At 46.8% G+C, this 72,089-nt stretch overlaps 1 protein-coding gene and 1 long non-coding RNA gene across 2 annotated transcripts; one reads left to right on the forward strand and one right to left on the reverse strand.

Annotated features, from left to right (window-relative positions):
* The first annotated feature begins 14,081 nt into the window (after nucleotides 1–14,081).
* On the forward strand, nucleotides 14,082–24,672 carry LOC121008857. Its single transcript, XR_005780625.1, has 2 exons — nucleotides 14,082–14,126; nucleotides 24,332–24,672. It is a non-coding gene; the product is annotated as an uncharacterized LOC121008857 (long non-coding RNA).
* Nucleotides 21,162–40,302, reverse strand: LOC121008856 (tubulin alpha chain). Its single transcript, XM_040441577.1, has 4 exons — nucleotides 40,141–40,302; nucleotides 22,651–22,873; nucleotides 22,282–22,430; nucleotides 21,162–22,194 (listed from the first exon to the last, which is right to left on the reverse strand). Exons 1-4 carry the CDS (start codon nucleotides 40,141–40,143, stop codon nucleotides 21,223–21,225), a joined length of 1,347 nt encoding a protein of 448 aa, XP_040297511.1. The 5' UTR covers nucleotides 40,144–40,302; the 3' UTR covers nucleotides 21,162–21,222.
* Nucleotides 40,303–72,089: the final 31,787 nt, after the last annotated feature.

A 72,089-nucleotide genomic window follows, 5' to 3' on the forward strand; every position in this document is an offset into this window, starting at 1 on the left:
GTATTGCGGATCCGCAATACACCGGGCCCGCACCCCTATAGAAATGCCTATTCTTGTCCGCTATTGTGGACTAGAATAGGACATGTTCTATTTTTTTTCGGAAGCCTCGGAACGGAAGATGTGTGCTGTCCGCATACTTTCCATCCCTACTGAGAATGAATGGGTCCGCACAATTGCGGAACGGATGCGGACCCATTCTACGGACGTGTGAATGGACCCTTAGGCTGAGTTTCTATGTTCAGGTTTTTAATGGCAAAGGCAGGAGTGGATTCAAAAAGAGAAGTCTCTGTCTTTCCTTTGTACGTGTCCTCCGTTTATAAATCCTATCCAAAAACATCCAAAAACCTGAACTCGGACGAAGCCCAGCCTAAGATCAGTTCACACTGGCGTGATGGGGTAGAGTAGGGGACAGAAGCCCTGTGGCCAGGCAGGAACTCACAGCGTCATGGATCACTGATAAGCCGTGAGTTCAGGTCAGTCGAGCAACGTTCAATCCAGGAAATGCGGCCGTCACACCGTTCATATTTCACACACTGCACTGGATGATGATCACTTTTTGGGACACTATGGCTCGCACTGTATCAGGTGGGAATAGCCCAGTGGTTCTCAACCTTTCTAAAGCCGTGACCCCTTAATACAGTTCCTCATGTTGTGGTGACCCCCAACCATTACATTTTTTTCCTTGCTACGTCATAACTAATTTTGCTACTGTTATGAATTGTAATGTAAATATCTGATATGCAGGATGTATTTTTATTGCTAAAAATTGAACATAATTAAAGCAGAGTAATTAATCACAAAGACATCCACAGATCCCACCCTAAACAGTGCCATCCACAGATCTCCCCCCTAAACAGTGCCATCCACAGATCCCCCTCCCCTAAACAGTGCCATCCACAGATCTCCCCCTAAACAGTGCCATCCACAGATCCCCCCTCCCCTAAACAGTGCCATCCACAGATATCCCCCCTAAACAGTGCCATCCACAGATCCCCCCCTCCCCTAAACAGTGCCATCCACAGATCTCCCCCCTAAACAGTGCCATCCACAGATCCCCCTAAACAGTGCCATCCACAGATCCCCCCTAAACAGTTTCATCCACAGATCCCCCCCCTCCCCTAAACAGTGCCATGATGGCACTGTTTAGGGGAGGGGGGATCTGTGGATGGCACTGTTTAGGGGGGGGGATCTGTGGATGGCACTGTTTAGGGGGGGGATCTGTGGATGGCACTGTTTAGGGGGGGGATCTGTGGATGGCACTGTTTAGGGGGGAGATCTGTGGATGGCACTGTTTAGGGGAGGGGGGATCTGTGGATGGCACTGTTTAGGGGAGGGGGGATCTGTGGATGGCACTGTAGGCGGATCTGTGGATGGCACTGCCATCCACAGATCCCCCTACAGTGCCATCCACAGATCTCCCTCCCTGACGCTCACAGCAGTATATTTATAAACTAATCAGTAACTACTTTAACTTTAATCATTGCTCATTGCTGAGCTCTTTACTTGGATTATAATTTATTTGGATATGGGATATCTTACTTTGTCTTAGCTCCGGTAATAGCAGGCAGTGCGGGGGGGGGCGCTCACTCACTGACGTCACGCGCCTGCTCCTCCCACTAGGCGACGCAGGCGCGTGACGTCAATGAGTGAGCGCCGCCCCCCGCACTGCTTGCTGTTACCGGAGCTAAGACAAAGTAAGATATCCCATATCCAAATAAATTATAATCCAAGTAAAGAGCTCAGCAATGAGCAATGATTAAAGTTAAAGTAGTTACTGATTAGTTTATAAATATATTGCTGTTAGCGGCGTGGCCCTGTATATTCTAACCCCCAGGCAAGCGTCCCCGTCACCATGGGAACGCCTGGGGGATGGAATATACCATCGGACTTGAGTTTTTACGATCTCACTGAGCTCGTAAAACTTAGATCCGATGGTATATTCTAACCCCCAGGCAAGCGTCCCCATCACCATGGGAACGCCTGGGGGTTAAAATATACCATCGGATCTTCTGAGTTACTCAGCCGCAAAACAAGCACCGGCTCTGCTTGGCCCCGGGCCAGCTCGGGGCCCCAAGCAATTGCGACCCCCCGGAAAGGGCCGATCGACCCCCAGGTTGAGAACCGCTGGAATAGCCCTTTAAAGGGAATCTGTCAGCAGTTTTGTACCTATGACACTGGCTGACCTGTTACATGTGCACTTAGCAGCTGAAGGCATCCGTGTTGGTCCCGTGTTCATATGTGTCCGCATTGCTTGGAATTTTTTTTTAATATATGCAAATGAGCCTCTAGAAGCAACGGGGGCGTTACCATTACACCTAGAGGCTCTGCTCTCTCTGCAACTTCTGCGCCCTCTGCACTTTGAAAGACAGGGCCAGGTATAATGACATTTTCACTGCCTGGCCCGGACTTCTAAAATCAAAGTGCAGAGGGCGCATCAGTTGCAGAGAGAGCAGAGCCTCTAGGTGCAATGGTAACGCCCCTGTTGCTCCCAGAGGCTCCTTTGCATATATTTAAACATCATTTTTTCAAAGGCAATGCGGGCACATATGATATGAACATGGGACCAACACCGACGCCTTCAGCTGCCAAGTGCACATGTAACAGGTCAGCCAGTGTCATAGGGACAAAACTGCTGACAGATGCCTTTCAAGAATACTAGAGGTCGCCTTGAGGTTCTGAGACCTGTATAAAAGCGCTGGTTCGCTTCCTACCCTCCTTATGATTTACAGTATGGGGGAATTATACCGTATAGATCACTGTATATGACGAGCCCTGGGTGCAGGCCATCGCAGGCGTTGACTCAGGGCTGACATTGAGCCACACACATGACGGGGAAGGGTCTCCCTTTGGTTTTATGACTGTAATGGTAAGATTTACTGAGGCTTAGTTCATGAGTAGACGAGCTTGGGTAATTAGCATCATCCTATCCTAAAAGCGACGCCGCCAACACACAAAGCCAATGGTGTCACTGCAGCCGCTGCACAAATGCAGGTGAAAATTAAAGGGGACTGGTCACATCCGTGTTCAGGTGGGAGGAAATGGTTAATGGAGCATAAGAGTGAGACATGCAGGCGTAATACATGAGAAGCACTTACTCCACCTCTGTTGTAATGGTAGATCCTTTATGGTCTTTGGGCAAACTCTCTTAAAGGGCCTGGACTTCTAATATGAAGTAATTGCCTGGAATTTAATCCCAGTCATCCTCTGTGTGAACTTCCATAAAGGTTTTTTTTTTTTTTTCTTTCCAGGACCTTGATATTAATGGCTTGTCCTTGGGGGTCTCACGCCTGGCACCAACAAAGTCACCGGACTGATGGGGCAAAAGCGAGTGCTATGCCCCTCTCATTGTGAAGCACAGCGCCATACATTTTGTAGTGGCTTCCCCGGGTACTGCAGCTAGTCCTATTCAAATGAATGGAACTGAGTTTTGATACACAGCTACTATGAAATGTGCGGTGCCGTATTTATTTTGGGGAGCTCCACTGGATATGGTGTCCCCATTCTCGTGATCATTGGGGGTCTCGGCGGTAGGATCCCAATGATCTAATAGTTATCTCTTATCCTGTGGATAGGGGACAACAATAGGACTGGAATACCCCCTTTTAATGGTTTCTGTATAAAGGGTCCATTAGATCACCATAGACTTGTCACGCCGGGGGGTCCATGGGCCCTAAAATACGACTCTATTATAACCATGTGTTCACTAACCCCATAGAGCCCTTTATCTATCTCATTGGCACTAAGAACATTACAGTATGCAGTCAGCTCCCCCTAGTGGTGGCAGAAGGCTGGAGGAATGTTACAATTTAGCTTGGTGTTAAAAACCTGAGCATGACGCCTTTTAAAGGGTCCATCTAGCTTGGAAATCCCATTGTCATATACCCTATTAGTAAATCTTGAGTTAATTGGAGCGGTCCTGTCCTGCGTTAGGCTACTTTCACGCTAGCAGCAGCCGGAACAGTCTGCCTGCTAGTGCATGCGTTCCGCCGGAGGTCTGCTGCGGCCCCATTGACTATAATGGGGGCAGGCCGGAGTTCCGGCGGCACCACGGCCAACATGCCGACAGGCGGCCTGGAATAAAACTACAACAAACTATGAAAAACATTTCCCGAACTCGGGTTTCGTTCAGAGTTCCGGAAATGTTTTTTTTTTTTTACAGTATAAATAAATTTCGGAAGTTATTATGCGAAGTCTCGCGAGACTCATCGGAGCCAATACATTCTAATACTATTGAAACAAAGTTTTATGCGAATCGACTTCAGATGTTTCATCCGAAGTCTATTTGCTCATCCCTAGTTTTGATGCGTTTTTCACACGTGTGATAAAAAACTGAAGGTTTACAAACAACATCTCTTAGCAACCATCAGTGAAAAACGCATTGCATCCGCACCTACTATCGGATACAATGCGTTTTTCACTGAAGCCAGGGCTGCGTGCCAGAACGCAGAATATAGAACATGCTGCGTTTTTCACGTAACGCAGAACTGATGCGTGAAAAACAACGCTCATGCACAAAGACCCATTGAAATGAATGGGTCCGGATTCAGTGCGGGTGCAATGTGTTCACTTCACCCATTACACCCGCGCGGAAAACTCGCTCGTGTGAAAGGGGCCTAAGGGTGCGTGTATAAGGACTGTATGTGGATGTATCCTCAAAAAAATACAGATGATGTTCGTGTTGCATGTTTTTTTTATGCACCATTTGAGTATTTTTTTGCGAAACGGACGTAAGGTGTATTTTTTGCGGATCTATTGAAGCGAATTGGCCCGAATCCAATCCACAAAAAATGAGGATCAGATGCGGACCAAAAATACGGTGGTGTGAATGGGGCCTTATGCATTCTGCGTCGAGCTCTTACCTTCGTGTCGTTCGTTCATCAGGCAAAGTAATCTCTTCGGACTGGACGGAGCTCCTGTCCTGAAATGGCGGGTCTCATGACCAGATCCGACCATCAGCCTCCTCACCGCAGCGCATGCGCCAGTTTCCCAGTGGGAGTTACTGGTGGATTCGCCTGGTCATGTGACCCTCCATCCGCAGCCAAGATGGCAGGTCCAAGCAGGCCGCTTTGCCCAATGACTAGAGCGACGGTTACTAAAGTACGAGCTCGGAGCAGAACTTTTTATAAGACAAGCCCTTTAAGAAATTAATCTGCACAGAATGTAGGAGCTCAAAGCGATATCATTCTGAAGAACCAGTAGTCAGACCACCATAGTCTAAAGTTGTCAATTTTTTATTAATTTTTTTGTTCATGAGTTGCTATTCCAGGTGTGTCCAGCGGGGGCACTGTGGCGCTCCCCTGCAGGATATTGCTGAAAACAAAAATAGTTTGTCTGCAAATAGAATGACCCCCCCCCCCCCCCAACCCAAAAATACAATTTCACAGACAGCGCGGCACAGCTGTTGTATGTTTAAGTATAAACGTGAATAGGTCTCGCTTTTCAGAGGAGAGGGTCTGCTGCAACTGAACAGTCAAACAAACCAGCACAAGCGCTTACTGTTTAACCTGATCAACATCCTGTTTTTTTTTACAGTGACTCTTCCCCTACTGAACACACCCAGTGCTCTTAAAGCAGAAGTGAACACGGCTTCTAGGTTATTAGATGCAGCAGCAATCACCTAATTAAAGGGCAAGTACACCTAGAATCACACTGTTGTCTGGGATTCAAAAAACATGGACTGCTTACCTCTATAAAACAGCAACTACCCCTGTGCACAGGTTGCGAGTGGTATTGCAGCCCTATTCAATTCTGTGGAGCTGAGCTGCAATACCAGATGCAACCTGTGGACATGTGTGGCGCTGTTTTTAAAAGAAACAGTCATTTTTTCTAATCCTAGACAACCCCTTTAACTTCAGTGTTTTTTTCGCCAGTGATAACAGTCCTGGGAATAAGGGCTCATGCACACAACCGTATGTATTTTGTGGTCAGCAAAACACAGGTCCGCAAAAAATACGGATGACGTTCGTGTGCATTATGCATTTTGCGGAACGGAACAGCAGACCCCTAATAGAACAGCCCTGTCCTTGTCCGTAATGCGGACAATAATAGGACATGTTCTATTTCTTTGCGGAATGGACATACGAAAACGTAATGCACACGGAGTAACTTCCTTTTTTATTTGGTCGACCCATTGAAATGAATGGTTCCGCATACGGTCCGCAAAAACGGACACGGAAAGAAAATACGTCCGTGTGCATGAGCCCTAAAAAAAAAGTGGTTGTCCCTGTGTTGTCAGTAAGCTTTTCTACTTCTAACGAAAAACCAAATTCCTGGTTGTGAAACGCTGTGCCCAGGGGCGGATTGAAGGGCTTCTGTCACCCCACTAAACTTTTTTTTTTGGTACTTACACTGCTCAAAAAAATAAAGGGAACACTTAAACAACACAATGTAACTCCAAGTCAATCACACTTCTGTGAAATCAAACTGTCCACTTAGGAAGCAACAGTGAGTGACAATCAATTCCACATGCTGTTGTGCAAATGGGATAGACAACAGGTGGAAATTATAGGCAATTAGCAAGACACCCCCAATAAAGGAGTGGTTCTGCAGGTGGTGACCACAGACCACTTCTCAGTTCCTATGCTTCCTGGCTGATGTTTTGGTCACTTTTGAATGCTGGCAGTGCTTTCACTCTAGTGGTAGCATGAGACGGGGTCTACAACCCACACAAGTGGCTCAGGTAGTGCAGCTTATCCAGGATGGCACATCAATGCGAGCTGTGGCAAAAAGGTTTGCTGTGTCTGTCAGCGTAGTGTCCAGAGCATGGAGGCGCTACCAGGAGACAGGCCAGTACATCAGGAGACGTGGAGGAGGCCGTAGGAGGGCAACAACCCAGCAGCAGGACCGCTACCTCCGCCTTTGTGCAAGGAGGAACAGGAGGAGCACTGCCAGAGCCCTGCAAAAGGACCTCCAGCAGGCCACAAATGTGTATGTGTCTGCTCAAACGGTCAGAAACAGACTCCATGAGGGTGATATGAGGGCCCGACGTCCACAGGTGGGGGTTGTGCTTACAGCCCAACACCGTGCAGGACGTTTGGCATTTGCCAGAGAACACCAAGATTGGCAAATTCGCCACTGGCGCCCTGTGCTCTTCACAGATGAAAGCAGGTTCACACTGAGCACATGTGACAGAGTCTGGAGACGCCGTGGAGAACGTTCTGCTGCCTGCAACATCCTCCAGCATGACCGATTTGGCATTGGGTCAGTAATGGTGTGGGGTGGCATTTCTTTGGAGTGCCGCACAGCCCTCCATGTGCTCGCCAGAGGTAGCCTGACTGCCATTAGGTACCGAGATGAGATCCTCAGACCCCTTGTGAGACCATATGCTGGTGCGGTTGGCCCTGGGTTCCTCCTAATGCAAGACAATGCTAGACCTCATGTGGCTGGAGTGTGTCAGCAGTTCCTGCAAGACGAAGGCATTGATGCTATGGACTGGCCCGCCCTTTCCCCAGACCTGAATCCAATTGAGCACATCTGGGACATCATGTCTCGCTCTATCCACCAACGTCACGTTGCACCACAGACTGTCCAGGAGTTGGCAGATGCTTTAGTCCAGGTCTGGGAAGAGATCCCTCAGGAGACCATCCGCCACCTCATCAGGAGCATGCACAGGCGTTGTAGGGAGGTCATACAGGCACGTGGAGGCCACACACACTACTGAGCCTCATTTTGACTTGTTTTAAGGACATTACATCAAAGTTGGATCAGCCTGTAGTGTGTTTTTCCACTTTAATTTTGAGTGTGACTCCAAATCCAGACCTCCATGGGTTAAAAAAATTGATTTCCATTTTTTAATTTTTGTGTGATTTTGTTGTCAGCACATTCAACTATGTAAAGAACAAAGTATTTCAGAAGAATATTTAATTAATTCAAATCTAGAATGTGTTATTTTTGTGTTCCGTTTATTTTTTTGAGCAGTGTATAATCCCTATACTGCGATATATCTATACATTATGTTATTAATCATTTTCGTTCTGTAGACAAGGCAAAAAACGTACTTTTATAATATGCAAATTACCTGTCTACCAGCAAGTAGGGCGTCTACTTGCTGGTAGCAGCCGCAAAAAAACACCCCCTCCTCCTGTTGATTGACAGGGCCAGCCGCGATCTCCTCCTCCAGCTGGCTATGTCTGCATTTCAAAAATCGCGCGCCTGTCTTGATTCGGCGCAGGCAATCTGAGAGAAGGATGCTCGCCTCCTCAGCACTCCTTCAGTGCACCTGCGCCGATGACGTCACCGAAAGAGAAGACGTCATCGGCGCACTGAGGGAGTGCTGAGGAGGCGAGCCTCCTTCTCTCAGATCGCCTGAATCAAGACAGGCGCGACATTTTTAAAATGCAGACATAGCCAGCCGGAGGAGGAGATCGCGGCTGGCCCTGTCAATCAACAGGAGGAGGGGGTGGTTTTTTGCGGCTGCTACCAGCAAGTAGACGCCCTACTTGCTGGTAGACAGGTAATTAGCATGTTATAAAAGTAAGTTTTTTGCATTATCTACTGAACGAAAATGATTAATAACAATGTATAGATATATCGCAGGATAGGGATTATAAGTACCCAAAAAAAAAAAAAGAGTTTAGTGGGGTGACAGAAGCCCTTTAAGTGCATGATAGGCGCGGGGCTGTCTACCCAACTCGGGCCTCTCCCTCCATTTTAGTTTTTTTCTGTATGAAGAGGCTGCGGTGCCTCGTGAGCGCCACAGTCTCTTCCTAGGCCATATGACATCTTCAGACTAAAAAGAATACCCCAAATTGGGTCCTAAACTGAAAAATTTGGTTGCCAAATTTAAAATACATATAATTATAATAAAAAAAAGAGTGCCCCCAGTAATAACAACACCCTATATTGTGCTCCAGGTAATGATCCCTGTATAGTGTCCCCAGAAATAATAGAATTGCCCCTACAGTGCCTTCCCAATAGCAACACATAGTAATCCCCCCATAATAATTCCCCCCACACTGTCCCATATAGTAGTCCCTCCCATAATAATTTGGCCCCACACAGCCCCTATATACACTGCTCAAAAAAATTAAGGGAACACAAAAATAACACATCCTAGATCTGAGTTAATTAAATATTCTTCTGAAATACTTTGTTCTTTACATAGTTGAATGTGCTGACAACAAAATCACACAAAAATAAAAAAATGGAAATAAAAATTTTTAACCCATGGAGGTCTGGATTTGGAGTCACACTCAAAATTAAAGTGGAAAAACACACTACAGGCTGATCCAACTTTGATGTAATGTCCTTAAAACAAGTCAAAATGAGGCTCAGTAGTGTGTGTGGCCTCCACGTGCCTGTATGACCTCCCTACAACGCCTGTGCATGCTCCTGATGAGGTGGCGGACGGTCTCCTGAGGGATCTCCTCCCAGACCTGGACTAAAGCATCTGCCAACTCCTTGACAGTCTGTGGTGCAACGTGACGTTGGTGGATAGAGCGAGACATGATGTCCCAGATGTGCTCAATTGGATTCAGGTCTGGGGAACGGGCGGGCCAGTCCATAGCATCAATGCCTTCGTCTTGCAGGAACTGCTGACACACTCCAGCCACATGAGGTCTAGCATTGTCTTGCATTAGGAGGAACCCAGGGCCAACCGCACCAGCATATGGTCTCACAAGGGGTCTGAGGATCTCATCTCGGTACCAAATGGCAGTCAGGCTACCTCTGGCGAGCACATAGAGGGCTGTGCGGCCCTCCAAAGAAATGCCACCCCACACCATTACTGACCCAATGCCAAACCGGTCATGCTGGAGGATGTTGCAGGCAGCAGAACGTTCTCCACGGCGTCTCCAGACTCTGTCACGTCTGTCACATGTGCTCAGTGTGAACCTGCTTTCATCAGTGAAGAGCACAGGGCGCCAGTGGCGAATTTGCCAATATTGGTGTTCTCTGGCGAATTTGCCAAACGTCCTGCACGGTGTTGGGCTGTAAGCACAACCCCCACCTGTGGACGTCGGGCCCTCATATCACCCTCATGGAGTCTGTTTCTGACCGTTTGAGCAGACACATGCACATTTGTGGCCTGCTGGAGGTCATTTTGCAGGGCTCTGGCAGTGCTCCTCCTGTTCCTCCTTGCACAAAGGCGGAGGTAGCGGTCATGCTGCTGGGTTGTTGCCCTCCTACGGCCTTCTCCACGTCTCCTGATGTACTGGCCTGTCTCCTGGTAGCGCCTCCATGCTCTGGACACTACGCTGACAGACACAGCAAACCTTCTTGCCACAGCTCGCATTGATGTGCCATCCTGGATAAGCTGCACTACCTGAGCCACTTGTGTGGGTTGTAGACTCCGTCTCATGCTACCACTAGAGTGAAAGCACCGCCAGCATTCAAAAGTGACCAAAACATCAGCCAGGAAGCATAGGAACTATGAAGTGTTCTGTGGTCACCACCTGCAGAACCACTCCTTTATTGGGGGTGTCTTGCTAATTGCCTATAATTTCCACCTGTTGTCTATCCCATTTGCACAACAGCATGTGAAATTGATTGTCACTCAGTGTTGCTTCCTAAGTGGACAGTTTGATTTCACAGAAGTGTCATTGACTTGGAGTTACATTGTGTTGTTTTAGTGTTCCCTTTATTTTTTTGAGCAGTGTAGTAATCCTTCCATAATCATTTGCCCCCATACAGAAGCAACAGTATAGATGTACTCGATAGCTCTTCACTAATATGTCCTCCTGTGTGTCCCCACCCCCCATGTCCCCCAAAATAGGCACATGAAATAAATCAAAAGCTAAAAACTCACCTATGTCCAGGCGCTTGCTCGCATCCCGGCACAGGCGCGCAATGACGTCATCACGCCGTCTGTGCCGGGATGTGACTACCCCATAGGCCTCAGGCCTGAAGCCTATGGCGGTTATCGGCGGCGGCGTGGCAGGGAACTATGCGCTCCCGTGCCCCGCCACAGTATGTGGGCATTTGGGTCAGCGTTGGGCCCGAGGCTGCCGACCCGAACATCCCCATTGTAATCCGCCACTGACTGTGCTGACACACGAGTGCAGGTGAACTCACAGAAGATCCACGTGAATTTCGGTTCAGATTTTCGTGCGTTTCTGCACAATATCCACACCAAAAACTGCAATTTCTAATTCCTCATTTTGCTGCAGATTAGATGCAGTTTTGCCTTAGATCTCACCCTTAAGGCCTCATGCACACGACCGTGCCGTTTTATGCGGTCCGCAAAAAACAGAAGCCGCCCGTGTACCTTGTAGAAATGCCTATTCTTGTCCGCAAAACGGACAAGAATAAGACATGCTATATTTTATTTGCGAGGCCACGGAACGGTGCAATGGATGCGGACAGCACACGGAGTGCTGTCCGCATCTTTTGCGGTCCCATTGGAGTGAATGCGGACCACAAAAACAGTCGTGTGCATGAGGCCTAATTAAAATGGATGAAATCTGCAGCTACAACTGCAAACGTAATTGACATGCTGCGGATTTAGAAACCTGCATGCCAGGTCAATTTGTGTAATCTCGTACACGTACTGTACTACGCTGCGTTTTCTGTATCTGTATTCTGTATCATGTGCAGGTACCCTTAGTACGACTGGTATTTCGTCTTGGCCACAAGGAGTTTTCCCCGAATAAAAAGTGCCTTATTACGTGCCTATTTTACCAGTTCTACTACATTTGCAATTTTGCAGGCTCCAGAGCTGAAATCTTCTCTCATACCTTGCTGGCTCATTGTCTATACTTGTGTCTGATAAATTCCATTCTGGGATGTGTCATCCTTATACAAGGCACTGCAGAGTCATGTGATGTAGGCAAACCGTCCGACAAGCTTGTTGACTATTTTTAGTAGCAAAGAGCAAAATAATGAGTGCAGCTCTGGAGTATAATAAAGGATAGGTAATACAGTTGTGATCAAAATAATAGCAGTCAGACATCACTAACCTGATCAATCACTGTTTTTGGTAGAAATGATATTTCTACATGGCAAATAATTTACTACCAGGTGTAGTAGAGCAATAGAAACCCAACAGTAATGACATGCATGCTGCTGATTCTCGGTAATTGAATCACTTATTGAAAGGGGCATGTTCAAAATAATAGCAGTGCAGAGTTGAATGAGTGAGGTCATTCATTCTTTGAAAAACAGGTGACAATTATTGCCCTTATTTAGGGAAGGAAAGCAGCAAATGTCGTACATGCTGGTTACAGTGCATTTCTCTCTGCAACTCTGAGGAAAATGGGTCGTTCCAGACATTGTTCAGAAGAACAGCGTACCTTGATTAAAAAGTTGATTGGAGAGGGGAAAACATATAAAGAAGTGCAGAAAATGATAGGCTGCTCAGCTAAAATGATAGCAAATGCTTTAAAATGGCAACCAAATCCTGAAAGACGTGGAAGAAAGCGAAAAACTACCATTCGAATGGATAGAAGAAAAGCCAAAATGGCAAGGACTCAGCCAACAATCAGCTCCAGGAAGATGACAGAAGGTGTAAAGTTCCCTGTGAGTCCTGTTACAAGGAGAAGACGCCGATGTGAAGCCGAGCGATCTGCAAGAAGCCCCCGCAAAGTCCCACTGCTGAAGAAAAGACGTGTGCTGAAGAGCTTACAATCTGCCAAAGAGCACAGTGACGGCCTAAAGAGACGTTCTGTGGACTGATGGAAGTAAGATTGTTCTGTTTGGGTCTAGTGGCCGGAGACAGTTTGTCAGACGACCCCCAAACACTGAATTCAGCCACAGGACACTGGACACTGAAGCATGGTGGACAAGCATCATGATATGGGGATGTGTCTCATACTACGGTGTTGGGACCATTTATCGCAGACCAGGGATCATGGATCAGTGTGAATCCATCAGAATACTGGAAGAGGTCACGCTGCCTTATGCTGAAGAGGAAATGCCCTTGAAATGGGTGTTCCAACAAGACAACGACCCCAAACACTCCAGTAAACGGGCAACATCTCGGTTCCAGACCAACAAGACTGACGTTATGGAGCCGCCGGCCCAATCCCCGGATCTTAATCCAATAGAAAACTTGTGGGCGACATCAAAAATGCAGTTTCTGATGCAAAACCAAGAAATAGAGAAGAACTGTGGAATGTGGTCCAATCCTCCTGGGCCGGAATACCTGGTCACAGGGGCCGAAGGTGGTCGACTCCGAGCAGCACAGACGTCCAGCCGTTCTCAGAGACAGCGGTTATACAACTAGATTCAGAGGAAAGAAAAGCTTCAGACATTCTTCAGTTTATATAGTGAATGTTTGAGTTTGTAAAGAAGACAAACACTGCTATTATTTTGAACAGTCTAATATTCACTTTTCTTCAAATTTGACACAAATTTGATAGATTTTTCTTCATGTTTTGATTTGGAATAGAATGTGTAGTGTTCCCAATGCATTTGTGTGGATGGAAATAAAAGCTATTTGAATAAAGCTCAAAATCCTTCTTTTTTTTTTAAACATACTGCTATTATTAACCAGCAGAATAGTGAGTGCAGCTCTGGAGAATAATACAGGATAAGGCTACTTTCACACTAGCGTTCGGGTGTCCGCTCGTGCGCACCGTTTGAAGGGGCTCACGAGCGGCCCCGAACGCATCCGTCTGGCCCCAATGCATTCTCAGTGGAGGCGGATCCACTGAGAATGCATCCGCCTGCCAGCGCTCAGCCTCCGCTCCGTGAACGGACACCTGAACGCTGCTTGCAGCGTTCGGGTGTCCGCCTGGCCGTGCGGAGGCAAGCGGATCCGTCCAGACTTACAATGTAAGTCAATGGGGACGGATCCGCTTGAAGATGACACAATATGGCTCAATCTTCAAGCGGATCCGTTCCCTATTGACTTTCAATGTAAAGTCTGAACGGATCCGCTCAGGCTACTTTCACACTTAGAAAATTTTCTAAGTTTTAATGCAGACGCATCCGTTCTGAACGTCTGCGAACGTCTGCATTATCGGAGCGGATCCGTCTGATGAAACACCAGATGGATCCGCTCCGAACGCAAGTGTGAAAGTAGCCTAAGTAGTGTCGTTTTCCAAGTCTGAAAATACTTTTTAGAGGTTGTAACATGGCATGGTATTTTGGATGAAGGCACAATAAAATCCAGAATTGGCAGGAATGCTGATGTGCCTCCAGCAGAATAGGGAGTGCAGCTCTGGAGAATAATACAGGATGTAACTCAGGTTCTAGGATTCTTTAACCACTTAAGGACCACAGGTTTATACCCCCTAGTGACCAGGCCATTTTTTTTTACAAATCAGCACTTCACAACTTTAACGGTTTATTGCTCGGTCATGCAACTTGGCACCCAAATGAATTTTACCTCCTTTTCTTCTCACAAATACAGCTTTCTTTTGGTAGTATTTCATTGCTGCTGAGATTTTTCGTTTTTCTGATATTAATCAAAATAGACCGCAATTTTCTCCAAAAAAAGTGTATTTTTAACTTTTTCTGGTAAAATTGTTCAAATATAATTACATTTCTATAAACGTTTGTGTCAGAATTTATTGTGCTACATGTCTGATAAAAAAAAAAATGCAATAAGTGTATATTTATTGGTTTGTGCAAAAGTTATAGCTTTTACAATCTATGGTACAAAAATGTGAATTTCCGCATTTTGAAGCAGCTCTGACTTTCTGAGCACCTGTCATGTTTCCTGAGGTGCTAGAATGCCCAGATAGTATAAATACCCCCAAATGACCCCATTTTAGAAAGAAGACACCCCAAAGTATTCGCGGAGGGGCATGGCGAGTTTATGTAGGATTTAATTTTTTTTCACAAGTTAGCGGAAAATGACACTTTGAGGAAAAAAAAAAAATAAAGTTTCCATTTCTGCTAACTTCTGGCAAAAATGCCCCTCTGCGAATACCTTGGGGTGTCTACTTTCCAAAATGGGGTCATTTGTGGGGTGTGTTTACTGTTCTGGCATTTTGGGCGGGGCTAAATTGTGAGCAACGCTGTAAAGCCTAAAGGTACTTGTTGGACTTTCGGCCCCTTTACGCACCTAGGCTGCAAGAAAGTGTCACACATGTGGTATCGCCGTACTCAGAAGAAGTAGGGCAATGTGTTTTGGGGTGTATTTTTACATATACCCATGCTGGGTGAGAAATATCTCTGTAAATTGACAACTTTGTATAATTTTTTTTTTTAAGTTGTCATTTACAGAGATATTTCTCTCACCCAGCATGGGTATATGTAAAAATACACCCCAAAACACATTGCCCTACTTCTTCTGAGTACGGCGATACCACATGTGTGACACTTTTTTGCAGTCTAGGTGTGCAAAGGGGCCCAAATTCCAATGAGTACCTTTAGGATTTCACAGGGCATTTTTACGCATTTGGATTCCAAACTACTTCTCACGCTTTACGGCCCCTAAATTGCCAGGGCAGTATAAATACCCCACAAGTGACCCCATTTTGGAAAGAAGACACCAAGGTATTCCGTGAGGGGTATGGTGAGTTCATGTAAGATTTTATTTTTTGTCACAAGTTAGTGGAATATGAGACTTTGTAAAGAAAAATTTTAAAATTCCGCTAACTTGTGCCAAAAAATCTTTCTATGAACTCGCCATGCCCCTCTTGGAATACCTTGGGGTGTCTTCTTTCCAAAATGGGGTCACTTGTGGGGTAGTTATACTGCCCTGGCATTTTAGGGGCCCTAAAGCGTGAGTAGTTTGGAATTCAAATGCGTAAAAATACCCTTTTTTTGACATTTTGGACTAACTAAATTTAGGGGGTATTCCTCTGAGACTACCCAGGAAAAAGAGCACACCTGCTTAGTAAAAAGGAGTGCTTGCGAAGTAAAGCTGCGATCGCTAATAAAGATCCAAAAAGCTAAAAAGTGATCTTTATAGCGCCGCAGCGATTTTACAGTGTTTTTGCAGTGATCAGAAAAAAATTATTTCTGTCACTGCAGTGGGGCGGACTGAACGCAAGTGTGGGCACAAGATCAGGCCTGATCGGGCGAACACTGCGTTTTTTGTAGAGCCTAAGGTGACTCTAATGTACTTATATAAATCTGATTGCGATCAGTATTGATCACTTACAGATACTATATAGTACTAGTGCTAATTAGCGACGACGCTAATTAGTGACTGCGGTGGGCTGAGCGCTAACTACCTAAAAAGTAGCTAAGTAACTGGCTGTGATAAAGGGACCCTTACAGGGGGGTGATCAATGACAGGGGGGTGATCAGGGAGTCTATAAGGGATGATCAGGGGTTAATAAGTGACAGGGAAGGGGGGGTTGTATAGTGTAGTGTGGTGTTTGGTGCTACTTACAGAGCTGCCCGTGTCCTCTGGTGGTCGATCCAAGCAAAAGGGACCACCAGAGGACCAGGTATATCAGACGCTGTTATCAAAATATTGTCTGATATACCTATTTGATTGGTTATTATAAAAATCTACAGCCAGCCAATGATCAGCACTGGCAGGCTGTAGTTAAACTTGCATACTGCGCGATCCTGTGAACGCGCGTTCACAGGAAATCTCAGGTCTCACGAGATGACGCCAATAGGCGTCGCTGAGACCTGAGAGTGCTGCCGTCCGGACGCCTATCAGCGTTACCGTGACGGCAAGTGGTTAAAGGGAACCTGTCACCAGGATTTTGTGTACAGAGCTTAGGGCATGGGTTGCTAGATGGCCGCTAGCACATCCGCTATACCCAGTCCCCATAGCTCTGTGTGCTTTTATTGTGTAAAAACCCCAATTTGATACATATGCAAATTAACCTGAGATGTGTCCTGTACGTGAGATGAGTCAGGGACAGGACTCATCTAAGGTTAATTTGCATACGTATCAAATCTTTTTTTTTTTACACAATATAAGCACACAGAGCTATGGGGACTGGATATTGCGGATGTGCTAGAGGCCATCTAGCAGCCCATGTCCTGAGCTCTGTACACAAAATCCCGGTGACAGGTTCCCTTTAAGTTCAGATAATTAGTCACGTGGTCTGGCTGGGATTTGTGGTTGTGATACAGACACTATAGTGCTCCAAAGTTACGGCCATCTAAATAAGGACTTATAGCTGCCAGTTCCACAGTAAGTCACCTTGGAGCACAAGGGAACCAGGGATAGAGGATGCAGAGGTTTCAGTTGCACCTGGGGTCTAGTGGTCCTGGTACAGATCCTGCTTTGGGATACAGGAATGTCAGGTTACACCTCCGTGTAGAACAGAATGTACAGTCAGGGCCATAAATATTGGGTTGATAACGAGACTCTGGGCACAGAGGTCTTTGCAGTAGATCTGGAATAGATTATGGTGCATTCACACAAACCTGTTATTAAAATAAAAATTACATCATCTGTGGACATTTTTTTTTGCATGTTCTCATGACTACCAGCGCTTCGTTTCGAGGTGTGGCTAAATGTTGTCGTAAAGGCCAAGCACCTCCTTTATTTAAAGGGATTTGTCAGCACTTTATGATCTGAGGGGGTCCAACCTCGGGTACCCCAACTGATCCAGCGAATGTTTTTTCTATGTACATCAGCAGCTTCTTTCATGGGAAGTGTAGTATGGCTCCATTCATGTGCCAGAGCATGACACAGGGATGATCTCTTTGGTAGTCCTTGAATGTGTCATGCTCCACCCCATCAGGCCATGTCGGGTTTACACCCAAATAATACTAAATACCTCCATTATGCTCAGTGATCGTGGATTGCCGTCAGCCATACGCAACAATTGAGCGCCGCCCAGTACCATTATATACAGGTCCTTCTCAAAAAATTTGCATATTGTGATAAAGTTCATTATTTTCTGTAATGTACTGATAAACATTAGACTTTCATATATTTTAGATTCATTACACACAACTGAAGTAGTTCAAGCCTTTTCTTGTTTTAATATTGATGATTTTGGCATACAGCTCATGAAAACCCAAAATTCCTATCTCAAAAAATTAGCATATTTCATCCGACCAATAAAAGAAAAAAGTGTTTTTAATACAAAAAAAGTCAACCTTCAAATAATTAAGTTCAGTTCTGCACTCAATACTTGGTCGGGAATCCTTTTGCAGAAATGACTGCTTTAATGCGGCGTGGCATGGAGGCAATCAGCCTGTGGCACTGCTGAGGTGTTATGGAGGCCCAGGATGCTTCGATAGCGGCCTTAGGCCTCATGTACACGACCGTTTTTTCTTACGGTCCGCAAAAACGGGGTCCGTGATCGTTTTTTCGTCCGTGGGTCTTCCTTGATTTTTGGAGGATCCACGGACATGAAAAAAAATGTCGTTTTGGTGTCCGCCAGGCCGTGCGGAGCCAAACGGATCCGTCCTGATTTACAATGCAAGCCAATGGGGACGGACCGTTTGACGTTGACACAATATGGTGCAATTGCAAACGGATCCGTCCCCCATTGACTTTCAATGTAAAGTCAGGAGTCCCTTTTATACCATCGGATCGGAGTCTTCTCCAATCCGATGGTATATTTTAACTTGAAGCGTCCCCATCACCATGGGAACGCCTCTATGTTAGAATATACTGTCGGTTATGAGTTAGATCGTGAAACTCAAATCCGACAGTATATTCTAAAACAGAGGCGTTCCCATGGTGATGGGGACGCTTCAGGTTAGAATATACTAAAAGAACTGTGTACATGACTGCCCCCTGTTTTTAACTCATTGGTGGCCAGTGGGCCCTCCCCCCTCCTAATTAAAATCTCCCCCCCTATCATTGGTGGCAGCGGAGAGTACCGATCGGAGTCCCAGTTTAATCGCTGGGGCTCCGATCGGTAACCATGGCAACCAGGACGCTACTGCAGTCCCGGTTGCCATGGTTACTTAGCAATTTGTACCAGCCGGGAGCTCCGGCTGGTACTGGTAAGTGACAGATCATTAAGCAATGCGCCGCATAGACCTGTCACTTACCAGTAGGAGGAGCTCCCGGCCGGACACAGACATCGCAGCCAAGTATAATGCTTCTACAAATTGCTAAGTAACCATGGCAACCGGGACTGCAGTAGCGTCCTGGTTGCCATGGTTACCGATCGGAGCCCCAGCGATTAAACTGGGACTCCGATCGGTACTCTCCGCTGCCACCAATGATGGGGGGGGGGGGGGGGGGGGGAGATTTTAATTAGGAGGGGGAGGGAGGGCCCACTGGCCACCAACGAGTTAACTACAGGGGAGGGAGGGGGCCGGCCGCACTGGACAACAAAGAGTTAACTACAGGGGAGGGAGGGGGGACCACTGGCCACCAATGTGTTAACTACAGGGGGGGGGCCTGCAGCAGGAGGCAGTCATGTACACAGTTCTCAGTATATTCTAACTAGAAGCGTCCCCATCACTATGGGAACGCCTCTGTGTTAGAGTATACTGTCGGATTTGAGTTTTCACGAAGTGAAACCTCATCTCTGAAAAAGCTTTTATGCAGACGGATCTTCGGATCCGTCTGTATAAAAAGTAACCTACGGCCACGGACGCGGATGCCAATCTTGTGTGCATCCGTGTTCTTTAACGGACCCATTGACTTAAATGGGTCCGTGAACCATTGTCCGTCAAAAAAATAGGACAGGTCATATTTTTTTGACGGACAGGAAACACGGATCACGGATGCGGCTGCAAAACGGTGCATTTTCCGATTTTTTCACGGACCCATTGAAAGTCAATGGGTCCGCGAAAAAAAAAAACAGAAAACGGCCACGGATGCACACAACGGTCATGTGCATGAGGCCTTAAGCTCATCCAGAGTGTTGGGTCTTGCGTCTCAACTTTCTCTTCCCAATATCCCACAGATTCTCTATGGGGTTCAGGTCAGGAGAGTTGGCAGGCCAATTGAGCACAGTAATACCATGGTCAGTAAACCATTTACCAGTGGTTTTGGCACTGTGAGCAGGTGCCAGGTCGTGCTGAAAAATGAAATCTTCATCTCCATAAAGCTTTTCAGCAGATGGAAGCATGAAGTGCTCCAAAATCTCCTGATAGCTAGCTGCATTGACCCTGCCCTTGATAAAACACAGTGGACCAACACCAGCAGCTGACATGGCACCCCAGACCATCACTGACTGTGGGTACTTGACCCTGGACTTCAGGCATTTTGGCATTTCCCTCTCCCCAGTCTTCCTCCAGACTCAGTCCACTGCTTCCGCAGGTCCCCCCAAGGTCTGGAATCGGTCTTTCTCCACAATCTTCCTCAGGGTCCGGTCACCTCTTCTCGTTGTGCAGCGTTTTCTGCCACACTTTTTCCTTCCCACTGAGGTGCCTTGATACAGCACTCTGGGAACAGCCTATTCGTTCAGAAATTTCTTTCTGTGTCTTACCCTCTTGCTTGAGGGTGTCAATTATGGCCTTTTGGACAGCAGTCAGGTCGGCAGTCTTACCTACGATTGTGGTTTTGAGTAATGAACCAGGCTGGGAGTTTTTAAAAGCCTCAGGAATCTTTTGCAGGTGTTTAGAGTTAATTAGTTGATTCAGATGATTAGGTTATTTGGCTCGTTTAGAGAACCTTTTCAAGATATGCTAATTTTTGGAGATAGGAATTTTGGGTTTTCATGAGCTGTATGACAAAATCATCAATATTAAAACAAGAAAAGGCTTGAACTACTTCAGTTGTGTGTAATGAATCTAAAATATATGAAAGTCTAATGTTTATCAGTACATTACAGAAAATAATGAACTTTATCACAATATGCAAATTTTTTGAGAAGGACCTGTAGTTGAGGTTGCCATTACTCAAATTTAGTAAAATGACGAGTGTTCTTCAAAGCACTGAACAATGTGGCCATACAGGCGAGACCCCACAGGCTCCGAGATCTTGCAGTGACCTGCGACTTACCTATGGCTCTTCAGGATTACATTTCACATTGCAGAGCCGCCTCTTTCTTGCGGCCACATTTAAATTCCCTATTGCAAAAATGACCTGTTTTGCAGGTTTTACTGACCCCAAGGTCTCCTTAGGATTGAAGACCAAATTTCCTTTAGATCTCAGATATCACTTATGAAAGTACTATAAGCATTGATTATGTTCTTTGGCTCCCTCTTATTCCCTAAAGGGCAAGTAAACCTAGGAGCGGCAAGTTATGAGGGTGCACTATGGCAAGTGGATCTGCTAATATCCTCAACACATATGGATTTCAATGTTCCCGGGCCTGGAGGTATGTGATAGTTGAGATCATGGATTTTTTATTTTTTTTGGACTAAGTTGATTCAGACATTTCTGGGCCATGTGCAAAAAGAATAAATGTCTCCAAAAATAAAAAGGTAAAATACCAATCACAATCTAATGTTTCAATAGATCTTTATTGCTGCGGGACATGAGTACAGTTATGAACTATGACACTTTTATTCCTCTCCTTCATCTTCCTCTTCATAAGAGTCTATCCCAACCTCCTCATAATCCTTCTCCAGGGCGGCCATGTCCTCCCGAGCCTCAGAGAACTCTCCTTCCTCCATACCCTCACCCACATACCAGTGCACAAAGGCACGCTTGGCATACATCAGGTCAAACTTGTGGTCCAGGCGAGCCCAGGCCTCAGCAATGGCGGTGGTGTTACTCAACATGCACACTGCCCGCTGCACCTTGGCCAGGTCTCCACCAGGAACCGCAGTTGGTGGTTGGTAATTGATACCAACTTTGAACCCTGTTGGGCACCAGTCCACAAACTGGATGCTGCGTTTGGTCTTGATGGTGGCAATAGCAGCATTGACATCCTTAGGTACCACATCACCACGGTACAGCAGGCAGCAAGCCATATACTTGCCATGTCTGGGGTCACATTTTACCAGCTGGTTGGCCGGCTCGAAGCAAGAGTTGGTGATCTCAGACACCGAGAGCTGCTCATGGTAAGCTTTCTCTGCAGAGATGACAGGGGCATAGGTGGCCAGGGGAAAGTGGATACGGGGGTAGGGCACCAGGTTGGTCTGGAACTCTGTCAAGTCCACATTCAGAGCACCATCAAACCTGAGAGAGGCTGTGATGGAGGACACGATCTGACTAATAAGTCGGTTCAGGTTGGTGTAGGTTGGGCGCTCAATGTCCAGGTTCCTGCGGCAGATGTCATAGATGGCCTCATTGTCCACCATGAAGGCGCAGTCTGAGTGCTCCAGGGTGGTGTGGGTGGTGAGAATGGAGTTATAGGGTTCAACAACCGCTGTAGAAACTTGAGGTGCTGGATAGATGGAGAACTCTAGCTTGGATTTCTTGCCATAGTCAACAGAGAGACGTTCCATCAAGAGGGAGGTGAAGCCTGATCCAGTGCCACCACCGAAACTGCGGAAAACCAAAAATCCCTGCAAACCTGTGCACTGATCGGCCTGTAAGAGTGGAGAGCACACGATTAACTATTTGGCACCGTCCATGGCATGAACAAAAAAAAAAAAAAAAGGACATTAAATACACACCAGCTTGCGGATTCTGTCCACAACAGGATCAATGATCTCCTTGCCAATGGTATAATGGCCTCGAGCGTAGTTGTTGGCTGCATCTTCCTTGCCACTGATAAGCTGTTCTGGATGGAAAAGCTGGCGGTAGGTACCAGTCCTGACCTCATCTAGAACATAACATGGTACAGAAAGAAGACATTAGGACACTAGGAAATTCTCAAGAGCTTTTCTACACAATCTCAGCAGGTTTTTAGTGAGGACAATATATTATAGGGGTTCTATGGAGTGGTCTAACATTCATACACATTCCCCATGTATTGACCGAGGACTGAAGGGTAGAAGAAGTAATGTTTTAGAAGAAGTCATTTCCTATCCCACGATACTCACCGATTACAGTAGGTTCCAGGTCCACAAATATAGCACGGGGAACATATTTACCAGCGCCAGTCGCGCTGAAGAATGTAGTAAAGGAATCGTCTCCACTACCGATGGCCTTGTTATTGGGCATCTGTCCATCTGGTTGAATTCCATGTTCCAGGCAGTACAACTCCCAGCAGGAATTGCCCATCTGGACTCCAGCCTGGCCAACGTGAACTGAAATGCATTCCCTCTAAAGAACAAAGATAAACATATTAAGAAATTAGTTTTAACTTTCTGCTTTCATCATACACATAACCATTACCCTCTCCTAAAGCCGATTCATGCCATTACAAGCACATTCCAAGCTAGGAGGGTCCATCCTTCACATGAAAGTAGGAAAGTAAGACCTTGGGGTTGATCCTCCTTCACTTTTTTGACAAACTTTCTGCATTTGGAGAAGGTAGGTTTTCCAAGGCGACCATAGAATCTGCAATATTTATGGTGAGGTCAATCCACTTGAGACCACAAGTGTAATTGAACCATGAAAACTAAAGATCTTAGTAAGTACTAAAGTACACCTGACATCCGGGGAACCCTGAAAAAAAACAAAAACTATTTAGTGAACCCCAACCTGTTTTTTAAGAATGAATCTTTGTAAGACATGGAAAACAGGCCTTATCCAGTCTTTGGTGCATACATCTTACTGAAGATGACGAGAGTACTTTCGAGAAGACCAAAGAAGAAGAGAGAGATGAAACTCAATTTTTCACTCGAAGAACACATGACCCGATAAAATCTTTTCGTGTAACAGGCAATATAGGCGCACCGCAATATAGGGTAATAGCGTCAGGCAGGTAATAAATTGATGACTCCGTAGTGGAGGCTCACCTTGTTAGGTTGTGCAAATTATAGGCAAAACGCTAAGGTAGGCTTTACTCAGAGGTGGTGAAAGCCAAAAAAGTCATAAGCAGCCTGTACCTGATGAAGGGGTTTCCTCTACCCCTAAACGCGTTGTACCACCTGCTAAAAAGTTAAAAAGTTCCTGTTTGACAACAAAGGCTGGTCTTTTTGCACCGTGGGGATTCTCTTTATCTTCTGACAAAAATCTATGTCTCAGTTTGGAAATATGGGAAGGTCCATCTCATGAGAAAAGAGAATAATGATTTGGAGGGTTGAAGGGAGAAGACGAGTGGCAAATATAAATGAGGGACGTCTCATTGAGACACCTGAAGACCTAACAGAAGACTCAACATTATGATAAAACACTATTCATATGGTTAGAAATCATCTTGAGTTATTTCAACACCAGAGCTAAAATCTCGCAGTATCTCCAGCTTGTTCAGTGTCTGCACAGATATTGATCTCCTGATCTGTTTGCATTAATGTTTACATCATGTGCCGTAATCTAATGTAATAAAAACAAGTTGTCATACTGTATAATTGGTGTATGTTTGACGACAAGCTTGTTGACTATTTTCATAACAACTAGGTAAAAAGTGAGTGCAGCTCTGGAGTATAATACAGGATGTAACACGGGATCAGTACAGGATAAGTAATGTATGTGCACAGTGACTACACCAGCAGAATAGTGAGTGCAGCTCTGGAGTATAATACAGGATGTAACACGGGATCAGTACAGGATAAGTAATGTATGTGCACAGTGACTGCACCAGCAGAATAGTGAGCGCAGCTCTGGAGTATAATACAGGATAAGTAATACATGTACACAGTGACTGCACTTTTTATGTAATCATATCTGTGGAATTAGGCTTTAAACCTGGAGAGGGGGCAACATATTCCAGCTTTTATGAACACACAGTACTGCACAGAGAACATCTCCGGCATACTGTGAGAGGAGTGCACAGCTGCCTGGATTATATATATCATATATGTGGTTTTCAGGTCCCATTATTGACATAAGTACTCCTCCACGTCAAACCTGCTAAACTAGCACAAACAAGATTGCACGCCCTCTCCTTAGGGCAACAGTGATAATTGCACCCACCATTCTAGGTCTCGCCCTAAAGATCTGAAAAAGCACAACATATGTTCGGACTACAAAAAAAACAAAAGACACGGCGTGGGTGTTATTAAATTGCGCACAAAGATCGATTTTATCATTAAGTAACAATTAATTTCCCCTTTGAAAGCCTAAATCCTATAGTGGACACGCACTTGTGTACTGGGGAATTGCACCATTAGCCATTTCCTAATACACCTTTATTGCTGAATTTCTTCTTTTAGGAATGACTATTGATCTCCACCCTCCGTAGGTCTCAAAGAGGAGGTCTAGGATCTTGATATGGACACTGATACATTAGGCTACTTTCACACTCGCGGCAGGACGGATCCGACAGGCTGTTCACCCTGTCGGATTCGTCCTTCCGCTATTTCGCCGGACCGCCGCTTCGTCCCCATTGACTATAATGGGGACTGGGTCGGAGCTCCGGCGCAGCATGGCAAAAGGCCGCCGGACTAAAAGCCCTGCATGTCCGACTTTTTAGTCCGGCGGCCTCTCACCGCGAACTGCGCCGGAGCTCCGTCCCCATTATAGTCAATGGGGACGGAGGGGCGGTCAGGCGAAATAGCGGAAGGACGGATCCGACAGGGTGAACAGCCTGTCGAATCCGTCCTGCCGCAAGTGTGAAAGTAGCCTTACATTGTAGCTCTGGCGCCAGAAATTGGTGCTGGAATTACACAGTTGTGCCCATTGTGTAGGGGGTTGGAGCTGGTGACTGCTCCCATTAAAGTGAAGGGGATGAAAACACATGTGGGTATCGGTAGAGTCATAGCAGTGGCTCAAGAGTGGGCCCAAAGACCCCTTTACCACATACATGACATCACATGGTAGATGGGGGTCCGGTTACATATTTTACACTGGGGCCCAGGAGCTTCAAGTTAGGCCTCTGGCTGTGGGAGTTTTACTGGCAGCCATATTGGCCATCACACAGCATTCACTGATGGAAAATGGCTGCAACCAATCAGGGCGCAGCTTTCATTTCTTACAGTGCTCTTGACAAATGAAAGCTGCGTTGGTTGTTATGGTTCACAAACATTTAGAGATTCTCATAAGTCTGCCATGAAGCAGAGCAGTTACCCATGGCAACCAATCAGATTGAGCGTTTCATTTCAAAACCATCTCTAAAAAAAAATGAAAACTGGTCCCCGATTGGTTGCTCAGCTATTCCTTTGCTCTAGTTTTAATAAATCTGCACAATTTTTTTAAATATTTTTTGTGGCGAGGGTGTGGGATGACGGATCGTGTATTAAACACTCACTAATTACTTTACAGCACGTTTCGTTTTGCTGCCCTTCTCCTGTCACCAGGTACCTGGGTGATTTCAGTGCTAGTCACAGAGAACATTCGGACTTGGACCTTTTAATAACCCTGCTCTGAAGAGAGGGATTAGTGGGTATAATCTCCCACGTGGAATGCAGGGTGGCGCGGCCCTTACGTAAATAAGATAATGTAAAAACTAAAGTACAAACCAACCGTAAGACGAGTCCTGTGACAATTATGACTAGGCCACGCATCAGTGAGGCGCCGCATTAACCGCTAGAGTAGGGATCAACAACCTCCGGCACTCCAGACGTTCTGCAACTACAACTCCCAGAATCCTCTTTTCAGGTCAATGGGAGTTACAAGAACAATCAAGAAAGTGTGCCTGCTAGGAGTTGTAGTTTTCACAGCAGCTGGAGTGCCGAAGGTTGCTGATCCCTACCCTAGAAGCAAGGCGCCTAACATGGTGTCCGATGGAACGTGGCAGGACACTGCATACACATACATAATGGCGCAGTATTACATCATATGAGCGGCCAGGCCTTCCTTGTGTCTCAACATACTGCTCTCCTGAAATACTCTGTGCTGCTTGCAGAAAGCAGCTCCCACCCCCAGTTTGTAGCTCACCACTTGGAAAAGTGGTCTTTTAATGTGCTCCCCCCCTATCACCTCCGGCAGAACCCCCCACCCTTAATCTAGCTTGCTCATTCCCTCAGCACCAGCCCCACGTGGCGACCGATTTCTCATTTGCTGTATTTAGAAGCTCACAAATAACCTACAGTCTATTAATAAAGTGTGACGCCGCAGCAGCGCCAGACGTCAGGTTAGAGGAACCGGCATTTTACAAGATGACATTCGAGCAGGATATGGATAACGGCTGCGGTGAGGTCTGCAGGGTGCGATAGGTTTTCCTTGTGCCTGTAGCACCACAGCTGTTGTAAGACTACAACTCCCACCAACCTAGTCTTAAAGGGCATCTGTCAGCAGTTTTGTCCCTATGACACTGGCTGACCTGTGACATGTGCACTTGGCAGCTGAAGGCGTCTGTGTTGGTCCCGTGTCTGTATGTGCCCACATTGCTGAGAAAAATTATGTTTTAATATATGCAAATGAGCCTCTAGGAGCAACGGGGGCGTTACCGTTACACCTAGAGGTTCTTCTCTCTGCAACTTCTGCCCCCGTTCACTTTGACAGGGCCAGGCAGTGATGATGATGTTTTCACTGTCTGGCCCTGTCAACTAAAGTGCAGAGGACACGGCAATTGCAGAGGGAGCAGAGTCTCTAGGTGTAATGGTAACGCCCCTGTTGCTCCTAGAGGCTCATTTGCATATATTAAAACATCAGTTCTCAGCAATACGGGCACATATGAACATGGGACCGACACAGATGCCTTCAGCTGCCAAGCGAGTGGTAGCATTTTTAGACAAAAGTGTAAGATTTGAAGACTCGCCAAATTTTCCAAGTAAAAACAAAACTGGCTTCAAAAATTACCACCATGATACATTTCCCCATAGGCCGGGCTCAAGTCCAGCAGCTTGCGCCTGCAAATGGAGAAATCCGCAATGCTGCAAATTTTCCACTGAGGTTTTTTTTTTTTTTAATGCAAGATTTGGATGAGAATACATTTATTTTCATCCACTTTGCTGGTTCCGTACAACACTGCGGATTTGCCGCGTGCACATTCGTGCGACCCCGGCCTTAGGTGTGCAACCAACCTTTAAGGCCTCATGCACACAACCGTTGTTGGCTGGTGCCCGTATTGCGGCACTGCAATATGGAAGTTGCGGAACGGAGGCTCAGAACCCCACGGAAGCACTATGGAGCTCCTCCTTGGGTTTTCTGTCCGTGCCTCCGCAGTTCTATTTTTTTGCGGTGCGGACGGATCACGGGCCCATTCAAGTTGAATGTGTCTGCATCCGTCTGTGCCAGCCACACAGACTGTGCCCATGTATCATTTGTGTGTATGAGCCCTAAAGCTTAGGCTACTTTCACACTGGCGTTTTGGCTTTTCGTTTGTGAGATCCGTCATGGGCTCTCACACGCGGTCTAAAACGGATCAGTTTTGCCCTAATGCATTCTGAATGGAAAAGGATCCGCTCAGAATGCCTCCGTTTCATCTCTATCCCGCTCGGGAGGCTGCCTGCAGCGTTTTGCTGTCCGCTTGACAAAACTGAGCAAAACTGATCCGTCCTGGCACACAATGCAAGTCAATGGAGGACGGATCCGTTTTCTCTGACATAATCTGGCACAATAGAAAACGGATCCATCTCCCATTGAATTCAATGGTGTTCATGACGGATCCGTCTCGGCTATGTTACAGATCATACAAACGGATCCGTTCATGACAGATGCCTGCGGTTGTATTGTAACGGATCCGTTTTTGCAGATCAATGACGGATCCGCCCAAAACGCGTGTGACAGTAGCCTTAGTTTTAACATTTTTGGGTGGAGTCTCCCTTTAACCATGGCCAGGTAAAAAAAAAAAATGAATGAGATAACAATGTTTCCTGTAAGCCAGAAATTCTGACCTTTCTCAAGTCATCTAACCGAATGCTGATGTAACAAGACCGGTCTCTCCCCCCCCCCCCCCCCCCCTGTTACCAGTGCAGGGGAGAGCCTGGCATAACTGAGATGCCATTATGGTCTGGGTATATCAGAGGGTGCCAAGGTTCATTGCCTCCATTTTACATTCAGAAGAGGCTGCGGGCCAGGCGTGCCCACACATTCAGAAATGCAGGCAGGCATGACCTCATATTCCACACAATACATAATCCAGCCGTGCAGAGTTAGTGATGCGTGAATCTGCACATAAGCGTCCTGTTCTTAAAAGGGCCACTACACCTAAAGTTATAATGGTACAGCAGCGTAATAAGACCTGTATGTAAATCCATCTGCAGGATCAGCACTGGTGATATGAGATACAGTAGCCATCATCATTACTGCTGTGCCAGTCAGTCAGAATTGGTAGATAAAAGCGGGTAACAGGCTGCAGCACCAGCGTAGCAAATGTAGACAGGGCCGACTTTAGGTTTAGTGTCCCTTTAATTCACCTGTAACGGTGCGTTCAAGCGTAGCAAGAAATTTCCACAATTCTGCAGCAAGATCCACTGGTGTCACGTGCGGATTCTGCTCAGGAACTGTCCGGATTTACCCTCTTTATATTGCATAGGGCGAAAATCACAGCAAAGACCCTGCACATTTACAGCTCATGATTTGCTACAATGTATCAGCCTGAAATCCATATTGTTTAAATTGGATACAATCGTGACAAGCCCTCAGCTGTTAAAGGGGTTGTCGCATCTCGGACATTGGGGGCATATCCTAGCGCTAGGCCCCCATTGTCGGATAGGTGCAGGTCCTACTTCTGGGACCTGCACCTATCCATAGAACGGAGCCTGCAAAGTGCAGAAGGGCGCACTGCGCATGCACGGCCGCTCTCCGTTCATTTCTACCGGAGTGCACAAAATAGATGAGTAGCACCTCGACTATTTTCAGACGTCCCATTGAAATGAATGGGAAGCGCAACGCAGGCGTGGCCACTGCTCCATTCACTTCTTTGGGGCTATTTTCGGCACTGCCATAGAAATGAACGAAGGGGGGCTGCGCATGCGCGGTGCGACCTCCTTCACTTTGCGGGCCCCGTACTAAGGATAGGTGTGGGAACCGCACCTATCAGACTTTGAGGGCATATCCTAGCGCAGGGATACTCAACCTGTGGCCCTTCAGCTGTTGCAAAACTACAACTCCCAGCATGCCCAGTTAGCTGTAGACTATACAGGCATGCTGGGAGTTGTAGTTTTGCAACAGCTGGAGGGCCACAGGTTGGGCATGCCATTCCTAGCGATGTCTCTGTCACGTACCGGGAACCAGACCAGCCCACTGCGTCACGTGCCAAGGGTTGCCCAATCAGGCCGATTCACCTCACACCCTGCGCCGGGCCGTAACTCAAGCATAAATCGCCACCTGAAGCCTAAAAGAACACCTACGCAATAACAAAACTTTTGCCGCCACCACCTGCCCGTTATAAAGGTTGACCGGACACCCCCGAGTGCTCCACTGCCACACACGATAGCAAGCCTCAGACGGCACACACTCTTCATGGAGCTAACCGGTTCTTAAGGTTACAAGACGAACCATCAAACGGTTAGGTTTAATGTATGAAAAATGGACAGTTACAAAAAATTATTAACAAGAGACATAAATAAATGGCAAACAATTGTAAAATAAAAAGGAGAAAACATAGAAAGTTCTGATACTTAGCAGTTGCGTTCTAAAAGTCCTTTCCTCCCAGGAGATTTGGGCAGAGTAACGGTGCACAAACCAATTCGATTGGATCTCCCACTTTGACACCCAAATATCCCAGGGATTACATTTTTATGTCTTTTATTCCAGGGGCAGGCCGGAGGGGGATTCTCCCTCACACCTCGGACTCAGCCCCTCTGGGCCGAGCTTCATTACACATGCAGCCTGGGTGACGAGCTGGATTTTGGAGACATCCGCCCCTCCTGAACAAGGTATGAAGAACTACAAATTATTGTTCATTCTCTGGTTAGGAACCCCCCATGCTGACAAAAGGGGCTGGAGAGTCTGCCGTCCCCTGTCCTGAGGTGTGATCAGCAACGGGCCCATCCTCGTTAGCGTCTCTGTGCCATCTACCTCCCGGGGGGCAGTTTGGCTGTTTCCCCAGGTACGAGGCAGACAGCTCAACTCCCTTAAACCAATTCATAAATCAATTACCCCCAAAATGGCTGCTGGCCTTGTAAGATAGATAGATAATCTATCTCACACCAGACTATGTTACACTACGAGATATAACCATAAAACATATCGCTACAAACATTATAATAGCTAAGGGCTCTTTCACACTTGCGTTCTTGTCTTCCGGCATAGAGTTCCGTCGTCGGGGCTCTATGCCGGAAGAATCCTGATCAGGATTATCCTAATGCATTCTGAATGGAGAGAAATCCGTTCAGGATGCATCAGGATGTCTTCAGTTCCGGAACGGAACGTTTTTTGGTCGGAGAAAATACCGCAGCATGCTGCGCTTTTTGCTCCGGCCAAAAATCCGGAACACTTGCCGCAAGGCCGGATCCGGAATTAATGCCCATTGAAAGGCATTGATCCGGATCCGGCCTTAAGCTAAACGTCGTTTCGGCGCATTGCCGCATCCGACATTTAGCTTTTTCAGAGTGGTTACCATGGCAGCCAGGACGCTAAAGTCCTGGCAGCCATGGTAAAATGTAGCGGGGAGGGGGGGAGCAGTGTACTTACCGTCCGTGCGGCTCCCCGGGCGCTCCAGAGTGACGTCAGGGCGCCCCAAGCTCATGGATCATGTGATCACATGGATCACGTCATCCATGCGCATGGGGCGCTCTGACGTCATTCTGGAGCGCCCGGGGAGCCGCACGGACTGTAAGTATACCGCTCCCCCGCTCCCCACTACTACTATGGCAACCAGGACTTTAATAGCGTCCTGGGTGCCATAGTAACACTGAACGCATTTGGAAGACGGTTCCGTCTTCAAATGCTTTCAGTACACTTGCGTTTTTCCGGATCCGGAGTGTAATTCCGGCAAGTGGAGTACACGCCGGATCCGGACAACGCAAGTGTGAAAGAGGCCTTAGGATAAGGCAGTCCTTATTCCTGACAGTCCCCAATGTCTGTTCTTTATGCACGACCAAACGACTGGACTGATCTTCACCAAATTTGGCACACAGGTACATCAGGTGTCCGGGAAGGTTTTAGACTGGGTCTCAGCTCTCTAGGACCTACCGTTCCTTAGATATTCCTAAAAAATGACCTGCATTAGCCAATACAAGCCTTACAAGCCTTTCTCTTCATATCCCAACTGCCATACACACAGTCACATGTCCCTCATCAGCCAATAGAAGCTCGCAGGCCCTTAGTCTCCACATACACACAGTTTTACTCCAGGTTTCCATAACAACCCAGCCATTTTTCTTCACTGCTGTAGGTCAACTTAAGGCTAGGGCTACACGACGACAATAAGTCGCACGACACATAGGGCACAACTAGACTGCAACATTGATATTGCACGACAATTTTTATGATAGTCTGTGGTGTTGCACTGCGACAGTCACAGAAAAATTAATCTCGGATGTGCAGTGTCGCAGTCACAGCATGTCGCAGTGCGACACCATAGCCGATCATTAAAAATAATTAAATTGTTGTGCGACAAAATGGCGCGCGACACGTCGTCGTGTAGCCCTAGCCTTAAAGGGGCAGGGCGCTGTGGAGGTCACTGTTACGGAGGCAGGGGCCACTATTAAAGAGGTTATCCAAGTAATGAAAAAAATAAAAACACATTATAAAATGCCTCAGGGCTTAGGTACTTTCACACTAGCGTCAAAGTTTCCCGGTATTGAGTTCCGTCCTCGGGGCTCAATACCGGAAAAAGAACTGAACAGTTTTATCCTAATGCATTCTGAATGGAGAGCAATCCGTTCAGTATGCACCAGGATGTCTTCAGTTCAGTCCTTTCACAGTATTTGGACGGAGAGAAAAAAAAAACAAAAAAAACGCAATATGTTGTATATTTCTCTCCGTCCAAAATTCCGGAAACACTTGCCGGAATGCCAGATCCGGCATTAATTTCCATTGAGATGTATTAGGGCCGGATCAGGCATTGAAAATTGCTGCATTGACGGATCAGTTCTTCGAGTCTGCGCAGAACTTTAAAAATGTGAAAATAATAAATACCGGATCCGGTATTTCAATACATTTGTCAAAACTGATCCGGATCTGGATGCAAATGTAATCCGTTTTCAGACATTTTTCCGGATCCGGCGGGCAGTTCCGGCGACGGAACTGCCTGCCAGAATCCTTCAACCCAAGTGTTAAAGTACCCTTACATATACATTAGTCAAGTTTGATTTCTTAAAACCCACATACTTACACCTTTGCATGGTTCTGTTATTCTTGCTTTGTTTACATGCTGCAGCAAAGCTGTGGGGGGCGTGTACCAACAATGACCGAGCCCTCCCTCATGAATATTTGTGGGTGCGAATAATCTGACCTTTCCCTCCCCCTGCACAACTTAACCTTGCATATGAACGCAGTCACATGATCATCTCCTAGCTCACACATTGCAGATACACAGGATACGTTTGGCTATTTTACAGACATTTATTTCCCGTTTGGTCTCCTTTCCAGCGTGGTTAAATGGATGTCAAACTTGTGATGTGAACCCACCCTAAGGGCCCATTCACACAATCGTATGGCTGTGTTGTCCGTATTGCAAAACCCAAGTAGCGGTACGCAAAATACGGTCACCATACATGTGAACTGCATGTCACGGATGGAGATGCATTAACTTGAATTGCTCTGTACAAGATGCGGCAAAACATAGGGTATTGTCTTATCTTCTGGATTGCAGACCCATTCAAGTCAACGGGTCTGCACCCGTGAAATGGGATTGACACCTGTGTATATTGCAGACAGCCATTTGCAGTCCGCAACACGGTAACGGCTACCATATGATTGTGAGTAACATAATGCAGGTGAACCAAGATTCTTATCTTACACCATTTACAGTGGTTGCCATAGGTAACAATTAGGGATGAGCGAATTTCATATTTTGGGTTGTGGTATAATCTGAATTGCGTTATGGATTAAGTTACCACGGACAATAACGCAAATCTATGACGGAATACACAACGGAATGCCTTTAGAGGGGACTCCCCTGCATAAAGGAAACAGGACGGATCAATTTTGCAGCCCATAGACTTCTATTATGACAGAATGAATAACGGAATGTCTCTAAAGGCGTTCAGTTATGTATTCAGTCATAGAGTTGCGTTATGGTCCGTGGTAACGGAATCCATAAAGCAATTCAGATTATACCACAACCCGAACTTAAAAATATGAAATTTGCTCATCCATAGTAACAATATCACTATGACAACCAAAGTTTTTTATTTTTAGATAATTACATAACGTCAAAAAGTATGGAGGACATTTTTTTTTTAATTATTACCTAGAATTCAGAGATTAAGTAGCCCTTCCAAAAAAGAGAAACATTATCATTGTGATAACAAATGTCATCTAAATAAAAGGTATATATATTTATAGATCTACACTGCGTGCAGAATTATTAGGCAAATGAGTATTTTGACCACATCATCCTCTTTATGCATGTTGTCTTACTCCAAGCTGTATAGGCTCGAAAGCCTACTACCAATTAAGCATATTAGGTGATGTGCATCTCTGTAATGAGAAGGGGTGTGGTCTAATGACATCAACACCCTATATTAGGTGTGCATAATTATTAGGCAACTTCCTTTCCTTTGGCAAAATGGGTCAAAAGAAGGACTTGACAGGCTCAGAAAAGTCAAAAATAGTGAGATATCTTGCAGAGGGATGCAGCACTCTTAAAATTGCAAAGCTTCTGAAGCGTGATCATCGAACAATCAAGCGTTTCATTCAAAATAGTCAACAGGGTCGCAAGAAGCGTGTGGAAAAACCAAGGCGCAAAATAACTGCCCATGAACTGAGAAAAGTCAAGCGTGCAGCTGCCAAGATGCCACTTGCCACCAGTTTGGCCATATTTCAGAGCTGCAACATCACTGGAGTGCCCAAAAGCACAAGGTGTGCAATACTCAGAGACATGGCCAAGGTAAGAAAGGCTGAAAGACGACCACCACTGAACAAGACACACAAGCTGAAACGTCAAGACTGGGCCAAGAAATATCTCAAGACTGATTTTTCTAAGGTTTTATGGACTGATGAAATGAGAGTGAGTCTTGATGGGCCAGATGGATGGGCCCGTGGCTGGATTGGTAAAGGGCAGAGAGCTCCAGTCCGACTCAGACGCCAGCAAGGTGGAGGTGGAGTACTGGTTTGGGCTGGTATCATCAAAGATGAGCTTGTGGGGCCTTTTCGGGTTGAGGATGGAGTCAAGCTCAACTCCCAGTCCTACTGCCAGTTTCTGGAAGACACCTTCTTCAAGCAGTGGTACAGGAAGAAGTCTGCATCCTTCAAGAAAAACATGATTTTCATGCAGGACAATGCCCCATCACACGCGTCCAAGTACTCCACAGTGTGGCTGGCAAGAAAGGGTATAAAAGAAGAAAATCTAATGACATGGCCTCCTTGTTCACCTGATCTGAACCCCATTGAGAACCTGTGGTCCATCATCAAATGTGAGATTTACAAGGAGGGAAAACAGTACACCTCTCTGAACAGTGTCTGGGAGGCTGTGGTTGCTGCTGCACGCAATGTTGATGGTGAACAGATCAAAACACTGACAGAATCCATGGATGGCAGGCTTTTGAGTGCCCTTGCAAAGAAAGGTGGCTATATTGGTCACTGATTTGTTTTTGTTTTGTTTTTGAATGTCAGAAATGTATATTTGTGAATGTTGAGATGTTATATTGGTTTCACTGGTAAAAATAAATAATTGAAATGGGTATATATTTGTTTTTTGTTAAGTTGCCTAATAATTATGCACAGTAATAGTCACCTGCACACACAGATATCCCCCTAAAATAGCTAAAACTAATAAACTAAAAACTACTTCCAAAAATATTCAGCTTTGATATTAATGAGTTTTTTGGGTTCATTGAGAACATGGTTGTTGTTCAATAATAAAATTAATCCTCAAAAATACAACTTGCCTAATAATTCTGCACTCCCTGTAGAGATACATTTACTGATTTACATCTCTATATACATATATACTAGCTGAAGGACCCGGCTTCGCTCGGGTAGATTTAATTTAATGTTTGTGTGCGTCGTTAAAAGATAGCAACACTATCCACTATAACAGTGACATCTACAGCACCTCGCCCCCAAAACAGTGCCCTCCACACAGGACTGGTGCAAGGATTTTTGCCACCCTAGGCAAAAGCTAATTTTGCTGCCCCCCCTTGACTCCGCCTATTGACCACGCCCCTTTTGTCGGCCGCCTATTTATACAGGCTGTACCCTTCATTGTGGTAAGGCCACGTTTTTCTCCCTCCAGCTACATACCATGTCATCCACAGATCCCCCATAAGTGCCATCCACCACAGATCCCCTCCCCGCCTCCTAGCTAAATTTATTCACTTCCCTTGCCTCTGTGTAATTGCAGAGAAGCACCTTAATCTCGCACAGGCAGAGGCATCGTCGACCGAGGTGCGCTGGAAGACGGCGCATGCGCACTTCGCTCGACGGCGCATGCGCGCTTCGCTCGACGATGCCTCTGCCAGTGCGAGATTACACAGAGGCATGTGAAGTGAATAAATTAGCTAGGAGGCGGCGCTCTTGCTGGCGCCTCCAGCAAGACTGCGCTCTACACGGTGGCGTACCTGGCTTATGGTTGGCGCCGGCCCTGCCTTCACAGTGCCCCATCCCTTAAAATTGGACATCCACAGCCCTCCCCTTTAACAGTGACTTTCACAGCATACCACCCCCTTGACAGTGACCTCCACAGGGGCGTGGCTTAGCAGGACAAGGGGGTGGGGTTTTAAGTCTTTTGAGAGTGGACACATTGTGGCAGGGGGTGTGTCTGGGGTCCTTCCTGCAAGAGTGACGCCGCTCTGGGCACCTTACTGGCTAATTTGCATATCAAATAAACTGGATTTTCAGAGGATAAAAACCATCTATTGCTGGAACAAAGGCGCATCTTGAAATAAGGTACTAAGTGCTATTAGGCCACGGCTTTACTTCAATAGCGATTATCCTGGTGACAGATTTCCTTTAAAGCTCTCCTACGGCAGGGAGGATAAATGGCTGGGTTGTTATGGAAACCTGGAGTAAAACTGTGTATGTGGAGGCTGGAGGACCTGTGAGCTTCTATTGGCTGATAAGGGTCATGTGACCAAGCTTCTATTGGCGAATGCATTTTTTGGGAATATCTCAGGAACGGTACGTCCTAGAGAGCCGAGACCTGTTCTAAAACCTTCCCGGACACCTGATGTACCTGTGTGCCAAATTTCGCGATTGTAAATGAGGTGCGGATTCCTTTAGCAGACATACACACAGAGATTATAATTGAGATAGATATATATATATATATATATATATAATCATGGGCATGTATTTACTTGTGGTCGTGGGGGGGTGGCTTTGGGGTCCGATCGCCAGTGTCTCAATGTGCTGCTATTTTTTTCACAGGGCTGCCGGCAGCCAGATGAGAGAGGGGGGCGGGCACACAAGGCTCTGACGTTTCGTGTACAGAGCTGGGCCACCCAGTAAGGCAGGGAGAAGCCTGTACACGAAACGTCACCACCGAAGCCTGGTGGATGACGTCAGGGGTCACATGACCCGCATCGGCCCTACAGAATCCCGGTACTCTAAGGGCTCTTTCACACAAGCGGATGCCGTGCGGGTAATCCGCTACGTGAAAGAGAGTCAAGGCGCGCTCCGGACAGCAGAGACAGAGCAGTAACATGATTGATAACGCTCCGTTCCTCTCTGTGATCTTTTTACAACAAAATGACAGCGAGACAAAGTTTTCACTGTGATTTTGTAGTAAAAAGATCACAGAGCGGCACGGAGCGTTATCAATCATGTTACTGCTCTGTCTCTGCTGTCCGGAGCGGGGCTTGACACTTTCACGTAACGGATTACCCGCACGGCATCCGCTCATGTGAAAGAGCCCTAAAAGAAAAGTGTATATTACAAAAGTATTATTAGTGATGTTCTGAGGCACATTGCATTATATACATATAACTCAGACAACTCCTTTAAAAAGGGCAGCTGCTGTGGAGCTCACTGTTAAAGCGGCGGGCCGCTGTGGAGGTCACTGTTAAGGGGGCAGTGGCCACTATTAAAGGGACAGGTGCTGTGGAGGTCACTGTTAAGGGGGCAGGGAACAGTGGAGGACACAGATAAGGGGACGGCCCCCTGAGGAGGTCAATGTCAAAGGAGTGGGGTGCTGTAAAGGTCAAAATTAAGGCGGTGGGCTGCTGTGGAGGTTCCATTTTAAAGGAGGTGGGGGGGGGGTCAGTGTTAAGGGGCGAGAGGCTGTAGAGTTCACCGTTAAGGGGGCGGGGTACTGTAGAGGTCCCTGTTATGGGGGGGATACTGTTGATATATTTTAGGCCTCATGCACACAGCCGTTGTGTGGCCGTTCTGTGCATTGGGGACCACAACTTTTTTTCGTGGTTCCGCACCGCAAAAAAAATTACATGTCATTTTTTTGCGGTGCGGACATACCACGGACCCATTCAAGTTAAATGGGTCCGGCCCGCTGCATGGATGTTGCATCCATGCAGCGGGCCGGACCCATTTAACTTGAATGGGTCCGTGGTATGTCCGCACTGCGAAAAAATATGACATGTAATTTTTTGGGCGGTACGAAAAAAAAAAAAAAAAAACACCACGGAAGCACTCCATAGGGCTTCTGGTGTTCCGTGACTCCGTTCCGCATCTCTGGAATTGAAGACCCATTCAAGTGACGCGGGGTGCACACGGCCAGCGGCCGTGGATTGCTGACCCGCCATTTGCGGGCCGCCCGACGGCCGTGTGCATGAGGCCTTACATTAAATGAAATATACCCGTGCAAAATATGGCTCAAGAAAAAAAATCCCCATTCACTGACAGCAAGCAGACATCTTGACAATGGTGAAAAATTGAAACGCAAAGTATATTAGAGAGCTTCTGAACTTTCCGTAAGTTTGAGAACCGCCTTTAAATGATCTATAAACGCCCCCGGCAGACACTCGATATCATGGGCTCGGCAGTCCTCGCTCCCCTGATGTGTCTGTGTAAATATAGGATCCGTGTCAGGGCAGGTGCTGGGAATTCTCCATATGACAAGCCAAAGTTAAACAGGCCCCGTGAAGAGTCCTCCTGCACCCGACGTCCTCCTCCTCCTACAATTACCTAGTTAGAAAAGGAGCCCGGGGCGGCCTCTGGCAGCTGGGACCCTGAAGCCTGGGGGGGGGAGGCCCAGTGACAGGTGACTCCACGTGGCAGTCACACGGGATCGTCCTCTGCAGAGTGTGAACATGGACTTGAGGAAGCAGAAAGTTGAGGAAAAGTTGCATCACCCAACAGGTAACCTGCGTAGCGATGTACTAATACCTCTGCAAACCCAAGAAGATACGAGGAAGTTGTGGAAGACTGAAGGCAAAGGCACGAAAAGCAACGCCCTGGACATAGTGACTGCGCTCGCCCTGCGGCTGTGGGGGCGTGCTCGGTTTTATTCAGGTGAATTCACACGCGGCAGGTTTGCTGCAGGTATTTCGCAGACTGTTTGGGGTTTGCAGAAATCCGTCGTGTGCTGCCCCCAAAAGCAACTCCGAGGGGCAGATTTTTTTTTTTTTTCAGGCGCTGAGCTCAGAAGAGACGGCAGGGCCACTTCGGTATATCTGCACCCGCTCCGCCCATGGCGACCATCCATTCAGCACAGGTCGCCGTAAACGGCGCGCATATCCTGCTCAAGGTTAGAGGAGGGGAATTTGAAACCCGAGAAAAACCTTCCTGCTTGTAAATGAAGCAATGCTCGTGGCTGCGTAGCAGAGCTCAGTTTGTCACGTCTTCTGACGAGTCACTAAGCGCCGTGCCCCTTTTTTTGGCTCACAGATGCGGTCACGCTGCTCAGTGACCCAAATGGACCTATTACCTACCCCTTCCCCCGTGTGATCAGAGGAAGGGGGGGGGGGGGTCCTAGCCCACCAAGAAACATTTCTCTGCACATAGAGCTCTGCTACATCCACAGAAGTAAATGGTGCAGTTCAGTATCCTACGTGGGATGTACCCGGGCGGTGTCGTAATACATTATGACGAAATACTGCAGCGCCTGATGGGGGTGATCGCACTTTCATATAGCAGAGGTGCCATTGTGAAACTCCCTTGGGGCCCTCCCAAAATACCAACAGGCCTCACTTGGCCACATGGGAAGGGGGAGGGGGCAGGACATATAGAAATGACTGGAATGCAAAGAGTTAAAAAGCAAGATCTTTTAGAAAAAAAACTAAAAAACGACTGATCATCACAGCAAACGATTCCTACGATGAGCTGAACGATCGCTGTCGGTTTCACCAGATCTGGGAATTTTACAGCATAAGAAGTAATGATAAGGAAGGCAGAGCGCCCCCTAGACACACACAGCGGGGGTTGTAGCTGCAGCCTCCAGGGTCACAACTGCAGATGATAGACGGGACACACATACAGGGACATGGGGTGGCTGGTGGAAACGCCCTTTAAATTTTAAGGATAAGAAAACATCTGCCGTAAATGAAGCTGCTGCAGGGTAATAGGGGTTCAGTAAGAGAACCTGTGCCGCTCACCATCTTGTCGTAGTCGCAGGGGGTCGGGTAAGAAGTAGTCGGCAGTGGGTAAAAATCTCACCGGAGCCTGGGTGACGGATCTCTGTGAGAAATGACTTGTCAACTGCGCAGCCAGTATTCTTACGTACGGAGGCGGGGCCAGGAGCACAAACTCCCCGCTCGAGGGGCGGGGCGCGCCGCGCAATCCCTGCGCTTGGAATATGGAGGAGGAGGGATTATGTATATCAGACAGGGGGGCGTTATCCGTATCATCTCGTGCGTTTGAATTTAAGAGGAAGGGCTATGTAAATAAGGACACGCCCGCCAGTCGAAATAATGACAAATCAAGGCGGCGGAGAAGCAATAGGAGGCAGCCCCAGGGGCGTGGTTTGCGTCATAATCTCGCGCTCTTGAAATTCAAAGGAAGAGGGGGGGCTAATGTAAATAAGGACACGCCCGCTAGCCCAAATAAAGATAAATCAGGGGGGAGGGGGGAGGCAGAGAGGCAATAAGAGACCCCCCCTTAAGGGGCGTGGTCTGTATCATACTTTCGCGCTTCTGATATGTAGATAAGAACACGCCCACAATGCGGAATAAAGCTAAATCAAGGCGGCGGAGAATAAATAACAGTCCGCCCCAGGGGCGTGGTCTGAGTCATAATAACACCGCCGTTTCGCCACAGTTTGCAATACAATTGAACTGTATAGGAAGGCGGCGGTATGGCGTGAGGACACGCCCCGTATCTAGAATACTAATAATGAGTCAGGATAGGAGAAGCGCTGCGTCAGCGGCGGCGGGGAGGAGGACGCGCCAACTAAAGTGGAATAATAATGAAGCAGCCGATGACGGTGGCGTTTAAAGCACGCCTATGGGGCGGGGCCTGAGTCATAATCTACGCCCTTGTTATGCGTGTTGGTGAGTGGTCAAAGGAGGAGGAGCTATGGCAGTAAGGACACGCCCACTGCAGAGAAGCCTGAGCGGAAGTGAAGCGTTTCTTTAGGTTCTTCTGACTGAGCGCCCTCTACAGGCATATGATGTGTATGCAGTGTCCTCTGTGGAGTGATTCAGGTTGATGAGAAGTTTTAATTATAAGGGGGTCACAAAATTATATTAACCCCTTGAGGACAGTGTGATTTTTCCATTTTTGCGTTTCCGTTTTTTACTCCCGGAGCCGTATCTTTTTTTTTCGTTCGCATAGCCGTATGATGGCTTGTCTTTTGCGGGACAAGTACTTTCTAATGGCACTATCTAGTATTGCGTACAATGAAAAAATGCGATTCTGCCATCGTTTTTCATTTTTACGGCATTCTCTATGCACTAAAGCTGACCTGTGCCCGTCATTCTCCGAGTCAGTACAAATACAGCAATAATGCATTTTTATTTAAAAAAAATTGTGTTTTAATGTTCAAAAAAAATGACAACTTTGGGAAAAATATTTTTTCTCTTTTCGTGGCCATATGCTGACCCCCATAACTTTTTTATATTGTCATCTACGGAGCCAGGTGAGGGCTCATTTTTTGCGAAGTGTGTTGTAAGGGTATTTTTTGTAATACTGATTGGTTCTGTCCCTTTTATATTATCTTCTGTCTTATTATATTCCTTGAACATACACAAACGGGGGGTTCCCTCAATCCAACCCCCATTGTGCTGAGTGCTGCACACGGAGGAGGGGCTGAAAGGTATAAACCGGGCAAACACAGACATTTATGTGGCACTCCATTGAAGAAAATCATCCAGGTAGGAACACTGAACACCCTGGGGTGTCTGCCATCTGCTACGATACAGTGGACTCGGAGTCCCCCCCATATTGTATGCGTAGGCCAGTGATGATTATTACGGTAACTTTTTACTATTCTTTTTACTATTCTGTATATGATTTTTCTGTTTTACCTTCTGTTTTACCTTATATTTAATCACACTTAATAAATATATTTATTCACTTAGCCTGCATAAGCCTGTTCATTCTCAAATTGTCGAAAACACTGTAGTTTTTTTTATTGATACCCTTTTCGAGTGTGTATGACTTTTTGATCAGCCAATTCAATGCTTTTTTTTCATTACCCCGTTTGACGTAAGGGATAGATTTTCTTTTTTTAATAGTACGGGTGACGCCTATGATTTTATTTTATTTTAGTATTTTTTTTATTTATTGATTAAAATTTTTATATCTTTAAAAACTTTATTTTTAATTTACATTTTTTTAAAGTTCCCTTAGGGAACTTGGACAAGCGATCATGAGATCACTTCTCCCATAGACTCCATGCATTAGGAGTAAAATCTATGAGGAATTTGCTAGGTTCCTGTGATGCTCTGCCACAGGCAAGGTCTCCGTAAGAACATAGCTGTGGTAGCCTTGGATCCCTGGGGAGGACCAGGGATGCTGCAAGGAATGGACAGAGAGAGGCAATTGAAGACACTGGGCATGAAGGAGTTAAAAACATATATATATCCAGTATGCTGTATAGGGTGGATTTAATGGAATGTTACGTGGAATAATGATGTCATAATGTGATTTTATATTAGTTGCATTATTTGCAAATAGAATCCGGCGTTTTACCTATGCTGGGTTGATAATTGTAGCTAATAGGAAATAGCAGAGTCAGAAAGGTACTAGATATAGTCATTGCCCAAAAGATTGCCCTAGGGTAAAATGGCGGAAGGAGCAGGTGAAGTGACGCTGGTGATTGCGATGACAGGCACGTGATGTGCGCCGACGCAGCATACCGGACGTCATGACGCCTGGTCTCCGCCTGCCAGTGATGTAGAGCGGTTATGTACCGCCTAATAGGAGGGGTAAGAGGCTGACACATGCGCATTGACGAGGAATAGACGCGGAGGTACGGCGTGCATCTACAGAAGCTAAGACGCCATCTCCTTCTACTCCACAAACCCCCAGCAAGGTATTAGATGTTAAGGAGTTTTTATAGCACTATGCACTTTATTATATCACTTATGAAAACTATGACCGATATTGGGGTTATAAAAACACTATATATATGTAAGACACTTGTAAGGCTACTTTCACACTAGCGTTCGGGTGTCCGCTCGTGCGCACCGTTTGAAGGGGCTCACGAGCGGCCCCGAACGCATCCGTCTGGCCCCAATGCATTCTCAGTGGAGGCGGATCCACTGAGAATGCATCCGCCTGCCAGCGTTCAGCCTCCGCTCCGCTCAGTGAGCGGACACCTGAACGCTGCTTGCGGAGGCGAGCGGATCCGTCCACACTTACAATGTAAGTCAATGGGGACGGATCCGCTTGAAGATGACACAATATGGCTCAATCTTCAAGCGGATCCGTCCCCCATTGACTTTCAATGTAAAGTCTGAACGGATCCGCTCAGACAACTTTCACACTTAGAAAATTTTCTAAGTTTTAATGCAGACGCATCCGTTCTGAACGCTAGTGTGAAAGTAGCCTTACATTGGTGTTTATGTGAACATGTGTTGCTAAGGAATGAATCGTAACATGTCCATAAAAGGGGAGTGCACCTTCTTTCTATTGGTTGATGAATTAATTGGTAACAACCTGATGATGTATTTATACTGGCACTATTGCACTTTATGTTTCACCTGACTTGAGAAAGGTTCTGTGACAGAACCGAAACGTTGTCAACATTTGATATGTGTGAATAAAGAGCACATTTTATTTTTCAAGGAGTGCTGCGGATTTTCTTCATTGTCTTCCGTCGAGGGACCTCCGCGGGCACCCTGTGTCACTTTTGAAGGGAGTGCTGCCAGATTTTCTTCATGGATATATATATATCTTATAGAGCATAGCGCTCTCCTTGACGTCTCCAACATCGTTGGCGGTCGCTCATTTCCGCTCATCGTGAATCGACTTTCATCAGTGAACAACACTGATGCCCACTGGTCCCTCGTCCACTGTAGATGATCCCTGTCCCATGCAGGATGATGACGCCTGTGTCTGGTGATGTGGTCAGGTATCCTTGCAGGTCGTCTAGCACGCAGACCAAGCTGATAGAAACGGTTTCGAATGGTCTGACGTGACCCTTTGGTGCCTCTCGCCTCCCTTAAACGTGACATTCATCAACCGGTTCCGCAGGGCATTGTTGAAGCGGTCATCAGTGTGGGATATGGCCAAAGGATGTCCACTTCTCTGCCTTTCTGTGACTCTTCCAGTCTCTCTGATACAACCTGCTGATGACACTCTAAACTCAATGTCCACTTCCGTCTGAGAACATCCTGCTTAAAGCCTCGCAATGGCGAGGTACTGTTCATCAATTGTGGATGGCACTGTTACGGGGGCATCTGTGGATGGCACTGTTACGGGGGCATCTGTGGATGGCACTGTTACGGGGGCATCTGTGGATGGCACTGTTACGGGGGCATCTGTGGATGACACTGTTACGGGGGCATCTGTGGATGACACTGTTACGGGGGCATCTGTGGATGAAACTGTTACGGGGGCATCTGTGGATGACACTGTTGAGGGGGCATCTGTGGATGACCCTGTTATGGGGCATCTGTGGATGGCACTGTTATGGGGGCATCTGTGGATGGCACTGTTACGGGGGCATCTGTGGATGGCACTGTTACGGGGGCATCTGTGGATGGCACTGTTATGGGGGCATCTGTGGATGGCACTGTTACGGGGGCATCTGTGGATGACACTGTTACGGGGGCATCTGTGGATGACACTGTTACGGGGGCATCTGTGGATGAAACTGTTACGGGGGCATCTGTGGATGACACTGTTGAGGGGGCATCTGTGGATGACCCTGTTATGGGGCATCTGTGGATGGCACTGTTATGGGGGCATCTGTGGATGGCACTGTTACGGGGGCATCTGTGGATGACCCTGTTACGGGGGCATCTGTGGATGGCACTGTTATGGGGGCATCTGTGGATGGCACTGTTACGGGGGCATCTGTGGATGGCACTGTTATGGGGGCATCTGTGGATGGCACTGTTACGGGGGCATCTGTGGATGACCCTGTTATGGGGCATCTGTGGATGGCACTGTTATGGGGGCATCTGTGGATGACACTGTTATGGGGGCATCTGTGGATGACACTGTTATGGGGGCATCTGTGGATGACACTGTTATGAGGGCATCTGTGGATGACACTGTTACGGGGGCATCTGTGGGTGACACTGTTATTCCCCCCCCCCCTATAACAGTGTCCCTGTGTAGTGAATGACTCCCAAAAAAGGGGTTCGAGGCCGGCATCTGGTGCTGTAATGGCAGCGGGGCCCGGTGCAGTCACTGTATTCTATTAGACCGGGCCCCGCTCACTGTAGTAATCATATCTAACCTGTAGGCTATGTTAAAGTATAGAAATCCTCTGAAATCCAGCAGGTAGCACTTACTAAACTCCCGTAGCAGGCAGGAGGCCGGGCGGTGCAGCGTAACTCACTACGTCACGCGCCTGCTCCTCCCACTTTATGAATGAAGCAGGCGCGCTGTGCAGCATCGCGGCGGCGGTGTATCAGTGTAAATGGCAGTATTCGCCCCATAAGACGCACTGCCATTTCCCCACCACTTTTGGAGGAAAAAAAGTGCGTCTTATAGGGCGAAAAATACGGTAACTACTTGCATCCCCCGTGTAACAACAATCCTGGAAGATCTATTCTTATGGCTCTATGTTGTGCCGTGCCTCTATTATTCCTACCAAAAGTTTGTAAAAGAATTGCAAGCAGGGCGTTACTAGTTGGAGTTGTGTCCCCGCAGAGTCTTACCCTGGCAGCACTGATGGGACAGTGATTTCTGTCAGTGATTGTGAGTAGAGTTGAGCGGACACCTGGATGTTCGGGTTCGACGGGTTCGGCCGAACTTCGGAAAAAAGTTCGAGTTCGGGACCCAAACTTGACCCCGAACCCCATTGAAGTCAATGGATAGGGAAATGACTTTAAATAACATAAAATACGTAAAAATAAAAAATAATAATCTTGATCTAGGAGGACCAGGTCCATATGGAGTAGGAGGTTGAGGAGGCAGTGGATGTGGCGGTGTAGGTGGAAGCGGCGGTGGAGGAGGAGGTAGCCTACACTGGTTTTTGGTTTTAAATTTTATTTTTAAAATTAGTGTACACCCCAAAACATTGGGAAATATAACCTGTGATAATTTTGGAAATATAACCTGTGATAACCCCCTCCAGTCATGCTAAACACACGTTCAGACAATACACTGGCTGCAGGGCAGGCCAGCACCTCCAAGGGGTAAAGGGCAAGCTCAGGCCATGTGCCAAATTTGGAGACCCAGAAGTTGCAGGGGCTGTGACCCCTGTCAGTCAGTTCGTGTAGGCGTGTGCACACTTACTGCCCCACCATGTCGCACGTCCCCGTGATGTTCACGATCCAATTTGATATCTGCTCTATCAACTTTCAATGTTCTTTTATGCGCCTACCATGGTGATCACGGGTGGCGGGGAATCTGGGTTCCAGGCCAGAGAGGGAGCGTGAGAAAGAGAGACCACATCCAAGGGAGGATTCATTTTTTCAAATTTAAAATTAGAGTTGAAATATGGGAGAAATTATTAAAGCGTAAAAGTGTGAAAAGCATTGAATGAAAGGATGTGGCGCGCATTAATTACTGAATAATTTATTAAATTTTATTCCCTGTCACCTATGCAGAGCAGGTGTTTATTCACGTCTAAAATTGTATAATGTCAACCCAAGAATGTAACAGAAAAATTATTGAAATTTATTAAGCTGTCAACTAGGTAGAGGAGGGGTATATTACACCCAAAAATTGGTAATTTCACCCAAAAAATATAACTGACAATTTTTTATTTTTTTTATTTTTTTTTACCGTTCCACTAGGTATAGCAGTGGTACTATACACACCAAAATTGGTTATTTTCACCCGAAAAACACTTTCGAAAGCCCCATCAGTTGGCACCTGTGTTTCGTCATCATCCGAGACGTGCTGCGATGGTCCTTCCATGTACTCATCTTGAAAGATAAGTGGATGGGCATCGGTGCAATCAATCTCTTCCACTTCTGGGGCAGGGCTAGGTGGATGGCCCTGGGAAACCCTGCTAACAGAGTCATCAAAAAGCAGAAGAGACTGCTGCATGACTTGGCGCTCAGACTGCTTGGCTGATTTGTAAGGGGGTGAGGTGAAAGACTGATGGACATCGGCTGCAGGTGCCAACTGTGGTCTTTCAGCAGGAGACTGGGTGGGAGACAATGTGAAGGAACTGGATCCACTGTCAGCACCCCAATCTACTATTGCCTGTACTTGTTCAGGCCTCACCATTCGTAGAGCAGCATTAGGCCCGACCAAATACCACTGCAGGTTTTGTCGCCTACTCGCACCTGAGGAAGGGGTTTCACTTGTGCGTGTAGCTGGCACAGATCGACCACGTCCTCTCCCTGCAACAGGAGCTCCACCAGCAGCACCACGACCTGGGCCACGTCCCTTATTTGACGCTCTCCTCATATTATTTGAATTTAAGATCTTGCCCTAAATGGGTGTTTAATTAATAGTAGAATAGAACGACAGTATGTAAAGGGTGTATCTCACACGGTTTGAACCAGGGTAGGCCTAAATTAAATATTTATTTGCACAAAATGGCTGTATTTCAAATCCCTGAATCAAACCCATGTATGTAGAGGGAGTATCTCACAGGGCCTGAACCAGTGTAGGCCTGACGTAAATATATCTTTGCACAAAATGGCTGTATTTCAAATCCCTGATGCAAACCCCTGTATGTAGAGAGGGTATCTCACAGTGCCTGAACCAGTGTAGGCCTGAAGTAAATATATCTTTGCACAAAATGGCTGTATTTCAAATGGCTGTATTTCAAATCCCTGAATCAAACCCCTGTATGTAGAGGGAGTATCTCACAGGGCCTGAACCAGTGTAGGCCTGAAGTTAATATTTATTTGCCCTAAATGGCTGTTTTTCAAATCCCTGATTCAAACCCCTGTATGTAGAGGGGGTATCTCACACGGTCTGAACCAGTGTAGGCCTGAAGTAAATTTTTATTTGCCCAAAATGGCTATATTTCAAATGGCTGTATTTCAAATGCCTGATTCAAACCCCTGTATGTAGAGGGGGTATCTCACAGGACCTAAACCAGTGTAGGCCTGAAGCAGGGCCGGACTGGCCTGCCGGGATACCGGAGACAAGTGGGGGGGATTTGAAATACAGCCATTTTGGGCAAAGAAATATTTACTTCAGGCCTACACTGGTTCAGACCGTGTGAAATACCCCCTCTACATACAGGGTTTGAATTAGGGATTTGAAATACAGCCATTTGAAATACAGCCATTTTGGGCAAAGAAATATTTACTTCAGGCCTACACTGGTTCAGACCGTGTGAGATACCCCCTCTACATACAGGGGTTTGAATCAGGGATTTGAAATACAGCCATTTGAGGACGGCGATACAGATGACTATGGAGATGAGCGTTTCCACAATGGAAGCGCTCATCTCCTGCTGCTGTGCCCTGCCGCAGACCACCCCCACTTGTCACCAGGGCCGCGGCCTTGCGGCACTCAGGCCTGCCGGCCTACTGGGAAATTTCCTGGTATCCCGGCAGGCCAGTCCGGCCCTGCTTCAAGCATACACTGGTTCAGGCCCTGTGAGATACCCCCTCTACATACAGGGGTTTGAATCAGGGATTTGAAATACAGCCATTTAGGGCAAATAAATATTTACTTCAGGCCTACACTGGTTCAGTCCCTGTGAGATACTCCCTCTACATACTCCCTGCCGCGGCCCTGGAGACAAGTCGGGGCGGCCGGCGGCAGGGCACAGCAGTAGGAAATGAGCGCTTCCATTGTGGAAGCGCTCATCTTCATACTCATCTGTAACGCCGTTTTTATATATGCTGCGGCACGGGACAGAGAGGTGTCCCCTCCTGTTCCTCTGATGGGCTGCCAGCACTAGGCCGGCACCCTATCAAAGGCTGGTGCAGGCGGCGCGATGACGTCATCGCGCCACCTGAGCTGTATAGCGAGGGACACAGGCCGGAAGAGGCCTGCATCGCATCGCTGGAGGTAAGGATAAGTGTGTGTTTTTTTTTTTATATAGGTACAATATATACTGGCACATGATAAGGGGGGACTACTGGGCTGGCACATGATAAGGGGGGACAACTGGGCTGGCACATGATAAGGGGGGACTACTGGGCTGGCACATAAGGGGGGACTACCGGGCTGGCACATGATAAGGGGGGACTACTGGGCTGGCACATGATAAGGGGGGACTACTGGGCTGGCACATGATAAGGGGGGACTACTGGGCTGGCACATGATAAGGGGGGACTACTGGGCTGGCACATAAGGGGGGACTACTGGGCTGGCACATAAGGGGGGACTACTGGGCTGGCACATGATAAGGGGGGACTACTGGGCTGGCACATGATAAGGGGGGACTACTGGGCTGGCACATGATAAGGGGGGACTACTGGGCTGGCACATGATAAGGGGGGACTACTGAGCTGGCACATGATAAGGGGGGCTACTGGCACATGATAAGGGGGGCTACTGGAACATAAGGTGGCGGCTACTGGCACATAAGGGGGCGGCTACTGGCACATAAGGGGGGCGGCTACTGGCACATATGGGGGCGGCTACTGGCACATGATAAGGGGCGGCTACTGGCACATGATAAGGGGGGCTACTGGCACATAAGGGGGGGCTACTGGCACATAAGGGGGGTTACTGGCACATAATAAGGGGGGCTACTGGCACATGATAGGGGGGGGCACTCTGGCTACTGGCACATGATATGGGGGTGCTCTGGCTACTGGCTCATGATGGTGGGGGGCTCTTATTACTGGCACATGATTGGGGGCATCTATAGGGGCACATCTTACTGGCACATGATTGGGGGCATCTATTGGGGCACTTATTACTGGCAGATTATTGGGTGGCACTATAGGGGCATCTACTGAGGCTAAAAAGAAGGGGTATTTTATATGGGGGCTCTGTATAGGGGCATTTTATACTGGGACACATTATGGTGGGTACTATGGGGAAGGGGGGGAGCACTATGGGGTCATCTACGGGGGCACTGAGAAGGGGTATTTTATATTGGCACATTATGGGAACATTAGCTCAACTTGGGGCATTACAAAGGGGTATGTTTTGCACATTATAAGGAGAATTATTACTACTGGGGGGGGGGCATTATGGTGGGCTTCATTACTACCTCATGGTATGACCCCCTAGTAGCAGCACCAGCCTCTCCCTGCTCTGCTATCCATCTGCCCCTTTTCAAAATCCTTATTATGAAATCTTTCTCATTAGGATTAGAGATGTCCCGAACTATTCGCCGGCGAACATTGCATGTTCGCGTTCGCCGCGGCGGGCGAACAGATGCGATGTTTGGTCCGCCCCCTATACATCATCATTGAGCAAACTTTGACCCTGTACCTCACAGTCAGCAGACACATTCCAGCCAATCAGCAGCAGACCCTCCCTCCCAGACCCTCCCACCTCCTATCAAAAAGCAAGGACAGCATCCATCTTAGATTTATTCGGAAGCTGCAGTGTCACAAATTTGACTAACTTGTAATCGCAATGCGATTAATACAGGTTATATTAATCGCATTTCGAATTCAACTTAGAGCTGGGTTCCTAATGGTTGTATTGGTAGAATATAACGAAGATTGAGAATATAGTGCTGTATTCGTTATATTCGTCAATTCTAGCAATACAACCATTAGGAACTCAAATCTAAGTTGTAATCGCATTGCGATTAATGCAGGTTATATTAATCACATTGCGAATTCAACTTACCACACTCTGTGTCAACTACGTAATTTTCCATGGGAGTTTTGCCATGGACCCCCCTCCGGCATGCCACAGTCCAGGTGTTAGTCCCCTTGAAACAACTTTTCCATCACTATTGTGGCCATAAAGAGTCCCTGTGGGTTTTAAAATTCGCCTGCCTATTGAAGTCTATGGCGGTTCGCCCGGGTCGTACGTTCGCAAACAGTTGCGTAAATTCGCATTCGCCGTTCGCGAACAGAAAATTTTATGTTCGCGACATCTCTAATTAGGATAAAACACAACATCAGTTCCGCCGAGCCCCCGGCCAAGTGTTGAAGTGGTGTCTGAGATCCCCAAGGGCCAAGCCAAGTAACTGTACGTTTTTATGTGAAATATGTTTATGTTTATATAGTTGATCTTTATTATCGATTTTACATTGCAGATTTTTTATTTTTTTGCAGCATATGGGTGAGATTTTATAAATACTTTTATTATTTGGAAGAAAGGCTCATTGGGGGGATTGTAACAGGACTGCCGTAGAATATCTAAAATAGCTGGTCAAGTAAAATGTTGCATGCAACAATCATTAAATAGGTGGCCAACAAAAAAGGGGCGGGTCAAAGGGCGTGGTAAAACACTGTCTGAGCATGCTGAGAGTTGTAGTTTTGCAACAGTTGGAGGCATCCTGGTTGGGAAAACACTGTGATAATATGAACAATGGGGGTTCTACAAAAGAGCTATCGTGGGGCAAAGTTCATATTCGTGTTTACACACGTGTTTTAAAATGAATGCTTTCTCCTATTATAAACAAGTAAATAATGACGCAATGCTGTGGGGCTGGTGTGAAACTTTTTCCAGGGCTGGTTTTCATCCCCAGTCCGGCCCTGGCCTGAAGTAAATATTTCTTTGCACAAAATGGCTGTATTTCAAATGGCTGTATTTCAAATGCCTGATTTAAACCCCTGTATTTAGAGGGGATATCTCACACGGTCTGAACCAGTGTAGGCCTGAAGTAAATATATCTTTGCACAAAATGGCTGTATTTCAAATCCCTGAATTAAACCCCTGTATGTAGAGGGGGTATCTCACACGGCCTGAACCAGTGTAGGCCTGAAGTAAAAATTTCTTTGCCTTAAATGGCTGTATTTCAAATCCCTGATTCAAACTCCTGTATGTAAAGGGGGTATCTTACAGGGCCTGAACCAGTGTAGGCCTGAAGTAAATATATCTTTGCACAAAATGGCTGTAATTTAAATGGCTGTATTTCAAATCCCTGATTCAAACCCCTGTATGTAGAGGGGTTATCTCACAGGGCCTGAACTAGTGTAGGCCTGAAGTAAATATATCTTTGCACAAAATGGCTGTATTTTAAATCCCTGATTAAAACCCCTGTATGTAGAGGGGGTATCTCACACGGTCTGAACCAGTGTAGGCCTGAATTAAATATTTCTTTGCCCAAAATGGCTGTATTTCAAATGCCTGATACAAACCCTTGTATGTAGAGGGGGTATCTCACAGGGCCTGAACCAGTGTAGGCCTGAAGAAAATATATCTTTGCACAAAATGGCTGTATTTCAAATCCCTGAATCAAACCCCTGTATGTAGAGGGGGTATCTCACACGGCCTGAACCAGTGTAGGCCTGAAGTAAAAATTTCTTTGCCTTAAATGGCTGTATTTCAAATGGCTGTATTTCAAATCCCTGATTCAAACTCCTGTATGTAAAGGGGGTATCTCACAGGGCCTGAACCAGTGTAGGCCTGAAGTAAATATATCTTTGCACAAAATGGCTGTAATTTAAATGGCTGTATTTCAAATCCCTGATTCAAACCCCTGTATGTAGAGGGGGTATCTCACATGGCTGTATTTCAAATGGCTGCATTTCAAATCCCTGAATCAAACCCCTGTATGTAGAGGGGGTATCTCACAGGGCCTGAACCAGTGTAGGCCTGAAGTAAATATATCTTTGCACAAAATGGCTGTATTTCAAATCCCTGAATTAAACCCCTGTATGTAGAGGGGGTATCTCACACGGTCTGAACCAGTGTAGGCCTGAAGTAAAAATTTCTTTGCCTTAAATGGCTGTATTTCAAATGGCTGTATTTCAAATCCCTGATTCAAACTCCTGTATGTAAAGGGGGTATCTCACAGGGCCTGAACCAGTGTAGGCCTGAAGTAAATATATCTTTGCACAAAATGGCTGTAATTTAAATGGCTGTATTTCAAATCCCTGATTCAAACAACTGTATGTAGAGGGAGTATCTCACAGGGACTGAACCAGTGTAGGCCTGAAGTAAATATATATTTGCACAAAATGTCTGTATTTCAAATGGCTGCATTTCAAATTCCTGAATCAAACCCCTGTATGTAGAGGGAGTATCTCACAGGGCCTGAACCAGTGTAGGCCTGAAGTAAATATATCTTTGCACAAAATGGCGGTATTTCAAATGGCTGTATTTCAAATCCCTGATTCAAACCCCTGTAGGTAGAGGGGGTATCTCACACGGTCTGAACCAGTGTAGGCCTGAATTAAATATTTCTTTGCCCAAAATGGCTGTATTTCAAATGCCTGATACAAACCCCTGTATGTAGAGGGGGTATCTCACAGGGCCTGAACCAGTGTAGGCCTGAAGTAAATATATCTTTGCACAAAATGGCTGTATTTCAAATGGCTGTATTTCAAATCCCTGAATCAAACCCCTGTATGTAGAGGGAGTATCTCACAGGGCCTGAACCAGTGTAGGCCTGAAGTAAATATATCTTTGCACAAAATGGCGGTATTTCAAATGGCTGTATTTCAAATCCCTGATTCAAACCCCTGTATGTAGAGGGGGTATCTCACACGGTCTGAACCAGTGTAGGCCTGAAGTAAATATTTCTTTGCCCAAAATGGCTGTATTTCAAATGGCTGTATTTCAAATGCCTGATTCAAACCCCTGTATGTAGAGGGGGTATCTCACAGGGCCTGAACCAGTGTAGGCCTGAAGTAAATATATCTTTTCACAAAATGTCTGTATTTCAAATGGCTGTATTTCAAATCCCTGAATCAAACCCCTGTATGTAGAGGGAGGATCTCACAGGGCCTGAACCAGTGTAGGCCTGAAGTAAATATTTCTTTGCCCTAAATGGCTGTATTTCAAATCCCTGAATCAAACAACTGTATGTAGAGGGAGTATCTCACAGGGCCTGAACCAGTGTAGGCCTGAAGTAAATATATATTTGCACAAAATGTCTGTATTTCAAATGGCTGTATTTCAAATCCCTGAATCAAACCCCTGTATGTAGAGGGAGGATCTCACAGGGCCTGAACCAGTGTAGGCCTGAAGTAAATATTTCTTTGCCCAAAATGGCTGCATTTCAAATGGCAGTCGGTCTCTCTCCCCAGCGGCAGTGTATCCTACAGGGAGTGGAGACTGACGGTCACATGCCCCAGCAGCCGTGTACATTACAGAAAGAGGGTACAACCGGTGCCCCTCTCCAGTAGCAGCTGCTCAACCGAGTCCTGGGGATAGTGGAGGAGACGTTTTTTACCCACTGACCCCCTTCCAGCAGAAGAGCTGGCATCTGGGCAAAAAAGCTGGACACCCAAGAACTACAGGTGCAGTACTTGGTTGTGGGTGGGCTTCTCGACTAACTCAGGTACTGTCCGACAGGAGGTCAGGTACCTGGTTAGTCTTCCCCTGGGAGGGAAGATGTGTGACGAAAGCACCTTCGTCACTGGGAGTTGGAGAGGCCTGCTTGCCAGCCTCTTGCCCTGTGACTATGGCCTCTGGGACACTACTTGGGCATATTGGATTTCAAAGGCTCTGTTTCTGCCCCGTGGACTTTTTACTGGAACTATTTGGGGCATGTGACCATGTGCACGGTGGGGCAAAAAAAGACATCCACGAAATTCCTGAACCCCTGAACCAATCTGGGTGATTTTTGGATAGGTTGTTCACCCAGATCGAGTCTATTAGGGGATGTAACTTTTATGGGGATATGTGGTGTTTTGAGGTGTTTTCTGTGATTGGAAAATATGTGTATTTTATGCCTGTGAGTAATTAAGTCCATTGTGTTTGTTAAATATATCACAGGTAGAGTCCATTGTGTTGTTAATTGCTTCACAGACAATGCCTATTCTGTTAATGATTGTGTCACAGGCAATGCCTATTCTGTTATTGATTGCGTCACAGGCAATGCCATTGTGTTTGTTGAATGTATAGTTTTTGTGTTTAAACTGTAAAACTGTAAATGATTTGCTGCTATGTTATGTCCTCCGTTCCCAACCAGGTCCACGGGGGTGGTACTCTTGTTGGAAAATGTGTATAAAATGCAATGCTTGTGTGGTCAATAAAGAGTTCCTGTTTTGGACTTCAACATTGAGCCTCGTCTCATGTGTGTGGGGATTGCTATACGCTTTATACTCCCCTGGCTATAACCCCTAGCTCTTGTAAGAGCTGTTCCTGTTCCTGGTTCCTGTGGTGGTTATGGTGTCGAGCGGAGTGCTTGGAGCCCTCGGGAATCACTAGGAGCATCCATCAACCGAGGTACCCAGTCGGGGTGCCAGGAGATTCGTTACACACAGCTCCTCCACTTACAGTATACAGTATATGCACCGCTCCTCCACCCACAGTATACAGTATATGCACAGCTCCTCCACCCACAGTATACATTAAATGCACAGCTCCTCCACCCACAGTATATACAGTATATGCACTGCTCCTCCACCCACAGTATACAGTATATGCACAGCTCCTCCACCCACAGTATACATTAAATGCACAGCTCCTCCACCCACAGTATATACAGTATATGCACAGCTCCTCCACCCACAGTATATACAGTAAATGCACCGCTCCTCCACCCACAGTATACAGTATATGCACAGCTCCTCCAACCACAGTATACAGTATATGCACCGCTCCTCCACCCACAGTATATACAGTATATGCACAGCTCCTCCACCCACAGTATACAGTATATGCACAGCTCCTTCAACCACAGTATACAGTACATGCACAGCTCCTCCAACCACAGTATACAGTACATGCACAGCTCCTCCAACCACAGTATACAGTATATGCACAGCTCCTCCAACCACAGTATACGCACAGCTCCTAGAAGCAGTTTACAGTGTAACACACTGATGGGCCCATAAACAGACATGGATGAAAGTGGACTTACATGTAGCTTCCCTGCATTGCTTGCACTTCTCTGTGCTCCTTCACACTGGCACTGGTTGCTGTTGGGCTGGAAGAGGCAATTTCCACATCCCTTTTACTGGTACCAGCACTGGTGAGGACAGGACACAGCAGCTCGGTAATCTGCTTGTCATGTCTAGGATGCGGTGCTCAGCTGCTAGGGCTGCCGGGAAAACTACAGGATGTTCTTCATAGACTGATACTGGGCCACCAGTGCGGGATGCTGGTCATTTACCTTCACGTTAGGGAATTATACTACTGGCATTAACCCCTTAGGGACACAGCCTAATTTCACCTTAAGGACCAGGCCATTTTTTGCAAATCTGACCAGTGTCACTTTAAGTGCTGATAACTTTAAAACGCTTTGACTTATCCAGGCCATTCTGAGATTGTTTTTTCGTCACATATTGTACTTCATGACACTGGTAAAATGAAGTAAAAAAAATTATTTTTTTGCACAAAAAATTACCTAATTTACTAAAAATTTGGAAAAATGTGCAAATTTCAAAGTTTCAGTTTCTCTACTTCTGTAATACATAGTAATACCCCCAAAAATTGTGATGACTTTACATTCCCCATATCTCTACTTCATGTTTGAATTATTTTGGGAATGATATTTTATTTTTTGGGGATGTTACAAGGCTTAGAACTTTAGAAGCAAATCTTGAAATTTTTCAGAAATTTACAAAAACAAAATTTTCTGAACTCACATTTGCGAGGCTTACATAATAGAAACCACCCAAAAATTACCCTATCTAAGAAACTACACCCCTCAAGGTATTCAAAACTGATTTTACATACGTTGTTAACCCTTTAGGTGTTGCACAAGAGTTATTGGCAAATGGGCATGAAATTTGAGAATTTAATTTTTTGGTCTAATTTTTCATTTTAACCCATTTTTTCCACTAATAAAGCAAGGGTTAACAGTCAAACAAGACTGTATCTTTATTGCCCTGACTCTACCGTTTACAGAAACACCCAATATGTGGCCGTAAACTACTGTACGGCCACACAGCGGGGCGTAGAGTGAAAGGTGCGCCGTTTGGTTTTTGGAGGGCTGATTTTTATGGACTGGTTTATTTACACCATGTCCCATTTGAAGCCCCCTGATGCACCCCTAGAGCAGAAACTCCCTAAAAGTGACCCCATCTAAGAAACTACACCCCTCAAGGTATTTAAAACTGATTTTACATACGTCGTTAAACCCTTTAGGTGTTGCACAAGAGTTATTGGCAAATGGGATGAAATTTGCAAATTTCATTTTTTTGTCTAATTTTCCATTTTAACCCATTTTTTCCCACTAACAAAGCAAGGGTTAACAGCCAAACAAGACTGTATCTTTATTGCCCTGACTCTGCCGTTTACAGAAACACCCAATATGTGGCCGTAAACTACTGTACGGCCACACAACGGGGCGTAGAGTGAATGGTGTGCCGTTTGGGTTTTGGAGGGCTGATTTTTATGGACCGGTTTATTTACACCGTGTCCTGTTTTAACCCCCCTGATGCACCCCTGGAGTAGAAACTCCCTAAAAGTGACCCCATTTTGGAAACTACGGGATAAGGTGGAATTTTTTTGGGGACTATTTTTAGGGTAAATATGATTTTTGGTTGATCTATATTACATTTTTGTGAGGCAAGGTTACCAAAAATTGAAATTCTGAAATTACATCTCCATTTGCCATTAACTGTTGAGGAACACCTAAAGGGTTAATAAAGTTTGTATAATCAGTTTTGAATACCTTGAGGGGTGTAGTTTCTTAGATGGGATCACTTTTAGGGAGTTTTTACTCTAGGGGGGCATCAGGGGGGCTTTAAAAGGGACATGGTGTCAATAAAAAAGGCCATCAAAATCGGCCTTCCAGAAACCATGTCGGTCCTTTCCTTTTGCGGCCTCCCTTTTACTGATACAGCAGTTTACGACCACAAATGTGGCGTTTCTGTAAACTGCAGTATCAGGGTAATAAATTGTAACTTTTGTTTGGTTGTTAACCCTTGTTTTGTTACCGGAAAAAACGGATTGAAATGGAAAAGTGCCAAAAATAGCGGTTTTGGCAACGTTTTTTTTTTTAACCGTGTTAATCTGAGGGGTTAGGTCATGGGATATTTTTATAGAGGAGATTCTTACGGACGTGGAGATACCTAATAAGTCTACTTTTTTATTACAATTATTTAGTTTTTTGACTATATTATCCTTTTTGATACAAAAAATTTTTTTTTGTATCTCTAAAGACTAAGTGTCATTTTTTTTATTTTTTTTTTTATCCGAATATCTTATGTGGGCACTCATTTTTTGCGGGATGAGACGACGGTTTTATTGGCACTATTTTGGGGGCTATATGACTTTTTGATCGCTTGCTATTAAACTTTTTATTATGTAAGGTGACAAAAAAAACTACTTTTTTTGCACCTTTTTTTTTTTTTTTCTGGACCGTGTTAATCTGGGGGGTTAGGTTTTATAGAGGAGATTATTACCGACGCGGCGATACCTAATATGTCTACTTTTAATAAATTATTTTAGTTTTTTTGGGTGTCTCAAGTCTGAGAACCAGTTTTTTTTATCTGATGTCAGTGCTAAATTGGGATATAAATTTAGTACTCCATGGAAGTATGATACTCCCTGAAGCAACCGTCAATGCAGAGGCCCAGATAATCGGGGCACGTGTCGCACTGAGTAGTGGTGTCCTTCCGTATCCCCCTCCTGCGACATACTCTGCACTTTTTTTGGGCTCGTCCCTTCTTTCCAGTATGGAAAAAAAGGGGGTTAGTCAGCACCTCCCAGTGCGCAGGTGCACGCTGCCATGGCAAAGACCTAGAGGAAAAAAAGAGACAATGCAGCAGCACTCTGCAAATCAGACAAAGTACAACAATGCTTACAAAAATTATGGTGCTAATACTACGCTTATATATAAAAGCGAGATGCTTGGACAATGCATTTTGTACAAAACCATCTAAGCCCGTCTGCCGAACGTCAAGGCGATCTCTGTTAGACGGGTCCTAACACTAAATACTACCTGTTATGCGCCATAATGACCGCCATAAAATTCAGGGAGTGTTGGGCCCACATGCATGTTGGATCCACTCTGCCTTTTTCCATTTTTTGTGCCAAAATGGCCTCCATTACAAGGGATGCAGGTACCAACATGCATGCTGAGCCCACTCTATACCCTTCCTGGTGCTAAACAGCTTCCAATGAATGTAGTGAGAGCAGGCTACAGCTTTATACTGAAAATAATTAAAATCAGCCTATGGGGCAGACAGGCTAATCAGGAGTGCACGACTCGCTGGAGTGCCACATCTCCAGCATTGTAAATCTGCAAAAAAAGGGGGTTAGTCAGCACCTCCCAGTGCGCAGGTGAACGCTGCCATGGCAAAGACATAGAGGAAAAAAAGAGACAATGCAGCAGCACTCTGCAAATCAGACAAAGTACAACAATGCTTATAAAAATTATGGTGCTAATACTACGCATATTTATAAAAGCGAGATGCTTGGACAATGCATTTTGTACAAAACCATGTAAGCCCGTCTGCCGAACGTCAAGGCGATCTCTGTTAGACGGGTCCTAACACTAAATACTACCTGTTATGCGCCATAAGGACCGCCATAAAATTCAGGGAGTGTTGGACCCACATGCATGTTGGATCCACTCTGCCTTTTTCCATTTTTTGTGCCAGCGTAGTATTAGCACCATAATTTTTGTAAGCATTGTTGTACTTTGTCTGATTTGCAGAGTGCTGCTGCATTGTCTCTTTTTTTCCTCTAGGTCTTTCCAGTATGGGGGACCACACTTGGAAAGTGTTGGCCAGGGACGATCCGGGCGCCTACAGTTCCCGAGGTACTCCCGCCTGCTCTTTCCCGGTCAGAAAAGATCAGGGCCTTGAGGACTGCCTCATAGAACTGGAGGAATGTCCCTGTGCTGCCAGCGCTTCGGGATAGTACAAAAGAGTTGTACATGGCAACCTGTACCAAGTAGACTGCAACTTTTTTGTACCATGCCCGGGTTTTGCGCATGGCGTTATATGGCTTGAGTACCTCGCACAGGGACAGGGGTGATGCCGTTACCATGAATTGTGGACAGCATAAGGACATCCCTCTTGTCCTTATACCTGACCAGCAACAGGTTTCCAGTGGTAAGGGCACGAGTCTCACCCCTGGGGATAGGTACCTGGAGGGGGTGGGCAGGGAGGCTGGATCTGGCGGCAAGGGACTGGAACAAGGGGATACTGTTATAAAAGTTATCCACGTAAAGGTTGTAACCCTTATCCAGCAGTGGGTACATAAGGTCCCACACAAGTTTCCCGGTAACACCCAGAGTGGGGGGACATTCTGGGGGTTGAATCCGGGAATCTCGCCCCTCGTATACACAAAATTTGTAAGTGTACCCTGAGGTACTCTCACAAATTTTGTATAGCTTCACGCCATACCTTGCCCGCTTGGAGGGCACATACTGGCGGAAAATGAGTCTCCCCTTGAACGCAATGAGAGACTCATCAACCGCGACCTCCCTTCCAGGTACATAGGCCTCCATGAATTTGGCCCCAAAGTGATCGATGACCGGCCGTATCTTATACAGACGGTCATGGGCAGGATCACCTCGGGGGGCACATGCTGCATTATCGGAATAATGCAGACATTTCCGGATGGCCTCAAACCGGGAGTGTGTCATGGCCGTACTGTAAAGTGGGGTCTGGTATAGGACGTCCCCACTCCAGTACAGCCTGACACTGGGTTTCTTGACCAGGCCCATATGCAGCACGAGGCCCCAAAATGTCCTCATTTCGGCTGCACTGACCGGCGTCCAGCCACCGGGCCTGGCCAAAAAGGAGCCCGGGTGTTGAGCGACGAACTGTTGGGCGTACAGATTCGTCTGCTCCACCATCAGATTTACCAGTGGGTCACTGAAAAAATGACAAAAAAAGTCATATTCAGTGTAGCCCACTGTGGAAATCTGGATTCCTGATTGGCCTACAAAATCAGGAATCACGGGCTCGTATCGCTCTGGGCTACACCAGACAAGTTCACCGGCAGGGTGCTCCGGTGGATTTAACTGGTGGGCCGGGAAACCAGTACGAGCCCCAGAGCTGCTCGTACTAGTGTGGGCCACAGGGTCCCCAACATGGCGGCCCCCTTGCTCCGCCTGGCGGCGTCTCCGACGCCTTGGGGGCTCATCATCATCGCTAGATGATGAGGAGGACGCGGATGACAACAGGAATGTGGGGTCATCCTCGTCCTCACTGGGACTCTCGGAGTCGGAGGCAAGCTGGGCGTATGCCTCCTCGGCCGAGAACGTCCGGCGGGCCATAGGGGAGTGTGTGTCTGCGTGTATATGTACGTGTATGTAACTCTTTATTTGGTGTGCGTGTGTGTGGGGGCACGGGTGTTCACAAACTCACCCTAAAACTATAAGAAAAAAAAAAAAACTAACCAAAAAAAAGGGCAAAAAATGTGGAAAAAAAATTCAAAACCGCTGATCAACCGTCCGAAGTTGATCAGCGGTGGGGTGTGCGATGCGCTAACAGTGGCCGGACGCTAAGAGTGCCGGCCACAGTCAGCGTACACAAAAAAAAATAAAAATACACCCCAAAAAAGTGTGTGTGGGGGGGGCAAGCGGCAGCACCCCTGGGGGGTCTAGGGTCACACAGCTGTGCTGTGGACCCCAGACACCCTAACTTAGGGTGATGCAATAAAAGTTCACAAACTAACTTTCCCTTTTTTTTCCCTGCCTAACCCAAACTTTCCCTATGCTTTCCCTATCTACCTGATGGGGGGTGCTGGGGCACAGATCAGGTCCTGGGGGCACAGATTGGGTGCTGCTGGCAGCGATGGAGGACACGTGCAGGCAGCTCCTCTCTCCTCCGGCTCCGGAACACAAAAGGAGGAAGAGAGGAGCGCCTGCCTCTTTTGAATCTGCCGCCGGACCGCCCACAGACCAATCAGAAGCGATCCTGAGTGGTGATGTCACCATCACCACTCAGGATCGCTGGATGGTGATTGGTGGGGTGAAATCACTCCACCATCACCATCCTGTTCCGGGTTATCGGGTCTTCAGAGACCCGAATAACCCGGAAACGCAGAAAACCGCAGGTCTGAATTGACCTGTGGTTTTCTGCGATCGCATACATGGGGAGGTCACCGGACCCCCCGGCGCATTTGCCCCAAGTGCCTGCTCAATGATTTGAGCAGGCACGGGGTTCCGATCGCCGCCCGCCGCGCGGCGGTGATCGAAAATACACAGGGCGTACATGTAAGCCCTGTGTCCTTAAGTACCAGGACATAAGGGCGTACCTGTACGCCCTATGTCCTTAAGAGGTTAAATGGAGCGGCTAGTTATATGTTTAATGTGCCTCTGGCTAAACTCATACAGAGCTGACAGAGGTTCGGGGCCAAATGCTTGTAATCCGGGGCCTAGGCCAGCCTCGCAACGCACCTGCACCTCGCAATAAATTAAAGAACCAACTGGTCCTACCACATCCAGGGTGTCGCTGGCGTGGGTGTGATGTCCGCCGGATGCCGAACAAAGATCCTGTGGTGATAGAGAAAAAAGAATAATCACATAAGGAAGGGATGGTGACTGCCCCTGTGAAATCCGCAGCAGGGGGCGCTGTGCTGCCCTGGAAGACAGAGCCATCCCAATGTATAACAGGGTCATCTAGGGCATTGTTTTCCCCTTAGTGCTACCACACAGTACTAATACCCACATTGTGCCCCTCACAGTAATAATACCCACATTGTGTCCCCTCACAGTACTAATGCCCACATTGTGCCCCCTCACAGTACTAATACCCACATTGTGCCCCTCACAGTACTAATACCCACATTGTGTCCCCTCAGTACTAATACCCACATTGTGCCCCTCACAGTAATAATACCCACATTGTGCCCCCTCACAGTACTAATGCCCACATTGTGTCCCCTCACAGTAGTAATGCCCACATTGTGCCACCTCACAGTACTAATACCCACATTGTGCCCCCTCACAGTACTAATGCCCCCATTGTGCCCCCTCACAGTACTAATACCCAGATTGTGCCCCTCACAGTAATAATACCCACATTGTGCCCCCTCACAGTACTAATGCCCACATTGTGTCCCCTCACAGTACTAATGCCCACATTGTGCCACCTCACAGTACTAATACCCACATTGTGCCCCCTCACAGTACTAATGCCCCCATTGTGCCCCCTCACAGTACTAATTCCCACATTGTGCCCCCTCACAGTACTAATGCCCACATTGTGCTCCCTCACAGTACTAATGCCCACATTGTGCCCCCTCACAGTACTAATACCCACATTGTGCCCCTCACAGTACTAATACCCACATTGTGACCCTCACAGTAATAATACCCACATTGTGCCCCCTCACAGTACTAATGCCCACATTGTGCCCCCTCACAGTACTAATACCCAGATTGTGCCCCTCACAGTAATAATACCCACATTGTGCCCCCTCACAGTACTAATGCCCACATTGTGTCCCCTCACAGTACTAATGCCCACATTGTGCCACCTCACAGTACTAATACCCACATTGTGCCCCCTCACAGTACTAATGCCCCCATTGTGCCCCCTCACAGTACTAATTCCAACATTGTGCCCCCTCACAGTACTAATTTCCACACTGCCCCCTCACAGTACTAATGCCCACATTGTGCCCCCTCACAGTACTAATACCCACATTGTGCCACCTCACAGTACTAATGCCCCTATTGTGCCCCCTGACAGTACTAATTCCCACATTATGCCCCCTCACAGTACTAATGCCCATATTGTGTCCCCATTACAGTACTAATACCCACATTGTGCCTCCTCACAGTACTAATGCTCACATTGTGCCCCTTCACAGTACTAATGCCCACATTGTGCCCCTCACAGTACTAATGCCCCCATTGTGCCCCTCACAGTAAAAATATCCACATTTTGCCCCCTCACAGTACTAATGCCCACATTGTGCCCCATCACAGTACTAATGCCCACATTGTGCCCCATCACAGTACTAATGCCCACATTGTGCCCCATCACAGTACTAATGCCCACATTGTGCCACCTCACAGTACTAATTTCCACATTGTGCCCCCTCACAGTACTAATTTCCACATTGTGCCCCCTCACAAGACTAATGCCCACATTGTGCCCCCTCACAAGACTAATGCCCACATTGTGCCCCATCACAGTACTAATTTCCACATTTTGCCCCCTCACAGTACTAATGCCCCCTTACAGTACGAATGCCCACATTGTGCCCCATCACAGTACTAATGCCCACATTGTGCCCCATCACAGTACTAATGCCCACATTGTGCCCCCTCACAGTAGTTATGCTTAAGTGTGCTCTGGCAGAGAATTATTAGTTGGGACCTTTGGCAGCACTATCACCATGGGGGCACCCTGGGTTTATCTCTTTCTGCAGTATAATATTGGGGAGCACAGCGGCACAGTATTGGGGGTGGTAGGATGATTTGTCCAGAAGATGGGAGGATGATGGAAAAGTAGTAAACTACGATTTTTTTTGTTGTCAAAATGCAGAGACGAAAAATGGCTGAAAAATGGCGGTCTGTACTGAAGCTCTGAAAGGAGAATATGAGGAAAGAGAACATCTACATCACAGGAGACGTCACTGGATGTAAGAGGTATGGGGCTGTATTACCCTGTTCTGTAGTGATATATGTAATGCTAGGAGGGAAGGGGCTAGGTTAAGAATTTGGTAGGGGGGGGGGGGGGCGCTGTTTCAATTTTCGCCTCAGGCAGCAGAAAGGCTAGGTGCACCCCTGGTGACAGTGCTGCTTCGTTTTTGCTATTTTTGTATATATATATAATTTTCAAAAATATTTCCTGACAACCATTCAGAGATTTTTATAGTTTCATATAATTGTCAGGTAAAGATTGTTAATTTGTGATGCAAAAAAATGACCCTTTAATAGTTAACAAGGGAAAATCTAAGGTGAAGAAGAAGAAGGAGAGGAGTCTATGGCTGCATGGAGACGACCATAACAGAGCTCCACATGGGAGATGCTGCACTAACCTATAGGCCACAATGTCAGCCAATCACAGCGCTTGCGGTTGAACTTATGCAAATGAGCTGGATGTTATGCAAATAAGTTGATGGCAAAAGAGCACAACCATCACCCAAGTTCTCCTAAATTTTGCTCTTAGTTGGGATTTCGACAGCAGTAGGTTTGTCAGCGCGGCCCGCTCAGTTTATTGGCGCTTTCTTTTGTAGAATTCACACCTCTCCCTGAGTTTAAAGTCTCTGCCACAGGAGCCACATAAATAGAGAACCCGTTTACTAGGCTAGGTGGGAGGGCGAGAATACAAGGGACCACCAGCTAACTGTGACGCCCTCGTGGCTGTTTTTTGGTGCTTTTTCTATCCTAGAGGTTGGCTGGCTAGAAGGTCATACTGTTCTCAGCTTGAATGGTTGTCTATGGAATTGAGCATGGAGCGGATGAGTGAAACTACCTACATGGACCATTTTTCTTTAAGACCATGCTATTGGGCCACAATGGAGGCCATTATTGTAACAGGGGGGAGCACTATGCGCACATTGCTTCTACTGGGGGCACACATTATAAGCGGGATTTTTTATACTGGCACAAATTATAAGGGGCATTTATGCAGCGGCTATATCTATTGCTCTCTGTTATCAGCCATTTTTGGCCTCTGCTCTGAGGACAGAATCTTTTTCTTTACTGTGGTCTAGAAGTTCGCAGTTTGGTGTAAGGCTACTTTCACACTTGCGTTCGGAGCGGATCCGTCTGGTGTCTGCACAGACGGATCCGCTCCTATAATGCAAATGATGGGATACGCTCAGAACGGATCCGTCTGCATTATCTTTCAGAAAAAATTCTAAGTCTGAAAGTTAGTCAGACGGATCCGTCCAGACTTTGCATTGAAAGTCAACGGGGGACGGATCCGTTTGAAATTGCACCATATTGTGTCAACTTCAAACGGATCCGTCCCCATTGACTTACATTGTAAGTCTGGACGGATCCGTTTGGCTCCGCACGGCCAGGCGGACACCCGAACGCTGCAAGCTGCGTTCGGGTGTCCGCCTGCTGAGCGGAACGGAGGTCAAACGGTGCCAGACTGAGGCATTCTGAGCGGATCCGCATCCACTCAGAATGCATTGGGGCCGTACGGATCCGTTCGGGGCCGCTTGTGAGAGCCTTCAAACGGAATTCACAAGCGGAACCCCGAACGCTAGTGTGAAAGTAGCCTAAATGTGTTAAAAATAATAAGAGGAGCCGTCCCCTCTCCTGACCGGCAACATATATTGCTCTCTGTATCAGCCAAAAACTTGGATGACCCTGACTGTAAATCCCCTCCATACAATCTCTGATATCAGCCATTTTCGGCCGAATCATTTTCTTTACTGTGGTCTAGAAATTCTGAGTTTGGTGTAAATGTGTTAAAAGTAATAAGAGGAGCGGTCCCCTCTCCTGAACTGTCTGTTTAGTACTGTATTTTCAGCCCTATAAGACGCACCGGCCCACAAGACGCTCCTAGGTTTTTGAGGAGGAAAACAAGAAAAAAAAAATGTTGAACCAAAAGGTGTGCTTTTGGTGGGGTTTGAACTAATGGATGACACTGTTATGGGGTAAATCTGTGGATGACACTGTTATGGGGGCATCTGTGGATGGCACTGTTATGGGAGCATCTGTGGATGGCACTGTTATGGGGGCATCTGTGGATGGCACTGTTATGGGGGCATCTGTGGATGGCACTGTTATGGGCGCATCTGTGGATGACACATATATAGCATCTTATGCTATGTGTCATCCACAGATCCTCCCCATAACAGTGTCCATGTGTAGTGAATGACTCCCAAAAAAGGGGTTCGAGGCCGGCATCTGGTGCTGTAATGGCAGCGGGGCCCGGTGCAGTCACTGTATTCTATTACACCGGGCCCCACTCACTGTAGTAATCATATCTAACCTGTAGGCTATGTTAAAGTATAGAAATCCTCTGTGCACTGTGGGGCAAAAATAAGACTTCCAGGAAATTCCTGAACCCCTGAACCAATCTGGGTGATTTTTGGATAGGTTGTTCACCCAGATCGAGGCTATCAGGGGATGTAACTTTTATGGGGATATGTGGTGTTTTAGGATGTTTTCTGTGGTTGGGAAAAATGTGTATTTTATGCCTGTGAGTAATTAAGTCCATTGTGTTTGTTAAATATATCACAGGCAGAGTCCATTGTGTTGTTAATTGCATCACAGACAATGCCTATTCTGTTATTGATTGCGTCACAGGCAATGCCTATTCTGTTATTGATTGCGTCACAGGCAATGCCATTGTGTTTGTTGAATGTATATTTTTTGTATTTAAACTGTAAAACTGTAAATGATTGGCTGCTATGTTATGTCTTCAGTTCCCAACCAGGTCCACGGGGGTGGTACCCTTGTTGGAAAATGTGTATAAAAGGCAATGCTTGTGTGGTCAATAAAGAGTTCCTGTTTTGGCCTTCAACATAGAGCCTCGTCTCATGTGTGTGGGGATTGCTATATGCTGTATACACCCCTGGCTATAACCCCTAGCTCTTGTAAGAGCTGTTCCTGTTCCTTGTTCCTGTGGTGGTTACGGTGTCGAGCGGAGTGCTTAGAGCCCTCGGGAATCACTAGGAGCATCCATCAACGGAGGTACCCAGTCGGGGTACCAGGAGACCCGTTACATTGGTGGCAAGCAGTAGAATGGCGTCCTAGTGAAAGGAGAAGCAGCTCGGAGACACCGTTCGTGGATTTACAAAATTGAGGGCAACGCTTGTCCCCGTACAGCGCCCCTGGCTACAGCAGTATGGAACCAGTTTTGTTCCAGAACAGCGTTACACTATGAGGAGGAGGATGACCTGGACTGGAGGGATGCAGTCCGGAAAGGCATCTGGCCCTGGAAGACGTACAGCGTCTGGGAGAGCAGCCCCTGGATGATTGGGTGACAGAACTGGAGAGCCTGGTATGGAAGGAGCTTTGGCTAGACGACACCTACCAGGCACTCTGGTGGTACTTGATTCGGCACTCCCCCTGGATGGCTGAGCACGACAGACCCGAGGGTGAGGATTATGATGGCCCTGGCCTGTTGTTTGAGGCCTTCGAAGAACCGGAGTTCAGAGACGCTGGAGAGTCCCGGTTCTGGGATATCCATGACTACAGGGAAGCTATGCATGATTGGGCTACAGCGAGAGAGGTAAGACAAGACCTGGCATCTCTAGTGACAAGGGAATGGGAGCTGGAGCAGGATTATCAATACTTCTTCAGCTCAATTCGGCCCCAATATACACTGCCAGAGAGCTGGGTGGCAGTCCTAGATCTACAACCCTACAGCTGGGAAGACCCGACTGAAGTATCCCCTGCTTCAGTACCAGCTGCGGAGGTAGGGGACCTCATAGATTGGTCCTGGAGTGAACCCCATATGGCAGGTGGAGATGGGACCGATGTCTCTCCACCGGCCCTACAGGGATGCTGGGCGGTCGGCCCAGATCCCCAATGGCAGCCCGAGTTTCAGGGAGTAGGGACAGTCGGTCCTGCTCCCCAGCAACAGTATGTCTTTGTCACGGATGGTGTACAGGAAACAAGACAATGTAATACAATCAATGACTCACTGGATCCACAACTAAGGAACAAAAGGGAGACCCCTGCATAAGATCTGCAACTTTCCCTCACTGCTCAGCCTATGCGAACACCCCAAAGGTGGATGGGCGCATATCCACGTACCTCGGCTATCTAATACCTGAATACCCTACAATAGTGAGGGGACACGACCACCGGCTCCCTACACTAGATACGGAGGGAGTTAGGGTCTCCTAAAATCCAGCAGACAGAAAATAACAAATAAAGGAACAACACTTATCTTGCAGATGACTGGGAAATAGAAACAGCATGCACACACACTCCAGGAAGTTGTATAAGCCGCACACTACTGCATTATGGGGAGGAACTTAAAGGGCAGCAATCAGTCCAACTGCATGACAGCTGAGATAGACTAACGAGATGAGGAACTAAACCAAAACAAAGAAATTCAAGGAGGAGGATCTGGAAAGCTCCTGTCAGAGCTTCTCAACTGTCTGGCTGTGACAGTACCCCTCCCTCTACGAGTGGACTCCGGACACTCAGAGCCCACCTTCTCAGGATGGGACCTATGGAAAGCCCTGATGAGACGAGAGGCCTTAATGTCCGTCACTGGGACCCACATCCTCTCCTCAGGATCATAACCCTCCCAATGAACGAGGTACTGGAGGGAACCGTGGACAAGACGAGAATCCACAATCCTAGAGACCTGAAATTCAAGATTTCCATCAACCATAATCGGAGGAGGAGGCAAAGGCGAGGGTACAATAGGTTGAACATAAGGTTTCAATAAGGACTTATGAAAAACATTATGGATCTTCCAAGTCTGAGGAAGATCAAGACGGTAGGCAACAGGATTGATGACAGACAGGATCTTGTAAGGCCCAATAAACCTAGGACCCAACTTCCAGGAGGGAACCTTCAATTTGATATTCTTGGTAGACAACCACACCAGATCACCAACATTCAGGTCCGGACCAGGCACACGTCTCTTATCTGCCACAAGCTTATATCTCTCACTCATGCTCTTTAGATTATCCTGAATCTTTTGCCAAATGGATGACAAAGACGAGGAGAATCTGTCCTCATCAGGCAAACCAGAAGACCCCTCTCCCGAGAAAGTCCCAAACTGCGGATGAAACCCATATGCACCAAAAAATGGTGACTTATCAGAGGACTCCTGACGACGGTTATTTAAAGCAAACTCAGCAAGGGACAAAAAAGAACACCAATCCTCCTGATTCTCCGCCACAAAACAGCGCAGATATGTCTCCAGATTCTGATTGACGCGCTCTGTCTGGCCATTCGACTGCGGATGGAAAGCAGAAGAGAATGACAACCGAACCCCCAAGCGAGAACAGAAAGCCTTCCAGAATCTGGAAACAAACTGCGTGCCCCTATCAGAGACTATGTCTGAAGGAATACCATGCAATTTGACAATGTGGTCAAATAAATGCCTGCGCCAGCGTCTTAGCATTGGGCAAACCAGGAAAAGGGATAAAATGCACCATTTTGCTAAAACGGTCCACCACCACCAGAATCACAGTCTTCCCCGAGGAACGAGGCAAGTCCGTTATGAAGTCCATGGACAGATGTGTCCAAGGACGGGAAGGAATGGGCAAAGGAAGGAGAGGACCTGATGGTCGTGAATGAGGGACTTTGGCACGAGCGCAAGTCTCACAAGCTGCCACAAAACCCTCAACCGACTTACGAAGCGCAGGCCACCAGAATCTCCGAGCGATGAGATCCAGTGTGGCTCTTGCCCCCGGGTGCCCAGCAAGGACCGTATCGTGGTGTTCTTTAAAAATCTTGTGTCTCAAAGCGAGAGGCACAAACAACCTCCCAGGAGGACAAAGATCAGGAGCTTCTGACTGGGCTGCCTGCACCTCTGCCTCCAATTCAGGAAAAAGAGCAGAGACCACCACACCTTCAGCCAAAATGGGACCCGGGTCTTCAAAATTCCCACCTCCCGGAAAACAACGTGACAGGGCATCTGCCTTCACATTCTTAACCCTAGGGCGGAACGTGACAACAAAATTAAACCTTGAAAAGAACAAAGACCATCTGGCCTGTCTCGGGTTCAGACGCTTGGCTGACTCCAAGTAGGCCAGATTTTTATGGTCAGTAAACACGGTAATAGGATGTCTGGCTCCCTCTAGCCAATGGCGCCATTCCTCAAAAGCCAACTTGATGGCCAACAATTCCCTATCTCCCACATCATAATTTCTCTCTGCGGAGGAGTTTCTTTGAGAAAAAGGCACACGGTTGCCATTTGGCAGGAGAGGAACCCTGAGACAAGACCGCACCCACCCCTACCTCAGAAGCATCAACCTCAACTATGAAGGGTAACGAAATATCAGGTTGTACCAGGATGGGAGCGGAAGCAAAACTCTCCTTGATATCAGAAAAGGCCTTACGCGCCTCTACCGACCAGGAAGAAAAATCTACCCCCTTTCTGGTCATATCAGTGAGTGGTTTAACAACAGAGGAATAATTCAAAATAAATTTCCTGTAATAATTGGCAAAGCCCAAAAAACGCATCAGCGCCTTCTGATTCTCAGGAAGCTCCCACTCAAGCACAGCGCGGACCTTCTCGGGGTCCATGCGAAAACCAGAAGCGGAGAGAAGAAACCCCAGAAATTGAATTTCTGGAACCGCAAACACACATTTCTCCAGTTTTGCGTATAATTTATTCTCCCGCAGGATGAGCAAGACCTGACGTAAGTGTTCCTTATGAGTCTTGAAATCAGGAGAAAAAATCAAAATGTCATCCAAATACACTAATACAAATTTTCCCATTAAATGATAAAAAAATGCTGTTCACAAAATGCTGAAAAACGGCTGGGGCATTCATCAAACCAAAAGGCATAACCAAATTCTCAAAATGGCCCTCAGGGGTATTGAAAGCCGTCTTCCATTCGTCTCCTTCTCTGACCCTAACCAGGTTGTATGCCCCTCTTAGGTCTAATTTGGAAAAGACTTTAGCCCCAACAACCTGGTTAAACAGGTCCGGGATCAGAGGAAGCGGATAAGGATCACGAATAGTGATACTGTTCAGCTCCCTGAAATCCAGACAAGGTCTTAAAGAACCATCTTTTTTCTTAACAAAGAAAAAACCAGCGGCAACAGGTGACTTCGAGGGTCGTATGTGTCCTTTTCTCAGACTCTCAGAGATATAAGCACGCATAGCGACCCTCTCAGGTTGGGAGAGATTGTATAAACGAGATTTAGGCAGCTTGGCGCCTGGGATGAGATTAATAGGGCAATCATACTCCCTGTGCGGAGGCAAATCCTGAACTCCACTCTCAGAGAAGACATCCAAAAATTCAGAGAGGAAAGGTGGTACAGTCTTAGTAGAAACCTCAGAAACAGATGTTATGAGGCAATTCTCTCTGCAAAAGTCACTCCAACCATTTATTTGCCTCGCTTGCCAATCAATGGTGGGGTTATGTTTAGTGAGCCAGGGTAGCCCCAACACTAGAGGAGTAGGCAAACCGCTAAGGACGAAACATGACACATCCTCAACATGAGCATCACTCA

Source organism: Bufo bufo, chromosome 7 (genome assembly GCF_905171765.1).
Source record: "Bufo bufo chromosome 7, aBufBuf1.1, whole genome shotgun sequence".
Lineage (NCBI taxonomy): Eukaryota > Metazoa > Chordata > Amphibia > Anura > Bufonidae > Bufo > Bufo bufo.

Bases quoted from the DNA above. Each gene is read 5' to 3' on its own strand.
- LOC121008856 (XM_040441577.1), bottom strand. The intron at 22,431-22,650 runs GTGAGTATCGTG...GTTATGTTCTAG, and splicing joins CCTGGAACCTACTGTAATCG to ATGAGGTCAGGACTGGTACC. The intron at 22,195-22,281 runs GTGTGTATTTAA...CCACTCTTACAG, and splicing joins TGGACAGAATCCGCAAGCTG to GCCGATCAGTGCACAGGTTT.